The sequence below is a fragment of the Dermacentor andersoni genome, chromosome 11 (genome assembly GCF_023375885.2).
Source record: "Dermacentor andersoni chromosome 11, qqDerAnde1_hic_scaffold, whole genome shotgun sequence".
Lineage (NCBI taxonomy): Eukaryota > Metazoa > Arthropoda > Arachnida > Ixodida > Ixodidae > Dermacentor > Dermacentor andersoni.
Window position 1 is genome coordinate 48,707,519 of NC_092824.1, and position 72,089 is coordinate 48,779,607.

A 72,089-nucleotide genomic window follows, 5' to 3' on the forward strand; every position below is an offset into this window, starting at 1 on the left:
AAACGAAGCAGCGGGCATACTTCGCCGACTCTCTAGCACGGAAAATTTCAACAGATGAAAGAGGTAAGTCGCAGCGTAGGCCAACACATAGGCAGGCTGGTGAGCAAGCTGAGGGAAGTACCTTAAGAGAAGCTTTATTGGAATTCATTTTTTAGTTTAGAAGCAGATCATCGAAGGCAACATTGGGTGCGGTACATTTTTTCTTGACAATAATTTTTAACCTAGATTTATATTAGGTAGTTGTGTTTAACATGCTCAGAAGGCATCATCTTTGTCGCAAATAGGTAGAAACACTGTAATTGTTCATTTTCAAGAGAGATATGTTATAAATAGAAGTATTTACGAGACATACCACGCAACGACAAAAGTGTTGCATAAGTTCACTTACGTAATTACGTGAACAATGTCCAGATATGCTTGTATTTGATGCCAATGTTTATTGAACAATCTACATAGAAAGCTTTGGATATACTAAGCAGGGAAATAAAAGTCGTTCCGTTTTGCATTTGAAGCACATATTCATGTACGAAGGCCTCATGCTGTCACCTATGTCATCATGGACAGGTAGCAAAAACAAAATTAAAACCAGCATATGGCAATAGGAAGAAATTAATTACTCGACTTAGATCGCATCACGTAATGAGCACTGTGCGCTTTAAAGTGACGTTAGTGAATCGCGTATGTCGACAGCTATCTTTCTGAGAGACGGCTTGTGCTCTTGCGCTGCAATCAGTGTGCTGGCGAGACTTTTCACTTTTCCTTACGCAATAAAGACAGACTTAATTTACTTCATTAAATGAGCGTCGTCTGAGCCATTAGCGTGTTAAAGTCACCTGTTGTTGTTCACTATAACTTATTTTGAGCAGGCACCGCTACAGAAAATACAAAAAGCACAATGAAGCCTGCACTATGTAGAACAAGCTCAATAGCGATAGTCGTCTTAAATTTGTTCGATTTGTTATCATTATCCAGTCGTGTTGGCAGTGGCGGAAGCTTCTGTACTGCAACAATTTTCATGAAGCAGTGGAAGCACGAGTAAATGGAACCTGTCCCCCTTGTAATTCAAATGACGGCGAAGATACGGGCGTGAATCCACTCAAGGCGAGAGCACAGGGAAAACTGATTCGACTGCTGACTCGGGCTGTTTCTGCTCGCGGCCCCTTGGTTGTTTTGGCTCCATACTCGTAACTATTATAAAGGTGGCGGACTTCATTCTTTGTAATCCATTTTTAGTTAAAGTTTAAAAAATTAAATTATTGGGTTTTACGTGCCAAAACCACTTTCTGATTATGAGGCACGCCGTAGTGGAGGACTCCAGAAATTTTGACCACCTGGGGTTCTTTAACGTGCACCTAAATCTAAGCACACGGGTGTTTTCGCATTTCGCCCCCATCGAAATGCGGCCGCCGTGGCCGGGATTCAATCCCGCGACCTCGTGCTCAGCAGGCCAACACCATTGCCACTGAGCAACCCCGGCGGGTTTAGTTAAAGTTTGCGCAACACAAATGTGCGAGGGGCCGATTGGGGCAGCGACGTACTTTGTTTAGCGACTGCAGCGCTGGGTCGTGCTGGCGTGAAAAGCAATTGACGACTTTGGAGCAATCACACAAAACTGTGCCCAGTGTGCGGGGTATGGCTGAGCTATGGCTATGCACGACGCGTGAGCGTTCGTTATCGAAGAAACGCGGCAAGTGCGAAATAGTTGCAGTTCTGTATTGCTAGGGGTTGTCGAAGACAGCACTGCAATTTGTGGGTAACGGAACAAAGCTTTGCGCCACTCTAAGGGTGATGAGAACAACCTGCTTCATTTCAACTGAGCTAGAGTGTGCCACAGCAGTCTGAAGAATTGTAGCAGCTAGTAATCATACGCAAGCTAGGGCTAACTTAGTTTGTATACACGTCCTGCGCTTCCACGAGCGCTTACACGAGCAACAATTTCTTGCCAGCAAGATGGGCACTTCACTTTGAGAGGAGCATGAAAGAAGGGTAGCGATATCATCCGATAAATGTACATTTCTGTTTTTGTTGTTGTAAGTGAGGGTTAGTTTGGGTAGGACATTCCGCGGAAAGATAGCATGCAAGGTCTATCGGGGCGCCTCTGCTAGCGTTCAAGAATTTGCACAGTCGCGTCAAGCTAGTGGCAATTTCAAACGCCTCGTTTTTTCCAGCCGTGCGGTATCATTTTAATCGAAATCGCAAAGTGACAAAAGTTTTATTAGTTTCTGTTCTTTCTTGGCATTGAGTGCTCATGCGCGGTCATTCAACATTGCGCATCCGTGATTACACGCCAGTTCCACTCCATCGAAACATCAGGCATGGCTGATGAAAGAAGCTACGAATACACGCCTCCTGAGTTTATTATGGCGGACGAGGCAATTGCAAGTACAAGCTGTGGTGGTACCACGGGCGTTTCATCTACTTTGGGCGCCTACACAACGTGAGTTTTACAGCTTGTTAATTTTTTATTCAATACTGTTAGCCTTTGACACGACCCATAAAATAAGCATATATATCTGTTCATTTGTTCCCACCTAAAACGGGTGCATTTGACAGGAAACTTGAGCTTTTCAATCGGAGGTTTTCTTAGATCTAGACGCGTTAATGCGCGGGTGGTGTGAAAATATTGCCATGTTCAGCGCAAAGTCAACTGTTTAACGGTCAGGATAAGATTTCTCAGGACATTAGGCGAACGTGCTTAAAGAAGAAAAAATATTTTGTTTGTGTGTGAATATTACACTGCACACCCGCCACGGGATGCTATAGCTCTAAGTCCCGGATTCAATCTCAGGTGCGACTGCCGTATTTCAATGAAAGGACACTGAAAAAAGGTTGGCGTTTGCATTTATGTGATCGTCACAGAAGCAACGGTGGTGAAAATTTATGTTCAGTCCACTACTGTGGCATGCGTTTTATCAAGTCGTGGCTCTTGCACGAAAAACCCCGGAATTAGTTTGAACCGGAGTGAACACTTGCTGCGCCGCCACGTAAGTGTTTTCTAGACAACACAAGGTACAGGTCTAGTTACACAACAATACTGTGATTTGTCAATTAAAAAGAAACTGTGACCAAGATGGTACTGCTTGTTTCAAAGGTTTATTTTTTGGGAACATAAACCCTGTGAATGAAAAGCCACAAGTTGGCTTAACACGATTGCTCTTCAATTCCAATGTGCTGCTTAAGGGCAACAAATACGCATAAATTAGAAAACATACTTTTCCCGCTTGGAGTAGGTTGGGCGATGAAGGTATTCGCTGCTATTTTTAATGTTTTGACAAGTGAAGTTTAGATTACTGGTCTTTAAGTCGTTTTCTCTTTCAAAGAACTATATAACTTGGGCGAGATTGTGCCACACCAATAAAGAAGTGAAATATCATGGTATTCTAAGGTACTCTTTGCCATTTGTAAACAAATAAAGTAGCACGTAGCACTGCAACTGTTTTTTTGTTAAACTTTATCTTTCGCAGCATATTCATCATGCTGTTCTCACAATAAACCTTACCTTTGAAGGTATTCTGAGAAAGCTTCGGGCGAGTGACACAGACGTAAACTTTGCATAGCTTGAAAACAAATATTTTTGAACTCCATTGTAGTTCATCATTATTTCATTCGATCTAGTCGTTTTGTTCGTAAGTGTTCAAATTATTATTTGGCTAAGAGACAGAAATTTGTTCGTATTCTTCAGAGCAAGTCATCTGAGCCCAAATTTTTATATAATACCTAAACTATAACATATTAGTCACAGCTGCCGGATCGATGAGTCATGATCGTAATTGGCGTGAAAACGCCACATTCACCACGGCGATGCCGAATCACATCAGGAAGGTGCAAATACAAATTTTTCAAATATTAGGGCTGGCTTTCATCATAATTGCAGAAACCATCGGCGCAGCGTCATTCTTATAATTCAACCTGATTTATTGATGCAATAAATATGTCCCATGCATCAATATCATATTCCAAAATTATTGTTAGGAATCTCTCACTGCGGCAAGTTAAGCAATAATTCTATACAGCAAACTGCGTGGGACCCATTGTAAGTACTTTATGCGGTAAACTGACAGTGTCTGTGCAAGCGAAGGTGCCGTTTTGACTACAGTGGCTGAGTGCTCTGCTCCGTTTAATGCCCCGGGTGTTCCGTTCGTCCTGTGCCAGGCAGCATAGTCAGTCTTTGATGCGAACGAAAAATTGCAAGCAGCCCGTTTAGGAAACATGACTTTACTTTTTCAGGACTTTGTTTTAATAAAACATAAATTCAACCATTTTTGTCACAGCTACTAATTATCAGACCAATTATTTATTAAACGCAGCATTCCTGATGCCGCGTGGAAGTACCAGTGGAACACACAGCCGACGCCGATAACCGACGGGACTTACAAGGTCGAAGGTACGTAAGTGATGGCCATTTGCCACAGGTGGAACATGCGAAGATAGTTCACAACAAACGTAGCAGACATCCTCTAGGGTTACCGCGGGAGTGGTACATTTCTTGCGTACAAGGATGCACTTTTCCAGTGCCGTCAAGACGGTTTCTGCATGAGCCAGCTTATAACAGTCCTTCCTGAGAAATTTGTGCTTATTGAATATATGCAAATTTATACATTACCTATGCAGTAGAAGCTGCTGAATGAATGTGTTCTTGTATTGGTGATCTGGTAAAGGACACTCCAAAATATTGGTAGAAGCCGAGACTGTTCATTCCATGCAGTGACTAATTCACTCGTAAATGGAATCGTCCCTTGACCATTGGTCTACAAGTTTATTTGCCAAGCAGAATCTCAGTGGGTTTGTCCTGCTTACATCGTGATAATGTTTCCCTTAAACTGATCAAGTTAGATGGCAAATCAAGTGCTTTGATACGAATGGAGAGTAAGATGTGCAATTAGGGCGGCCTTTCAGATGTCTTCACTGGAGGGTCGTAACGGTACTGTCACATTTTCGGCACAGCGCGATAATCGCTCACACATAGCATGTTACGAGTAGCGGACATATCCCGCTGCGGCCCAATGCAGAAGTTACAGCATGCAATTTGGGGCAGCACAAAAGTTTATATTTAAGCTTTGGCTCTTTCATACCAGGCAAGCCAAGTCGCAGCCGCAGCATAAACAACCTTCACAATTTATTGAAATTCAACGCAAGGAGCCACAAAATTGTTACGTAGTTGTTCGCGCTTTTATGCCGTAAATCGTTACCAGGTAACCCAACTATAGGCTTCTGTAACATTATTTTTGTTGACAGAGCACCAATAACAGTACCCAACAATTTCCAATGCGTGTGCTAATACCAAGAAATTGTTATGATTTGTTAACAAGGAAATTTTCGCCATGCCGAGACAGCGGCATTCCAAAGTGAATGCTCTTTTTTGTAAGGTTAGTAGCTTTCCTTGGATACGTCAAGCATCATTTGTTGTGCCAGTATCTTGACATCATCTTTCGCCGCCTGACGAACGTTGCGACTTCAACGGCGCGACTGATGATATTCAGAATGCCAGACAACAAAGATGAGTTCCTTAATTTATGCCTACGCAATCACACTGCAGTTCATCCGTAGTCAAAGATGATGAAACTCAAATATTTAGTTTCGGTGGTTGGGAATCAGCGTTTATTCTTTTCTGTGACGTACGAAGGCACAGAGGATCCGGAATGTCAGTGTAACAATGTCATAAACATCCTTAGAAAATTCCCCCCTCGCTTTCCTATTCTAAATCAAGCTTTATTGAACAATGCGGCGTGTCCCTGCTGTTTTATTGCTAACTGCAGTAGTGTCGACGGTCATCTTGAGAAAGGCTTGGCCGCAAATTCTGCCTTTTAGGTCTCTCGCGTTTTCTTCTCAATTTCACGCAATTTCTGCGCAAGTATAAGGAAGATGTGCACCTATGTACAGTACTTGCAGCGCTATTCATACAGTCCGCACATTTAACGCTCTTTGGCACTTTCCGTTGCACAGTTCAGTGGCATTGCCCCGTGAATTACCACTTCCGCATTTCTGTGCCAAGCTAATCTGCTGTCTGCAATACGACTCTAACATATGCGCATTGAGCAATCTTTTTGAAAGTTGTACTATAGTCTACTGATGGCCTACACAGGAAGATTGGCGAGGACAGCCGTTTTAGCGTTCGTGATCAGCTGCAAAACACTCACTGCTTACAGCCGGTGCTTCGAAACTTCGGCTACCGGAGTCACCAAATGGGTTTCGGATAACCAGTTTCCGAAAGGCGAGTAGGTTGTTGGATGACGCACCTATCTGCCATAAATCAATAAATTAGGGGCGTACGTAAAACAAAAATTTAAAATCCCTCGGTAGAAATGCGATCTCTCAATTTTCTTTGTCGTCTATGGCTGCTGCTCGTAATAGATGAACAACAAGCAAGAACTTCGTGAGCCATCTATTGTGCTTATTACTGGATAACACAGCCAATATATTGGGTCAAGCTTTTCACGCACAAGAAACCGCCATGTCATTTTTCACTTCGAACACTGTGGTGTTCTGCTCGCGGTTTGAGGTAAAACGTGATAATCTTAAGAAATCAATACTGCACAATCTTGATCGCGCTTGTCTTCTTCATCGCGACGAAATTCTTGCATGCATTCAAGAAAGTTGCAGAAAGAAAAAAAGCACTGCGTACGGAGGCACAACAGTAAAGTTTCCCTCCCACTAAAAGCTTCTTGCCTGGCACAATGAGCATGAAATATCAAATTCCCATGAATTGCCCTTGCACTACGGCGAATGAACACTTTACTATACGTTTACGCCATACAGGCGTCCCTGACAATGGCATCACAAGTTACCAGCAACTGGGGTGCGTCAGCAGCATCAATAACGCAAGGCGCAGCAGAATCCGCGCTGGCATGGAGGCAGCATCAGGCAATTTTGAAGGCGGCGCCACGTAAGTTCATATTTAGAAAAGTTCCAATGCAAAACAACTCGAAGACGACTGGGATAGCTACCCGTGTAACAATAGTGCCTCTACTTTGTTATTTCTTCTTGGGAGGCCTAGCTCTGATGGCTGAAACAGTACTGCATTGGCAGTTTTGAGCGTTCGGCCGGAGCAGCCTGCCTTGACATACTTCATGGTTGCAGCAGTGCGACCGGACAAGCACAGAGTAAGGAGTGAACACCACATGGCACCGTGCACACCCCATGTTGCAACCACGAAACTACATATGCTCACCCGATCTTCGATCGTGTTAACACGCTTCAATGTGCGGTACACTTGCAGGTTTGTAACCTGCTTACTCACTACCCGCTATGGAATACATAAAGATTCTGAAGGAAAGATGCTGATCTAAGGCACATAAAATTAAACAGGCTTATGTCCAAGTTTACGGAGGCAATTCAGCATGGGTACGCCGGCAGTAAGCAGAGCGTTCGAAGTTAACTTGAAGTCGACCACTACGGCGTGCCTTATAATCAGACCATGATTTCGGTACGTAATAACTGAGTTTAGGTTTTTATAGTCACGTGTTTTCAAAGAGGACTGGCAACGTTTGATAAGGACCACTGGCACCTGAAAAACAGCGGCGGTTGGATCAGGCTATCGAGTTGGTGGTGTTAAAACACGCACGTCTTCATTCGTATCCTTCCCGTCTCTTCTTTTGCACTGTCCCCGCTACTGCAGGTGGCAGTATTTTAAATATTTTTTACCTCCATGAAAACGTTCCGAAGACCACAAGAAGAAAACTATTAGTTAGCACTGTATTAATCAATTGCCAAGCTTATGTATTTAGCCGGCCGTTGAGAAGCAGTTTGCACTTCGCACGATACGTAACTTTGACACGTGATACGTTAAGCGGAGTGCGCATGCGTATCTTACACCGATAAGGCGGCAAGTTGAAGTGCTTGTGCAACCAAGTGGCAGTATCCTGACCAGCCCAGACGACCCCACTTTGATCTCAGTTGGCGCTTTCTTTCTTTCTCTCCGGTGAGAGAGCAAGAAATAAATTGTGAAAGTCACGTCAATGTGCTTGGGACGATTTCGCCGGTGCAGGAGCAAGTTAAGCCTCTCAGTTCTAATCAGGACCCGCTGTCTTCGCTCTCGAAAATAGTCTACTGTTAGTACCGTCGTCTTCCCTAGGCCAGTCGACTAGGGAACCTTAAGACTGTCCAGCAGCAAATCACCATCGTCAACTCCATGGAGATACAATGCCCATGCTCACCATAAGCCGCAGCAACTCCGCCACCGATAAAACTGGCGTGGGATCTTTGGAAAGAAATCAACTGCTGTCACCTAGTTCGCTCGTCCTTGCCCCTCCCCCCCACCCCACTTTCTTCACTCTGGCTGCTAGGTGAAGGACGGGCTGAGGGCTTTTCGTGGAACTAGGCAAAAGCCGGTTTACACGCTGTCTTGACGGCTGGATAAGTGCCGAGGGAAGCGGGGTGATTTGACTCGTCTAATTACCTGCGCCTATCAATTCGTCGTTGTAGTTCCCTGCCTGTCTACCTTTGCTCAGGTTTCTGAATAATGGCGGGGGGAGCGCATTTAGTCGTTGTGCACGCCGCGTTGACGTCTGGATAGGAGGTTCACTAGTTTGACGCGGAGAAAACGTTCAATTAACATCATTGGTGGTGTTGAGACGTAACATTATTCATCTTTTTCCGGGGACTGCATTGCCCCGCTAACAACTCAATGTTGTCGCTCAGCGCAAGAAGGGCCGGATTTATTTGGAACTTATTGGAATGTTATCTTGGATTGCATCTGTTTAGTTTCGCAGCAACCTGTCTGTGTAATCGGATTGCATGCGTGTGGCGAATTGCGTAGTAATTTCTGGAAGAATAGCGGGCCTCAGCGATTACGCTGAAACCTTCGACAAGTCGTACAAGAGTGTCCCAGCTACTTTTACCCCGAGTTTAAAAACGTGCCGATGCACTCTAAGACGATGCGACCAAATGCAGTGCTGACTCTTCTATGTAGTAAGTCGCACTATTTTTGGTATTCTGCTTAATTGCATAATTAGTAAAGAATATTTACCGACATTGGAAGCACCTAAGTCAGGCAAAAAAATTCCAATAAGAAGGTGTAGAGCACGTTGCAAGACGTCCGATAAGACAGTTTCCAACTTTCTGTCTATTAAGATTTAGTGTCTTTCTGCTTACTACAGATGCCCGCGAAATAAAAAAAAAATACCACGTGACATGAACGCTTGCGCGACGTGATTGCAGCGCTCCCAAACGCTCCGCGTACAAAGGAAGATAGCATTTAGCCGGATGTGATGCCGCTACACCTGCTTATCGCCATCACCAACCGCCGCGAGGGAAGCACATCGGGGACATCAGTCACACAGCCAGAGCCTGCGTCACTGCCATGTCGCCATTTAAGCGTCAGCATGCTCAGGAAGATGCTATGTTCTTTGGAAAGCGAAAGCTTTAGGAGCTCTGCAATCACGATGGTATGCGGGCATATCATGTGGTATTTCTTTTTGTATTTCGCTAGCATATGCAGTAAACGGGAAAACACTCCTAATAGAAAGTTAGACTGTTTAATGGGGCATTTTGCAAAGTGTTCTGCAAGTTCCTAATTGAAATTTTTAGAATTTTTAATTTTAAATAATAATATTATTATAATTAATAAATTTTAATTGAATTTTGTCAAATAATCGTATAATTATGCAATCTATCTCCCTCACTTCATGCGTAGACAACCTGGTGGAACATGCGTTAGCACGCATCAACACTCACCTCGAAGACAACTCTATCTATCCCCCCACCATCATTAGATTTCACCCTTACCTTTCTACTCAAGACGCTACGTAGCAGCTCAAACATCATGTACTAAACGACCGTTCCCGTAACACGAAAGCCATTCTCGGGCTCGGCCTTACTGAAGCCTTTGACAGTATTTCCCGTGCAACTATCCTTGACCTGATCTCCCACCTCCACCTGGGAGAGCGAGCCTGCAATTACATCCGTGACTCACTCGGCAATCGCACGGCCCCCCTCTCGGCCGGGGATTTACGATCAGACCAGCTTCCCCTTGGCCGCAAAGGCACCCCGCAGGGTTCAGTTATCTCTCCCATACTGTTTACCTTGGTCATGATTGGCCTTGTCAAGCAACTACAACGAGTCGACAATATCAACCATACCATCTACGCTGACGACATTAGCATCTGGGCGTACCGAGGCAGTGATGGTCAAGTGGAGTCAGCCATCCAAATGGCGATTGCCACGGTTGAAGTATATCTTCAAGGAACCAGACTGCGCTGTTCAGCGCAGTCCATTCAGCGGTGTCGCTCTCCCAAACACCAATCTGATCACCGACACTGTGACGCCATCACCCTACGCCTTCAAGAGGGCAGTCCTATCTCACATGTCCCTAATATCCGGTTCCTCGGCCTCACCATCTCTACCAATGGCCCCAAACCGTTGGCTCTCAAGAAGATCTGTGTCCAATCTCAAGGCAACCTACGCCTTATTAAACGTATCTCCAACCAACGAGGGGGACTCTAGAAGAAAGCCTTCTCCACCAAGTGCACTCCTTTCTTATGTCACATTTCCTGCATTGCTGCGTTCCTCAACTGGTACCGGGCTGAGCAAAACAAGCTCGACACCCTCATTCGAGGGTTCTACAAGCAAGCACTTGGCATCCCGCATTACACCAGCACTGAACTGTTCAACCAACTTGGAGTGCACAACACCCTTGCCCAACTCTCAAGCCCAACAACACTCTCAGCTTGAACGGCTCACTCTTACTGAAACGGGACGTTTTATTCTATCCACACTTAGCTTCACTTATCATCAGCAACAGGGACCCAAACAATCCATGCCGACTGACATGCGTAGCTGGATCTACATTGACGCTATCCCTAGAAACATGCACGCTGCAGGCACGTACCCAAGGGGGGGCCCCGGGGGGGCCCGGGCCCCCCCCCCCGAAATCAAGTGGCATACCCCCCCCCTCCCCACCCACGCCACCACTCCTCACACATTCCTAAAGCGCCGCCAGATCAATGTTGAGACTTGGCAGCTGTTCATCGGTCAGCATTATGCTGCCTTTTTCACTCCTTTTAGATGGCGGTAGTTATTGGCATCTCTTGTAATGTGAAGGACAGTTTTCTCATAGATTCCGCACCCGCACGATTAACTTGAGATGCGCTTCAGTTGTCACCATCTATTCAACCGTCACGCGCATAGCTGTTGCTTTTGTTAGTTCAACCTTCTTTGTTTAGGCTGATCCTGGGACCAGGAGAGGGATGCGGGTTACTCAGCTGGTCTGTACTCTCATGGAATGAGTTGCGGCGGGAGAAAACGCCAATTGCATTTAACTTATCCCTTTGCTTTCTTATTTCCCTGGTTTACGGCTCGCCGTGACGCTGGCAGATGCCTGGAACCATATACACGTGATATGGGTTAGATAAGGTGGGAAATAAAATAATGTGAAAGAGCGTCCATCATGAAACCCTGCAATAACCCTTAAACCCATAAGCAAGACGACTGTCGCCCATTACCTCGTCTGTTTTTCCCTAATTGTATAGCACTTTTCGTGCGAAACTGGCAACTGGAAACAAAAATCGCAAGGAGTTGAGAAATTAAGCGATCTACTAAGGGAGAGAGCCAAGGCAACAACCAAACTGCAAGCAAAAGCCAATAATAAAAAAGTTAACCGTTGTTTATTACAATATTTAAGGATCAATATCTTTTTATTTAAAAAGGAAATAGAGAAAACGCCGCCGGAAGTGGAGAACAATGACTTGTTTTGAATGACGCTTCTACAGTTATCGGTCGAACCGCCTCACGTAGCCACTTCTCTGCTGTGCTTATGTGGGTGTTTTTCTAACCTTTCGCGGTGAGCGCAGTACGTCTAGAATCGCAGAGTCCTGCGCTCTACGCGGTTGTATGGGACTGGCGGCCGCACAGCGTTACGCAATTCCCGGAACTGTCAAAACTGATCAACAAGGCGAAAATAACTGATATTCGAAACTATAACATGAGAAAGACTGAAGAAGCCATAAAAAATGAACGCAGCCTGAAATCAGTAAAAAAGAAACCTGGCATAGGACAAACCATAATGTATGCACTAAAGGATAAGAAGGATAATATCATCAGCAATCTCGAAGATATAGTAAAAGCAGCGGAAAAATTATAAGCTGACCTGTATACAGTACCCAGAGGAGTCACGATACCTCACTTAGAAACAGTAATGAACAGGATACAGAAACTCTCCTATAACTAGCGATCAGGTCGGAAGGGCCCTGCAAGACATGAAACGATGAGGAGCAGGAGGAGAAGGTGGAATAACAGTCGATTTAATCAAAGATGGAGGAGACATAATGCTTGGAAAACTGGCGGCTCTTTATACGAATTGTCTATCGACTGCAAGGGTCCCAGAAAACTGGAAGAATGCAAACATTATACTAATCCACAAAAAAGGAGACGTTAAAGAATTGAAAAATTATGGGACCATTAGCTTACTCCCAGTATTATATAAAATATTTACCAAAATAATCTCCAAACGCTGGACTTTAGTCAACCAAGGGAACAGGCTGGCTTCAGGAAGGGATACTCTACAATGGATCACATCCATGTCATCAATCAGGTTATCGCGAAATCTGCAGAGTACAATAAGCCTCTCTATTTGGCTTATATAGATTACGAAAAGGCATTTGATTCAGTAGAGATACCAGCAATCGTAGAGGCACTACGTAATCAAGGAGTACAGAACGCTTACGTAAAATGCTTGGAAAATATTGCTACATGCGTGTGGTATTTGTTTGAACGAGGCGCGTAGGCGCCATCACTCCAGAAAAGAGGAGGAAGAACGAACTGGGCTCGCGCTGTGACTCTAACCGGTCAGCGCTGCAACCGTTGTTTTAAATATAATATGTAAATAGTTTCTCGTCTTACTGACTCGTCCTTCGCGTAATAATATCTACAGAGGTTCTACAGCTACCTTAATTCTACACAAGAAAAGCAGGGAGAGACCTATAGAGAAAGGGGTCAGACAGGGAGACACAATTTCTCCAAAGCTATTCACTGCGTGCTTAGAAGAATTCAAGCTATTAAACTGGGAAGGCTTAGGAGTAAAGATCGACGGCAAATATCTCAGCAACCTTCCGTTTGCCGATGACATTGTTCTATTCAAGAACAATGCAGACGAGTTACAATAAATGATTGGAGACCTTAACAGAGAGAGTGTAAGAGTGGGGATGAATATTAATATGTAGAAGATGAAGATAATGATAAATAGCCGGGCAGAGGAACAAGAGATCAGGATCGCCAGTCGGCCACTAGAGACTGTGAAGGAGTACGTTTACCTAGGTCAATTAATCACAGGGAACCCTGATCATGAGAAGGAAATTCACATAAGAATAAAAATAGGTTGGATCGCATACGGCAGACATTGCCAGCTCCTGACTGGAAGCTTCCCATTATTATTGAAAAGTAAGGTGTGCAGTCAGTGCATTTTGCCAGTGCTGACATATGGGGCAGAGACTTGAGAGCAAGTTAAGGACCGCGCAAAGAGCGATCGAATGAAGATTGCCAGGCATAACGTTAAGAGAGAAAGAGAGCGGCTTGGATCAGAGAGCGAACGGGTATAGACGATATTCTAATTGACATCAAGAGGAAAAAATGTAGCTGGGCAGGTCATGTAATGCGCCGGTTAGATAGCCGTTGGACCATTAGGGTTACCGAATGGGTACCAAGAGAAGGGAAACGCAATCCAGGACGACAAAACACTAGGTGGAGCGATGAAATTAGGAAATTCGCCGGCGCTAGCTGGAATCGGTTGGCGCAGGACAGGTGTAATTGGAGATCGCAGGGAGAGGCCTTCGTCCTGCAGTGGACATAAAACAGGCTGATGATGATGATGATGATGATGATGATGATGATGATGGAGGTGGTGGGCCCCCCCCGAAAAAAAATCCTGGGTACGTGCCTGGCACGCTGAATATAACAGGGCCTGGCGCCAAGCTTGGACCAGAGCTATCATAAAACCCCTTGCTCACGTACCTTGCATCACATTTGTTGATGCAGCCCAATATTCCCATGGCACACGATTTGTGGCCGTCGCCACACGCGATGGAGTCCTACACCACGACTCCAGCGTCACTACCCCCCTGCCGAGACGGCTGAAGAAGTGGCCATTGTCCTGGCCACTCTAGATCCCACCTGGCACACCATCGTGTGCGACTCTCGCTCAGCCGCCAATAACTTCAGCAAAGGCCGTATTTCTCCACAAGCTCAGTATCCTCTGCTAGGCACCACACTCTAAAGACAGCATGATTTCCCTGACATTGATCCCGGCCCATGCGGGCCCTGTCCAACCACACATTCCCAATCTCAACCAGGTCACCCACTCCATTGCGAGAGGCCTAGTCAACCACGCCGGAGTCACTGGAGACGAGTTGGACACCACTGACAATATGACCACTTATAACGGTCTCGTTAAGGCCTTTTACTTCAGTCGCCGAACCTTCCCCCACCTCACCCCAAGTTCAGTCCGGCGCAGCCTACTACCCTGCGTCTGCTACAAACAAACACGTAACCTTCACCCGTCGGCTTCCACCTTATATTCCCAGACGTTTACACTATCCCCAACTGCCGGTACTGTGGCACTCACCTGGCTGCGCTTTCGCATATGCTGTGGAAGTGCTCATCACAGTACACACACATTAACACCACGACCCCTCTCGTCGATGTTGCGTGAAGCTCTGCGGAACTCCGCTCTTGACGACCAAACCTGGGCGACCCAGCACGCCCGTGAGGCGGCGGCGAGGCAAACCCTTGACGTCCCCTCATGGAGGCTTAGGCCCTGGCATCATAATGTGCTGGTTTTATAATAAAGGTTTATGCTGCCCCCCCCCCCATGCAATTAGCAGAATAAAAATAGTGTGATTTACTCTATTCAACAGTCAGCAACATGCATTTGGTCGCGTCGCATTAGAGTGCAGTGGCATATTTTTAAGCGCTGGCTAAATTTAGCTGGGATCCCCTGCATAAAAGTCAATGCACTTGCCCCGCAGATCGAGTTCTCGACAATCGCCAACTTTGCTCACTGCTGACATTGTGCATGAGAGTTACATGTTTTGATGGGCGGAACTTCACCCAATAAAGAGTTATATTTGTAGCTCCCAGTTTTCATACTTTGTCGGTGTGCAGGGTCACTGCAAAGTGACAATAATTTAAAACGAAAATACAAACAGCGCAATGCTTACTTTCACCACTACCCCTTACCGCATCATGTACTCTCCTTTGTGCGGTGGCGGCATCAATTCCCTACGTTTTCTTCAAGTGGTGGACCTTTCGTAGCACGTCAAGGTTGGCGCCTGAGAAAAAAAAATAGGGTGCCGTAGAGCGGCAAAACAGGCCTTGACAACTCCGTCGGGACGCGTTGACAAATGACGCTACGCTGTTTCCCAAATGGGTGTGCATGTCTCCGCCATGAACAATCGCTAAATGGCCAGGGTCGCTGTTTTTTGCATGAGTTTGAGATGATACGTGGAACACGTTAAGAAGTGCCTCGACAGTTTCTGGCGAGAGATCAATGACGCAGGCGTTGAGCACTCCCCATACGTGGGACGATCCCGAAGACACTACAATACCGCACGACCACTGTTACATTCTGAAGAGCTTGCTGCATGCCAGCATGCCGCAAGTTGAAGCTCCAGCCAATATAAATAATAGTGTGCACCTTTGCGCACGCATCCACGGAATATGTCTATCTTTCAAAGCGCCTGCTTAGGCGAGTCGTCCCGTAATCGCAAGTTCTGTAAATCATCTATTTTTTTATTCTATTTATTTATTTATTTATTTGGGCAACATAAATACAAGGTTTGCCCGCAAGGTAAGGCAAAAGGAGGGCGTAATCCTCCTGACTAAGGCCTTTACCTCGCTGGAGCAGCAGAAGTAGCAGTCAACTGATAACAAAGTACAACTAATATGACACAAAACTTCAAAACTATTTACAGCAAAATTTTAAACAATGAAAAGTATAAACCGTTTGCCAAATAGCAAGTAACTGAATAAATACAGCACAGGAAAAATAAGAACATTCTGTTATTAACAAAATTATACATTCAGAATATAACATTAATAACATTACTATTGATAATAAACAAACTTTATTAACATTCGTTAAACACACAGTGATCAGAAAATATTATGTTTTGTATTGCATGTTTAAATTTGTGAATTGTTCTAGAATTTATAGCTTCGTCAACAATGTTAGGGTACATATTACATAAAGAAATGGTTTCATATTCGATCGTTTGCGTGCCATATTTTGTCCTTGGTTTCTTTAATACTATTGATGTGTGACGTAGGTTGTATCCCGTGTCTCTACTCAGGTAAAGAGTAGAAAATAGTTCCCTGTTGCTGGAGATCTGCTTAAATAGCCGTATACAGATCTTTGTTTTGTAAGAGTCTCTAATATTAGGAATGTTGTAGCGCATCATTAGTATAGAAGATCCTATGTATTGTTTTGAGACGTTCAGCAACCGGACAGCTCGCCGTTGCAAAACTGCCAATTTTTCTATATCTGTTTTATTACCGTTTCCCCATACCAAGAGGCAGTAGCTAAGATGCGAGTGCACAAACGAAAAGTACAATTGTATGAGAAGCCCGATAGGCACAATGCATCGGATCCGTTGTAGCAAGCCGACAGATCGTGCAACCTTAGTGCGTACCTTATTTATGTGTTCTGCCCAGCTTAGGTTTTTGTGAAATGTAACACCCAGAAACGAATGGCTTGAGACATGTTCAAGTTGCGATCCAGAATAAAAAAGCTTTACGTCGTGGTCCGTTTGCTTATTCTTGGAATAAAAAAACTGTGAATTTCGTTTTTTTTGCATTTAAGTCAAGTTTATTTAGATAGAGCCACTCGCTAAGTTCTTGCAACCAATGGGTTGCGGTAACTTCTAGTTCGTGAAGGTCTGCTCCGGAAAAAAAGACATTAGTGTCATCAGCATACAGTATGATTTCCTCTGTCAATGGAATGTTAGTTAGGTCATTTATGTAAATAATAAATAATAATGGCCCTAAAATGGAGCCTTGTGGTACCCCATATTTAATCATGCTCTTTTCAGAACTGTAACCTTTCAAGGAAGTGTACTGAAATCTAGATTCAAGGTAGCTATGCATAAGTTCTAATGCTATGCCTCTAATGCCATAATCTTGGAGTTTGTCTAGTAATATATTATGTTTAATGCTATCAAAAGCCTTGCGAAAGTCTAGGAATATACCAATGGTAAAGTTTCTTTCTTCGATGTTATTTATTATTGTATCTCGGACTTTTAATAATGCCATTTCGGTCGATTTATTCTTCTGAAAACCATACTACTTATCCGAGATAACGCCTTTATCCAGAAAAAAACTATTTAGACGCTTATATATAATACGTTCAGCCACTTTGGAAAATACCGGCAATACTGAAATTGGTCTATAATTATTCAAGTCATTGTGTTTTCCACCCTTAAAGATTACAGCGACACGAGCTATTTTCATTGTATTAGGAAAAATTCCACTTGATAATATACTGTTACAAATGTGTACCATGGGGCCACAGATTATGTGAGCAACTGCTTTATTAGGCTGGGCTTTAATGTCATCCTCGCCAGCAGCTGATTTGTTACTCAAGGAATTAAGAACAGAAAAAATCTCAGTTTCAGACGTAGGCATAAGAAATATGGTCTCTTTGACGCGATGTTTTATATAAGTTCGAACATTACGTTCAGTGCAAGAAGCAGACGTAGAAGCTGAAGCACCGGCATTAACAAAATGATTATTAAATAAATTAGCTGCATCGTTACCATAGTACGTGTCTCCATTTACAACAATTTCGTGTGGCACATTCGGTGAAGATGACCCTATTAGTTCGCGGTATATGTTCCACGTTTTATGACCATGACTCATAGAGGCTTCAAATCTATGCGCGTAATACTGCAATTTAGCTTTCTTGAGATCACTGCTCAGCTTGTTTCTAACTTGTTTAAACTCCTTAAGCATGTCAGGGTCGCGAGTCTTTAAGAAGTTATTGAATAATTTGTCTTTGTGTTGTATGCGCTTGTATAATTGTTGATTTACCCATTCCTTTCTAGCTTTTTTATGCTTGACGACAGGCACGGAGGGAAATGCTACATTGTATACTTGTTTCACTTTGGATACAAATGCATCATAAGATGCTGTAGGATTTTCTTCAGCATAAACATCAGACCAATTTACACTGGAAAGTAACGTTTGAAATATCCCTATAGTGCGATTATTTATGACCCGCTTGAAGTGATGTTTGTTATCTGTGCGCACACGAAATAGCAATGCGACAAAAAGCGGCAGATGATCACTTATGCCCGAACTGAGCACTCCAGAACATGTCTCATCTTTTGCGATAGAAGTAAAACATAAATCAATCAATGTTCTTGAGTTCAAAGTTATCCGCGTAGGAAGTTCAATAAGGTTTTCACAGCCATTTGCTAGCATAGTTTCAATAAGTTGGATCCTGTCATTACTTTTTGAAAATAAGTCAACGTTGAAGTCACCAACAATTACCGATTGTAATTTCTTCACGCTAGCAAGTTGAAGTACCGAATCCATATAGTGAAGCAGTTTCGTTAGAGCACCTTGAGGTGGGCGGTAGACAGCAACAATCATAATATTCCGAGAAACTACTGCAACACATTCAAAATCGTCAGTCACACATGTAAATTCAGCCAAGATTTCGCAGCAATGACATTCACGAATGTAAAGAGATACACCACCACCTCGTTTTCTTGAACGATAAATTGAAACGTGCCTGTAGCCCGGGAAATGTATGACGTCATACTCGCTCGCATACCAAGTTTCCGAAAAAGCTAAGAAATCAAAACAGCAGTTCAGCTGAGATAGGTATGTCTCAATATCAACCTGTTTGTTTCTTAAACTTTGTGCATTCATATGAAACAGTTTAAGCCCGTTTTCATGGAAGCAAGTATTTTTCGTTACTAAACTGTTGAAAGACGTAACACTGTGATATGGTTCCGTGTTTGTGGTCTTTGATCCTTATACGATTTTGCTTAGATCGCTTTCTATGGCGAGCCTTATCGCTCGAGCATTCGGCTGCTTGCGTACAAAGATAGTTCCTTGTGAACTCCAAACGAATTGATAGTTCAATTCTCTTGCCTTGTTTTTTGCAAGCCAAAGCAACCGCTTGTTTGTTGCAGTCAAGTTGTCAAAAAATTTAATGCCCTGCGTTTTGTTCCTGAGGATTTTTTTCTTTTCGAACCATGTAGTCTTCAGTGTTCTGCTAGCAAAACGAACGAGAACAACAGGGTCCCCGTTTTCTTTTGCACGTAGACGGTGCATTCCGTCAATATCTTTTTCAGATAATGGCGGGAGGTCAAGCTGTGTAGCAATCTTATTTATTTCAGTTAACAGATTCTCGCCTTCTTGTTGAGGCAAGCCATGAATTTCCATGTTCTGTTTTCGGCTGTATTGTTCTAGAGCATTTATTTCTTCCTTTAACTTTGAGAGCATTGTTGTGTCTTGCGACTGCTCAACGGTCTCCATTCGGTGGCGCAATTCACCGATACCTTGTTCCTGCCGCTTTAGAGCTTCTTTTAGGTTATCGTAAGTATCAGACAAATGTTGTACTGACCTTTCTATGCTCTGCACAGTGTCTTGTAAGCCTATCAACTTATCTAATTTTGCTTCTAGGGATTGCACGTGCGACAGTTTTTTGTTTATTTCAGCAAGATCGGCTTGAAGGCTCGTAGATTGGCCCGCTGTGTCGGTGTTCACTACAGCAAGTTTACATGTAGGGCATTTAAGTGACTTCTTCGTGGCGTCTTTCATCATCCTAAAGGACCTAACAGTGATGCCACTACATTTCCCGACGTGAAAGTGACCAGTGCAATCGACACATTGTATGACGACATCATCATGACTAAACACGGAGTGGCAGAACGAACATGCCTCTGCAGTCATTATTACTCGAGAGCAAAACTATACATGTGACAATAGTCAAAACAGCACTCAAAGCAGCAGCAGCAGCGGAAGAGGCAGAAAAAAAAATGAATACAATACAATATTTCAAACGAGTTCCACTAACCTGCAAAAATTTCAGTTGTGATTTTAGACGCGAATTCCGTCAACCACGCCAACCGCCACTGCTGCTGCCCAAAGAAGGAATGCGTTGGCCGAGCGTCGCTCCTTATGTAGTATCTGGCAGTGGCAAGGGTCAAGGGTCACGTGCCCCAGCGATCCGTAGTAAAGGCAGCTTGTTCTTCAGATGAACCTTATCGGACAGCGGCCAACTTGAAGGGATGATCACACTGCAAAAGTTTCAGTTGTGATTTTAGACGCGAATTCCGTCAACCACGCCAACCGCCACTGCTGCAGTAGGCGTTCATGAATGAGCGTTCTTTGTTGCGTGTAAATACACGAGTCATAGAGGTTCTCACTATATTAGAAGAAAACTGGCGCTGCGCTGTTTCGTTGGATGCATGAATATGCGGGATGTGGTGACTATGGATGAGCATTGTTCTCGCAGATCCAGGAGACCTCGAATGAGGGCCAGGCAAGCACCGTTTCGTCTTTAATAAGGGCTCATTTGTGTACGAAATTGGTAACTAAAGAGCAGTACAGTACGTATGGAGCCGTATCTTCTTAATTACACGAACAAAATGTTATTGAAGAAAGGTGACTTGTGCTGGGAGTTACAATTATATGAAACGCATTGTGGGCTAGCGGGCTGGTGAAGTTGGAGAACAGGCAAGATTTGCATTAGCATCGGAACGGTTTGTGAGCGCATGCTTATGTACTGTAGATGGGTAAAGTTTATTGAAAGACCAAATGGTGGTTAATGAAAACATTTTACAAATGTTTCATTTGAAGAAATCTTTATCTATGAAGCGATGGCCATGTTTCAGGCCATGCCAGGTTTGAGACGACGCCTCGGACACCCAGATCCCGGCATTTCAAAGGCGGCGCAACGCCCGTTAGCGAACTGGCATAGACGGTGGCGCCAGATGTTCCTCCAGGCATTATTGTCACAAACTTCACCACAGCAACTTTTGAGGCCTGCTCGCATCGTCGCCAACTCCACTCTGTCCTAATTCTCACGACACATGTGAGGCCCAGGCAGACTCTCGGAAGTCGCGTGAACTTCTGCATAAGGGAGTGGGGGGGTGGGGGGGTTGTAACCAAGAGACGGCAAGCAGAGGACTCCTTGGTACGAACTGGCTTCCCGATGACCAAGTATTGTAGGTGACCTGATCTGTTCTTTGGAAATCAACGGTAAAAGAAGCGGCATCAGGCAACCTTCGGTTTTGGACAAGCACCTGTAGTTTACTGGTTTTCCTTGTAAAGCCATTGTTGTGACTACAAGTATTCGTAGTCGCTAGGTTATTATGCGTGTCTTGGCGCACATGCCACAATAAGTGTTTGGTTAATGAGCGAATTCTTATTGGACATTACGCTGTCTATAATGCCACGAGCTCTACTTCGTTTAATCTATTACCTTGCTATACCTGTAGTAGCTTCGCCATTCGTCTTTGCAAAATACTTTTTCATTTCGATCTCGTAGCTTGCGGTACATTGCCTCATTAGAACATATCTGTTTACCAGATGTTTGAATGTCTACCTTGGCGTGTCTGCATATATCTCTGTACTTCATGAGTTGCGTGCCCTTGCCGAAACTTTGGCTTCAGCTACAATCTTTGTTCGACCCCGGTTACCTAATTGAGGCCTACAGTTCATCTGACTATCTGTCTTGTGTTCTAGAATTTCCGAGAGCACCATGGTTCACCAAGGGAACACGCAGTACCAACCGGCTGAAAGCACGTCCACCGTCTTCGGTAAGTCTGAGAAGGTTTTTTACCGGCTGTTATACCACGTCTCGCCTTGAAGGTGATTGATGAATGTAACGTCTGCTAGGGCACATGACCCATTTAAACATCATCACCGCTGGCTCGCAGCTACGTGGTTCTGCGCAATCTGAGCTGGAGATTTTGCATGGTTGCATAGCCACAATATTCTTCTAATCTTCTAATCATTAGGATGGTTCGTATATTATCTTTCAGCAATTCCCGATGCACATTTAACAGACGTATGAAAGCAATATGTGCATTTGTAAGATAGAGGTCTGCCAAAAAAAAGCTGAATGTAACATTCACCACAAGACACCTCCTGGCCATTTGAAATGTGTTCGTCCCAGCTGCGAAGCAGGTGCTCTTCGTTTACTGTACAAGATATCATGCCCTCGTCGTGGAAAGAGAAATCAGCGGTAAGGCTCTTAAAATCTTGGATTAGCAGCAGTGCTTCTTCTTGGGGCTGTTTGCTGAAGTGGGAAACTACATGATGAATCGAACTGGGCTGCGCGTCTAGTTACCATGGACTGCACGAAAATAGGTTCCTGCTGAATAATCGTAATCATTGGATGGAATGAAGAACAGCAGACGTGGATGAAAACAACGTAAGACAGAGTATGTACTAAGGACTTCGAATGAAACGCGAACAGCAGAGCGCATAACTGAAAGTAAAGTACGCTCTATGCAGTCATCACAATTTACAGGCACGAATATCTGGTTTGACCGCCCTGAGCGATGATGCTCCCCCTATACTGCGTTGCTTAGTTTTCTCTTCCGGTTATCTTTTATTTGGAGGAGAGAAAAGACGACGCCGCGGTAATGACGGCGCAAACTATTGCACACGAACCGTTGTTCGTGTTTCATCTGACGCCGATATTGGGCATACGGTAGAGCATACAGTATCGCCGCAGTGTGCGCTCATACGCGGTTTATACTTCAAAATTCTAGCTCTTGCTTTCTTTCTTTTTTTTTTCAATTTCTCGTTATCAGATATGAGAACCAGAACAAAAACGACAATATGTCACTATAGGGGGAGTGTCCTCCCACACTGCTATCAAACAGTATGTCTGCGACTTTCAATCGTGATTACTGAACTGCCACACTATGCCCATACCACACGCCCCGCCGTTCGGGTTTCATTTACCGCCGGCAGAACTTGTCATTCCAGGCAGGTTTATTGTGTTCGTCTGTTTGGCGCCGTTGTAATACTGAGTTGCGGATCTCCAACAAAAGCAAAGCTTCTCCATAAGTGTGATATTTAAATCAACGAATTATGGTAGGTAGGTACCTGTCTGGGGCTGTTTCAATAAACGACCGACTCGACTCGCACATCTTCCATCGAGCAAAAAGCCCGGTTCCCCAATTGTCCACGATGTAAAAGAAATTAGACCGTGATCGCAGGCGTGCTTCTATTGTTCTAGAGGCACTCAGATCTGTGAAACGTATAATGTGTGGTTCGTAAAACCTATGCGACTTTGTAGCGACTTCATGATCGGGCAAGGTTGAACAGATTCGAAAATAAAATTTTCTGATACAAGGGGTATCATCGCTCAACATTAGCGGTGTGATACATACATAAAAATGCACTTTATACCGTTGTATAAGGCTAATTCCTAACGCATATTACGACACCAAACCGGTCTCTCTCGGTGATACCTGTTCAGCACCTCTGCTGAATCAAATCATTGGCAGGTATAAATACGTGTCAGACGGCTGCGGCAGTCATGCCGCTGTCTTCATACGATCGTCTTCGACGTGGTAATCGCGCTGCCATCGTCACGCACTCAACTACCCGATTTACTCGTACACTCTGGCGCGTTTCGTAAGGCTTCGCGGAACCCACATAAATACTCCCTAGCCATAGAAAATGCTTCGCATCACGTTTATTCCCAAGGTGTATTGTAATTCCACGATGTTTTTTGTTTGTACAAAAAGAAACGTTTTACAAATCTGTACGCGACAGTGGTTCCATCCTTGACATGACCATAGGCATCCGAAAGTGAGCCAACAGCAGGAATGAACAAAGATAACCTTTCCGGGTTTTTTGGAGTGAGAGCTTTGCAGTAGATGAAACATTCTTTTTTTTTTTTCATCATGCCCGACAAGTACGAATTTTACGTGGCCAAGCGGCTGACAATTCTCTCGTTCATGAACGTTTCACCGCGTTTGGGGGTTAACTAATTCGTCTTAAGCTGGATTAGGCCCTAGCAATTTCGAAGGTAAAAATTGCAGTTTAATTCAGCAGTACCTTAGCCAGAGCAGATGATCTTCCCAAAAGCTTTTACATTTGTTGAGCAGAAATGTGAGAATGAGCAGCGAATACAAGCGCCAGACTAGCATCAAGGTTCTAAGAAAACTTGCTGCTTCTTATTCTACTTGCTTCTCAATCAGCAACTCTGCTTTCAGAGCATACAGACAAGACAGAAACCGGAAGCACTGGTCTCACACTTCCAGTCTACAGCAGCAGTGGCGGCGGCGAATACGCAGTGGCCAGTACGAGCCCGACTGGCACAGAGGAAGCTTCGCGAACTTCGGGAAACAACGCTAGGTGAGCGATTGTTGTAAAAATGTTTGTATTCCTCAATTCCTCCAAGAATTACGCTTGCACTGACGCACACGTGCGATGGATGGAAGTTCCGATGACCTAACTGCTAAATATGACCTGCTGTTCAGAAAATTTGGCGTCGGCGAAAACAAGCAGGATCTATTGCCTGAGTACGTTGAAAGGGAGGAATCAATGTGCTTGACAACACAATGTACGAGTATTGAAGCTTATGGCATTTAAAAAAAAAAAAGGTGATAGTATCATAACTCAAGGAATTACATTATCGATTTGTCATATACTTAAGAAAACATTGAGAAGTTCAAGAAACATTTCATCTTTTAACTCAGCAATGAAAATTACGCTACGATTCTATAGTGCGCTAAATAAAGCAGGTAAAATGCACCAAATTCAATATTACACAGCACTCTGAAATTTCCTATTTTATGAGTAGATCATCGCCAATGCCCGCGCACGTTGTTACGATTTCAAGCAAACTGCAAATTGATATAAAGTTATCCTCTTGGGATTCTACAAGAGAATCAGCTAATAGAACTGCGATATATTTTCAGTAGCTAGCTTTGCAGATGGTATGGTTCCACTGTTCTTAAAATTAGCGATTTCATAATTTTTCTCACTTGCATACCTAAACACAATTAGGATGAGTACATTTGCTGGAATTTAACTAGTTCAAGCCAACAAATTTGTTTGTTTGATAGTTCTGATTTCTTTATTAAATAATTCGGTCTCGATACCGGCCAAGGTGGAATGATTAGAAACGACGTACAAGGTAACACCACGACTCGAACCAAACCATAGCATTGCATGAGTCTCGTGAACAACCGCAACAATAACAAGTGTACAAGTAAATAGCACATTACCGCAACAATAGCAACCAATTTAAAAAGCGGAATAGGCAGGAGCGAAGACATATACAGTCGGCGCGCACATCTCGGCTCTTCAGCCCGTTTTTTTTTTCTTCCATAAACGGAAGAAAAGATGTATCAGCAATGCCTTAACTCAACGCTTGCAGCGTTCGCTAACTCATCGAGAAAAATGTTGTTGGCCTCGGAAACAATAGTGAGAGAAATACGTGGTATTTATATTGCATCCATGAAGATTGCAATGAAGGTTGTAATGCATATTTGCACAACGAGATGATAAGATGCAAAAAAGAGAAACTTCTTCGGCAGCATATTTATTCAATTCTCCATGAAAATACTGAAGTATTTGGCGTATTTCTGCTGGCTGCTATAGGGGGATATATTATGTGCGCGTCGGCAGTTCTATGCCTCCGGCATGACGGGTGTGCATTTAGCATTCGAGTCGAATTTTAAGACTTCGTACAAACACTGCAGGAAAATTTGAACGCGGAAGTTTTTCTTCGTATTCGATATGCAGGATTTCATTTAAGACGTATGATGTCCGGCAAAGAGTCAGTCCACCTGTACTTGTTAGAAATCATGCGAATAGTTCGCCTTTGTTCCATTACCACTTATTAATTCAGGCGAGAGCCTTAAGTGACTCGTTCCAATGGCTCATGCCCGCAAAGCGTGGCAGTGAGAGAGAACTTTATTGATAAGGATGGCGCAGTGGCCGATCCACGGGTGCAGTTCAATAGCAGGGATCGTGAAACAAAGAAATACAAAAAACTAAACAATAAGAAGGAAAAAACAACAAAACGCAAACAAAGAAAAAATATCACCAGGAATAGCTCATACCCGTGTAAGCAAGCAACGATGTAATCGCCGAATATGAACAAAGGAAAGAAAGAAACAAAGAAAGAACGAACGAACGAGTGAACGACGGAAAGAAAGAGAGCCAATGAAAACAAGAACGAAAGTACCTTCAGTTATTGCATTAGGTTCTCGCATGACTTTGAGAAGGTCGATCTATAGTGCAAAACGTTTACTTCATACTGCGGCTCATAATGTCTTGCAAAATGTCTGACCCGTCCGATCGTGCAACGTTACCCTACGTGCAACAGGCTTTTGTTTTCAAGTGTTAGAAGAGTGGAGCATGCTGCCGAACTTTTTTACTTTTCTTAGCAAACAAAGCGTCCTAAAACATTATCCGACGAATACGATAGCCCATAATGCACTATTAGAGCGCAGCTTTATACGTGTTCTTATTTGGATATATGCTGAGGGAAAGATTTTGCGAGACATAAATGACTGGTTGAATGATCCAGTGCAATCGCTGGTCCTGCTTGGCTTCCATAAACTACTACACAATTCACGTCACGCGCACAGTCAGATTGCAAAACAATCGGAAGCCAAGATAACCAAACAAAGCAAACCAAACAAGCGCGAGCGAGAGCAGACGCTAATTGACGATAGTACGAAACCAGCGTTCTGGCTGAGACCATATGATGAGACCATAGACCATATGGTCGCGCGGGTCCGCATGTAACCTGTTTCCCGCGCGTACGCCACTGACGGGGCATGCCTCGTTGGTATCCACCTCCCCGTCGTTCAAGGCTCGCCTCTTTCATCTTTCGCCGTTGTGCTCGTTGGCTCGGTTACGCCGTCGACACTCGGCGCAGGAGTGTGCCATTGAGAGCCACCCTGCAAAACGCAGAGGTATTTTAAAACACGCAAAAGTCTTTTTCAATGATGAATGTTTCACTTCCGAGGGCACGTTTCAGGACTTCTGCCTGAACACTCCTTGTAAGCGTGTTGAAGACGGAGATGTATTTTTAATACTTAGGATGGTTAGCTTTTTAACTAACCGTCACTGACAGTCATTTCTACTCGCCTACACCTGTTTCATGTAGGCTATACGTGATGTATTAAAGGAAGGCTTCTGTGTTGGTTGCACCACGAACGAAGATTGGTTCTAATTGTCAAGTTCAGGCATCCCAGACCACCAAAAGCACCAGTGTTCAATTTCTGTGAATGTAGAGTCCAAAATCGAGCGCAAAATATCAATGAAGGAACTTAGCGCTCGAATTGAGCGAGCCGCCTTACCATTATTACACGATTTAGTTTGTGAAGCTCTAAATTGGCAAAAGGCTCTTTTGTTGTCTCATAACATGAGACGGCCATTTTGAGCTGCTTTGTTCGTGTGCTTGCAGAAATGCTACTGCAACCGGAGGAACGGAACAGCAAGAGTCCCGCGGTGTCAGAGCATGTGATCAATCGTCAGTGAAGAAGTAAAACCACAAATATGAAACATGTGGCAAATTTATAGGCGAGGCTCATAATCTTCTTTGACATTAACGTACGCATACAGGCGAGAAACCATACAAATGTGAAATATGTGAGAAATCGATTGCGGACAAGTTGAATTTCCGTAGACATCAACGAATTCACACCGGCGTGAAACCCCATATCTGCCAAATATGTACTAAACCATTCAAAAATACAACGGAACTTAAGTCATCTCAAATCACACAGTAACGACAGGCCTTTCGTTTGCGACATATGTAGTCTCTCCTATATGCACATTGCACATCTCCCAAGACACCGCAAAGCAATTCACGAATGTAAAATGCCGTACGAGTGCAAGCAGTGTAGATTTTGGTTCGCAAGGAAAGAAAACCTAGACGCACATCTTTGCCAGAATAGTACGCGCGAATTCTGGGGAGATTCGTTTAGAAATGCATTTGAGCGTATTGCGCATCTCGTGATGCATACGGGTGGGCAGTAGTAACAGTGCGGCTAGTGCGCAATTGAAGTAAATCGCCCATGGATTTTGCATATGAACGTGACCATGAAGCCGTGCAGGAAAAAGTAACCGCTGCAATTCTCTCGCATGGTTGATAAACTAGCCAAACACATCGTGTGGAGAGACGGGCTTCTTTTGACGTTTAAAACTGCTGAGTGAAAATTTCACGCACAACGCGAATACATTTCTGCATTCTGGAAGGCACGCGAGCACTAACGATTCCGCAGGAATCTTCTACGAATCATGTGTCAATAGCCGGCGCTATTTAATCACAAATAATTTGTTCGACGATCGACTCATATGCCTGGCGCTATCTTACTGTCCGAATGTAACTTGTTTTGTGGGCAATAAATAGTATTTCATGACTCACGGCTCTCGCGCCTGCGTCGATCACCCTCGCTACAACATGACATGTCGTACAGGTGATTCGTGGTGACCGAGTAAACCCTACCAGCCATGAAAATAACGTGAACGTCGTCATGGATGGGAGAGCTCACCGCAGGCTACGACTACCATGTCACTCGCAGCGTCGTGTGCTTCAAAAGCCAAAGAACCCACCGATAATTAGCAGATCTGCGTTGGGATATCTGGAAAGCTGGCCGGAAACTTGCGGAAGAACCGCTATGCTTAACAATTGAATCTGGACAAGCTGCGGTTTCGCAGTTTCTCAGTGGATTTCTGCAAACATTCACGAGCGTCGTGCGCAAGGAATGGGCCGAAGTGTAATGAGAACACCGTGATCTTCAGGGCAGAAATTCATCCATGTCTACCCGCACATGTCCGAGAGGAAAGCGTTCTTGCTCATCTGCGGTTTGAAGCAAGTGGTTTTACTGGATTCATACGTAAACCAGCGCAGACCATTAAAATATTCCCGAGAGGAGCCAGGGGCATCGGAAAGGCGTTGGAAAAGCGCACTCAGCAGCATCATCGCCTGGTATTCTCGCCGAGGTGAAAAATAAAACATTATGGGCTCCTAACAAACGAACTCCTAAAAACCACAAGAGCTTCACTCGAAGAACTCTTCGACGCAGCCTCAAGAAGCCTTAATTGCTGGCGTCATCTGAGAGGAGAACCAGAAGCCATTCGCAGTGCCTCAACTTCCGCATCTGAAGCCTGGAATGATGGCCTACGTCACTATCTTCAACCGTCTGCGTCCTCCGCGCCTGCATCTGATGACTGCTAGCTCTGCTGCCACTGAGAAGCCGGACACGTCTATTGCTTATTCCCTTACCGTGAGATGATACGATGTTTTGTGATGAAATCTTTGCATTCACAGCAAGATAAACGTCCGCGTGAAATTGCTGACTGTTAGGCTGCAATTGTATGGAGACGGCCACGACTGTGCCGATCGCCGTCGCCATGGCACTGCATCTTAGCCCAACGCCCAGAGCACACTATGCCAATAGGTGACGGATATTTGGGTCTATATCTGGTAAACTAAACACAGCAACTTATGGAGGTTCGGTTGCTGTTCGTTGAAGTGCCGAAGGTCCTCGGCCGCCAACTCAAGATGAGTCTCCACTACAAAGGAACGACATGCTGCCATTTTGACGAAGCTCCGAAAAAAAAATGCTGCCTAAAGGATACCCGACGTCGCCACGTAAAAGTGGGACAGTGCGATGCAGCCATGATCCGACACTGCGAAAAAATAAAGTCCATGAACCACCAACATCGACTATGTCGCCGCGCAATCGCCGCATTAGTGGACACAGTACCCGACTTCTCCTTTATGAAGGAATCCTGAACTGCACCGTCATTGACAGATATGACTGCATGGCAAGGACCCCAAATCCGCGCAGCTGGAGGTCCCATCACACGAACTACTGGAATGAGCACGTACATCGAACGAACACAAGAAGTGTCAGGGCACCCTTCCGTCGCCGAATCAACCTTGTTTCGCAGGGTCACAACTCGCCCGCCTACGCATCAAGCACCAGCCAATGGTGGTCAGACAACGCTACAGTCTACAGACGACGCTTCGTCGAATACTAGGTCGGCGACCATGTTTGAGTTTGCACCCCTATAAGCCGACGTGTACTGAGTGAAAATCTACGTTATTTCGAAGTCTACACGAAAATTCAGCGACTGTGCACACGGTACTTCCACTCACTGCGACGCGGCACGCAGTAAGAGCGGCACCGCCAATGCCCGTAACCAGTCCACGTTGTGCACCTTAAGCCGTTTTACCATAGCTGACCAACAATGATTTCGTTGACTTGCTAAGGTTTTTTGTTACGTGTTCTTTTGGTTTTCGCTTTCGTTTGGTGCTCGTTGCCCTGGCACGATACTGCTTTAAGTTCGGTGCATTCACACATGTGCTTTTTACCTTCTTCTGGTTAACGTGTTTCACCGCCTTATCGCTCAGGACATCACGTGCTTGCACGTATCAGAAGCTTCTTCGTCATCTTCACTAATTTTATATTATGTCTATGTTGTAGTGGAACCCTGTGTAATCAGATTACATGCTTGAGCAGAATTCTGTGAGGCGCTTGAGCTCATGCTATCAGTCTGGAATATTCCACTAAACATTCCTAAATAACCGACTGGCTTGAGCAGCAGAAGAGTTTTCCGACGGTTGAGGCATGTGGTCGCTGCTATCATTCATCCTGAGTGTAACTTGTTCTTTAGGCGCAGTATCACACAATAAAGAGTTGGTTTCGTGACTCGCTGTTCTCGCTACTTGGTTTTTCAGTCACTGCAACGTGAAAATATCGATGATTAAACCGCGTTTTGTGTAACTTTCGTCGACAGTAAAAGGAAATTGTGCGTGGCTCTGCTATCGCGAACACCAGAGACCAGGTGAGGGAAGTTTAGGCTGCAGAAAAATTCATGCCGTCTTCCTCTGTGGGAGGTTTCGGTGGGGACCTCGGGCAATTGCAGTCGCCCACCGCAGCAAAGCGATTTGTTGAGACGCCATATGCGTGGGTGTCGTCTGCCAGACGCTGCGCCGACGCGACGCGACGCGACGGAAACCGTCGCACCTTCGCTCTCATGCAAGCGTAAATCCCGTCTTCGCAGAACTTCACTTCGATAATTAACCCATTAGGGACCGGTTTCTTTTTTTCTTGCTATCTTGAAATAAATGTCATATCTTAACTTACATTTATACTAATAATTAAAATGCGAGAAATTATTACTCTTGCCTTATTAGTTTTTGAAATATAGCCCGTGACCATATGGTCACACTGGGCCCTTACGCCACAGCAAAATACGCGAAGTTAGAAACATTTATTTCAAGCCATGAAACATCACAAAAAACATATATAGCGAATAGTCGAGCACTTATTTAGTGTGATAGGGTTTAAATAATGGAATACACATGCCGACATCATACTTTGTGCATTGTGTGTGCACCGCGCTGTTGCGATTATCTCATGCACACCTCCACCTCTTGTCATTAGCTATTGGTGCAACAAAGTGGGCCACTTGGTCATACCGTGTACCAGTCAGGACATCAGCAGTCTTTGGTACTCTGCGTTGACCAGGTCCTCTAGGCTTATTGTCCCATCGCATCGGGTAGCTTTGTGCAATTTGCCTGCGGAATTCCACCTGCGTGACATTGAACCCTGTGCTAGGACTTAGCGCCCAAGCGTTGCTGATAGATACATCACAAAGTGAAGTGAAAATCCGCCACCGCCACTTTTCGCCACGGATTGCAATCCTATAGGCGCCTGTATTTGCATCCATCTGGTCCGTACCTCCTATAAATCTTGTACTCAGCAACAGTGTTTGAATGGGCCACCTTGATTCGCTTCTTCTCAACATACGAGTACCTCCCCTATCGAGTACGGCGTTGTAAAAAAGATCGAACAACTCAACAGGTGAAAAGTCCCTGTAAGCAGCGAAGTTTGGGTCGGGAAATATGCCAAGGATTGTCTGGAGATCACCCTTCGTCCACTTAGAAGCAGTGGATAATTTTGCCGGAATGGCCGCATCAACTACAAAAGAAGAAACCTCTGATATTCTGTCACCTTGCTCGCCGGGGTCGTCATCGTCCGAGTCATATCCACCAATGCGGTGTCCGTCGGAGAAAACAGTTTCAGCGCCCGCTAATAGCTACCACCTGCTTAGAATGTCAATGAGCCCACCTGAAACTTCATCGGCCGAGTTTTCATCCGAATAGGTGCTAGCCTCTGGTGGCTCGACATAAATCACTGCCACGTCGTCATGTTCCTCTACGACTGCTTCGCTATTTCTTCCAACTTCAACCTATTCATACAATAAAATAAGAAATAACCACTGCGAGAACGTCCCAGCAGCCGTGCACGAGATGAGAATGCAGTTAAAAAAATAAAAAGTTAGGTAGCCTAAAAGCCCAGCGTGACCATATGGCAACGCGCAAGATAACGCGCTCGTTCATGGATAAGTCAAACATTAATCTTTCACAAATGGTCATCGAAGGTCACATATTCAAAGAGCAATACGGAGGTAAGGATATCAGACTATTGCTTAAACAAGTAGTAAAAAATCACACACTTTACACTTGGGGCGATGCATGGCAACGATACTCGCAGAGCAACACATATTTCTGCCTTTGCGAGGGGCTCCCACAATATGACTGACAGCTGCTGCCCCTTGGTATCTATAAAGGGAACACTAATCTGTCAAATGGCACGTCAAAGGCGATTTTGGTGCTGTTTTGTTAATCTTAATTAATTGAAATCCACTGTGCAGACTAACGTGACCATATGGTCACGCTGGTCTTTAATGGGTTAAAGAAAAACTGCTTATCCGAGTGGACGGTATCTGCATTCACTCGCATTACATTACTCGCAGATGTACTATCTGTGTTAAATGAAACACGAGAAGCGGACGCTGTGACCGAAGCATTACTGAAGGTAATGTGGGCTCCTTCAGCTAGTCATCACCATTGACAGGCTCGCGCATCCACTTTTACTGCACTATGCGATGATGCTAGCCCTATGATGCGATATTTTCACACGTTTTCTTTGATTGTTTGTTTCTCTCTAATTTCAAAGGAAGAAAAGAATACAGAAGATAAAATATCGCAGTACAGGGCGAGAATCATCGACCGTTGAGGTCAAACCAGAGTTGTCTGCCTCTCAATGCTGATGGATGGCAGAAGGAAAATCTCTTGGCTGTTCGCGTCTCATTTGGCGCCGGCAGCAGAATAATTTAGCGCATGGTTACAAGCGACAGTATGGGGAAGCAAGACAACACAGGCAACGAGGTGGTTGCGTACCTTTTATACAGTTTCTTACACCCCACACTGATATGTCGAAAGCATGTTTAATCTCGTAGTAAAGCAGGAATCTAGTTTTTGCTTGCGCTTGGGAAAGGTGATGTTGCTGTTTGGAGGCGTTGACACCAAGAAAATCATTTTTCTGGCTGCCATTCGAACGGTATTTCACGTTTAAAGGCGATTTGTCTGCGCAACGTGCGCTTCCCACGTCCGCAATATTTCGATGGCCGCCAATTGTAAAGCGAAGCGTTCTGTTGCTCAAATATACAACATCATTTCACTTCCCAGGAAGAACTCCATAGGTTGGAGACAGCAACACGGAAGTGCGTCTTTCTTGCTAATAAACGTACAAAAAATAAGAGAAAAATACCATTGCTTGTCGAGTGGACCTCAATGGTGTTGGATCTTGAGGACGATCCCACCGCTGTCCCCCAGATATTGGATCTTGACGTTGAGTGCGGGAGTTGGCCGACGTTGACGAGGACTTTCAGATGAAAACTGCAAGTTTATTTACATTATTTGCATTGATAATCCAAAGAAAATAACAGTACTAAAGTCATTGAGGGCCGGCACCAACTCGGACGTTGTGGCCCGTGGCAAGTAGCACGAAAGCGATGAATGAAGGAATGCTTGCCCGCTGCTCCCGGTCTCTGGCTTTAACCCCTTCAGTGTCTCGAGGTCACGACCTGTTCGGCCAATCGTCGAGCCCGCGCAGGTGTCGCCATTTTCGGCCAATGGTAGGCGCCCGTGCGAGTGCAGTCACATTCGGCTCAGGGGATGACTCCATGGGCTTCACTGTCCGAGGGATGACTTGCCCCCGGTATTGCCCTTCTGGTCTGCAACTGCCATCACAATAGGAAGATGGGAGGTTGCTCCCAGGGCTTCACGATGTATTACAGCCGTCGTTCCTTCCGCGTTTGCAAGCGCCGTCCCAGTAGGCGGATGGGAGTTCCGAGGGCTTTACGATGACTTACAGCCGTTATCGAGCGACCTTTCAGAGCCCCAAAGCAGCTTTGCTCAAGAACTCAAGTATTCAAGAACTACAAAAAGTCTTCAATTACATTAGCATGATGTTTAATGTACCTTCTGCTGTGTATAGGCGATGGTGTAGCTTCCGCACGGTTGCCTCCACAGGTGCTCATTGGTCGGCATGTGTTTCGTGTGCCGTGACCCCAATAACTCCAGCACATGGTCGGACCCTTCGTCTTCGCATCGGACGCGGCTTAGCCGTGTTCCAAGGGAAGACGATTCGGATGGTTGATCTCATGCTGAGTGCCAGGGCCTTTTCAGACCCCCACGGAGGTACCCCACACAATTACGGAGACACCCTACGTAATTGGCTTGGATTTTGCCTGTACCCCGAGTGACCCATCCGGAAAAATTTGGCGTCCGCATTATGCTCTCTCCTTCTACAAGTTTTTTTTTTCGGACGTCCTTCCTTTCTCTCGTAATACCTCCACTCTTCATATTTGTTTCTACGGCTCGCGTATCCATTCTTACATGTTAAGTCCTACAACGTCCCATCAGTTTGGCTCCGTGCTGGGTGGCTGTCATGGCAACATAAACAAAATATATGGTTATGAGGACTTTGTCTTCTCCTTCACTACCTCATCGTAACTCTCCGAATAAGTAGACTTCAATCGAACGAAAGACTTTCTGCTGTTTCAATGTAGCAAAGGGCGAAAAAAAAATGAAAACCAAGCGAGAATACTTTCTCGTTTTGTTGCAGGCAATTCTTTGACTTTGACACCAATTCTTTGACACCCTAGGCGTTGCCGATAATTTGATAAAAATTGTCAGTGGAGACCTCCTGCTCGAGGTTTGTTACAAATAGCAATACAAAAAGCCAACTAGTCTTATGAAATTGGGCGACATTCCAATTACCGGTCGTACTCCATTGATCCATGATTAACACAGCAGGAGCAATATCTGAGGCTGATCTTGTCGACAATTACCGGAACAGAACTCTTCGAGGACTGATAAGAACAGAAGGTGACTAATACGCAGAACATCAACATCAGGTGTTGAGGCACTGTGCTAAACAGAGAACATCACACATACGGTGTCATGCTCTGGTGCAAATAAAAATAAATGCCCACTGCGCTTCTCATACTGAGCTTTACATCCAGCGTTCTGCCACACATCATAGAAGCTAGATTTTCTTGGAGCAACTACTTGCGCACCGGTGCGCCACATGTTACTTGAGAGGGGAGAGGGCACCACTGCAACGCCACGTCACCGTCCCTCTCGGGTGCCTGTGTTCTCCGCGCGTTGCTCGTCCGAGTAAGCACTCACCTGCGACTTAACTACGCCTCAGTAATCACTATAAGTAAATTAATGTATAAAAAAGAAGATAAATGAAAGGAAAAACGTTCGAGGTAGTGGGTTTCGAACCTGTGAACCCATGCTCAGAAGCTGAAGGCCCTACAAACAGGGCTAAATCAGCGCCTCGTAGATTGCAGACCTGTGCAATGACCTTTCTGACATCCGGCTAAATGTACCGGAATTTCCATTGTCCAGCGCAGCGTGACGAAAGCAGAGACGTCCGAATCACCACAGCTTGCTCGGGAGCGCCTCCATTAGATTCTATGGTACTCAAAGAGAGTAACAAGACGTCGCAGACAGAAAAGCACCTGCATTGTGGTATTTCGCAAGCGTAGGAAAAACGTTTAAACGCACTTTCTTGCCCGACAGGAGTCCATGACTGGAAGAAACACTCAAAGCCGTTCAATTGGACATTATTGCTTTTGCATTAAGAACTCTCAATAAGTATTTAGGGGTCTCAGATTTTTAAGGCATCACCATACCTAACGGGATATCATATATGCGAGCTTAGTATAGACAACGCAGTTGCGTACTTAAGCGCTTTTATTATTGTTCCAGCAAGAACTTGCGGGACGCTTAAGCTTCGCCTCTAGGAGCGGAACGCCATAGCATTCAAACATCCCTAAATACTTTTAACACTTCCCGGTAACTGCAGAATATATAACTGTAATATTTACCCAGAAACTGGTGCCGACTACTATGAGCGAAGGATAGCGTTCTGGTAGAAGCGCGGCATTTTGACTGGGCCAATCTCGGAAATAGCGAACGCCCGCACCAAAAAAAAATGTTACGGCACTATCTGGTTTCGGCTGCGGTTTCTCACTTATATTCAACTGTAAGAAGGCGGTGCCGATCGGCACCGCCTTCTTAAAAATCGGCACCGCATGCCGAAAGGCATGCGGTGCCGATCTTGGGCTGTCATTCTCAAAATTCCGGGAAAATACTTTGCGAAGAATGTAAGAGAAGGTACGATCAACTTTTGTAATAGAATGTTGCTGCAAAAGAATCCGCATATAGACCATGCCAAAGAGTGAGGCGTGGTATATACATATACATTATTATCCGCGTGGGAAATTTTGCATGAAGGGACGCTGGCGCCGGACGCCGATACCGCATTTTCTGTGACAGGGGGACCTTAATGCTATCGCATTATAAACGTTCGTTCCACAAACGAATGGGAATACATGCAGAAAACGGGTGCCGTGGTGGAATGAGGATTGCAGAAGGACGCGAAAGAAACGAAACAAAGCACCGGGCATACTCCGCCGATGCCCTAGCAGGAAAAATTTCATCAGGTAAAACAGGCAAGTCACAGAGTAGCCGACACTACGACAGGCTGGTGCGCAAACTGAGGGAAGTATCCAAAGCGAAGGTTTACAGGAATTCAATTTTTTTTTCGTTCAGTCAAGCAGGTCATCGTAATGGAAACTTTGGGTGCGGTACATTTTTTCTTGACAATTATTTTTTCACATAGATTTCTATTAAGTACCTGTGTCTAACACGCTTAGCAGGCATCAACTTTGTCCCAAACAAGTAGAAACATTCTGATCATTCATTTTCAACTAAGATATGGTATAAATAGAAGTATTCACTAGACAGTATCACGCAACGGCGAAAGTGTCGTATCAGTACAGTTACGTAATTACGTGAAGAGCGTCCAGCTATGCTTGATTTTCATGTCAATGTTTATTGACAAATTTACTTACAAAGCTTTGGATATACTAACCATGCAAATAAATGTCGTTCCGTTTTGCATTTGGAGCATATATTCCTTTACGAAGGTCACATGCTGTCACGTATGTCATCACCGACAGGTAACAAAAACCAAGAATAAAACCAGCATATGCCAGTAGAAAGAAATGAATTACTGGACTGCGCTTGTATCATCTAATGAGCATCTGTGGACCTTCCATGTGACGTCATTGAATTGCGCATGTAGACTATCGTTCTGAGAGGCGCCTTGTGGTCTTGCGCTGCAAGCAGCGTGCTGGCGAGGCTTTCCACTCTTGCTTACGCAATAAAATGCACACATAATTTACTTCAATAAATTAACATTGTCTGAGCCATTAGCGTGTTAAACCGGTCTGGAGATGATCAGAATAATGTATTTTCAACTGGCACAGCTACAGCAAGTAGAAATAGCCCACTGAAGCCTGCACGATGTAGGACAACCTCGAAAACGATAGAGGTTTTAACTTTCCTCCATTCATTCTCATTATTCAGTTGTGTTTTCCGTGGCGGAAACTTTGTACCACAACCACCCTCATGAAGCAGGGAAAGCGCAAGTAAATGGCACCTGTCCCTCTTGTAATTAAAATGATGGCGGAGCATGGGCATGAATCCACTTACGGCGAGAGTACAGGTAAACTGACTCGACGGCTGACTCGGCTTGTATTGGCTCGCGGAACCGTATTTGTTGTGGCTCCATACTCGCCACTATTATAAATGTTGCGAGCTTGCTTGTCTGCAATCCATCTTTTGGTTAAAGATTGTGCAACAGAAATATGCGAGGGGCGGATTGGGCAGTAACGTATTTTGCTGAGCGATTGCACCGCTGGTCGTGCTGGACTTGAAATGCAATTTACAACTTTGGAGCAATCACACAAATCTGTCCCCAGTGTGCGGGGTATGACTGAGCTACGGCTATACACGACGCATGAGTGTTCGTTACCGAATAAGCGAGGAGAGTGCGAAGAAGTTGCAGTTCTGTATTGCTAGGGGTTGCCGAAGACAGCACTGCAATTTGAGGGTAACCGAACAAAGGGAGAACCACTCGTCAGGTGATAAGAACTACCTGTTTCATTTCAACTGAGCCAGAGAGTGCCACAGCAGTCACAAGAATTGTAGCATCTAGTAATCATACGGTAGTTCGGGAGAACTTAGCTTCTATACCTCCTACACTTCCACTGGTGCTGACACGAGGAACAATTTCTTCCCAGCAGGATGTGCACTTCACGTTGAGAGGAGCATAAAAAAGTAGTGACATCATCTGATAAATGAATTTTTTTCGTGGTAAATGAGGGTAAGTTTATTTAGATGATTCGGCGGACAGAGAGCACGCGTATTTGCCTCTGCTAGTGTTCGAAAATTCGCACAGTCGCGTCAAGCCAGTGGCGGACTCAAACGTCTCGTTTTTTTCAGATATGCGGTGTAAGTTTAACGGAAATACGGAATTGACAAAAGTTTTATTAGTTTCCGTTCTTTCTTGGCATTATGTGCACATGCGTAGTGATTTAACAACGCGCATTCGCGAATACACTCCAGTTTCTCGGCATCGAAACATCAGGCATGGTTGAAAAAAGAAACAACGAATACACGCTTCCTCACTTTAGCATGATGCACAAGCCAAGCCCAAGTACAAGCCGTCACGGTACCGAAGGTGCTTCATCTACTTTGGGCGCCTACACGTGAGCTTCACCGGGTGTCAATTTTTTATTGAATGCCGTTACCATTAGATACGAAGCATACAATAGGCTTTAGTATCTGTTCGTTTGTTCCCACTTAAAACGTTAAGAAAGTAAAACGTTTCGTTTTGACAGCAAACTTGAGCTTTGAAATCGGCAGCTTTCTTAGATCAACACGTGTCGATGCAAGGGCGGTGCGTAAATATTGCCATGTTCACCGCAAAAACAGCTGCTTAGAGCTCAGGATAAGATTTCTCAGGACGTAATGCGAACCTCCTTAAAGAAAATATTGTTTGTTTATGTATGATAATTTCGCTGCACCCCCACCACGGGATGCTATAGTTTGAAGGCCTGGGTTCAATCTCAGGTGCGACCACTGAATTTCGATGAATGCGCACTACAAGAAGGCCGGTATTTGCATTTATGTGATTGTTACCGAAGCTATCGTGGTGAAAATTTATGTTCAGACCTCTACTGTAGCATGCCTTTTATCAGGTCGTGGCTCTTGCACGAGAAACCTTGGAAATAGTTTTAACCACAGTGAACAACTGGCGTGCTGAACCGTGTTCGCTAGACAACTCGTCAAAGGGAACAATATATTTGTCATTTGCCAATTAAAAAAATATGTGACCAATTCAGTACCGCCCGCTCAAACATTTAATTTTTAGAAACATAAGCCCTGCGCATGAAAAGCAACAAGTTAGTTTAGGACGATTGCTTTTCTGTTTCCATGTGTTGCTTGAGAGGAAGCTTTAGCTCAGCGAGGGTGGCGATATGGCGTTTTTGGTCGATCATCATTGAAAGGTATATGTATAGTCAACAAAACAAACTAACCTTGTTCATCCATCGCACGCTCGAGAGCAGCACAATCACAATGCCAAGTACCCCGTTGCGCGTTTTTTCTTTATATTTCGCCGGGTTTCTTTGGAGCAAAGAAAAAACCAGCCAGTGAGATATATCGTGTTTTTCAAAGTGCTCTACAGCTTTGCGTATCACACTTAGGGTGTGCAGCCAATACTAGAAAGTTGAATAATAAACATAACTAAACCGTTGGTTAAGCAGCTTTAGCGCGGCTGCTCCTATCTAAATATGAGAAAGTATAATTCAATTTTCTCGGCAACCACTATACCAAATTTGACAAAGCTTGTTGCATCTAAAAGAAAAAATTTAAATGCCGTGAGTGTTAGTTCCGAATTTTTTATTTAGGTCGTCATTTTGTTTTAAAAAAATTGAAAAAATCGCAAATTTTAAGAAAGTGAAGCTATCAAGTTTACAACTCTAACTAAGCAATGACAAATGATATCAGAAGTATGTCAATGGCATATAAAAGTACATCTAAAGCGGAGAAAATTGATGTTACACATGAATCTCAACAAATGTATTTATATGTAAATACAGCTTTTGCTGAACGCTTGTACGCAATGTAACGAATTCACGTGAGATATAAATTGTCATATCGTATTTGTCTTTTTTGAATAATCTAATGGGTGCCGTTAACAGAACCGCGGTATTTGTGCTCGAGGCAGAGCTATTATTCCGTAAACTTCGTGTTCCTATTTTTTCGAACTTCCGAATTTTTGAAAATTCTTTTAACAAAATTGACGCTTTAAATAGAAATTCTGCTTCCAGCAGTCACTACAATTTACCTTTCGCTCTCGAATGGAACAAATTTCCTTAAAATCGGTCCAGGGTTTATCTCAGAAAAGTGTTTCTGCATTTTACATGTATTTGAATAGGCCGCGTCGGAGTTGAGCCCGAGCTAAAGCTTCTTCTTAAGGGCGACAAATTTTCATTAAAGAGAAAACAGACGTTTATGGCTTGGAGTTGTTTGACTGATGAAGGTATATTTTTCAGTTTTTATTATTTTTTTTTTGAGAGCTGGAATCTACATTACCGGCCTGTAAATTGTTTTTAAATGACCAAACTTGGGCGACTTTATGCGACAGCGATAATGAACTGGCAAGTCGTGGTATTCGACGGCTCACTTTACCATTTCTGAACAAATGCAGTGGCACATCGCATTTCAGCTACTTTCTTGCTGCGCATTGTATCTGTCTTATGGTATTTTTCATGCTGTTCTCACGATAAGCTTCATGAAATTCTTAGATAGGCTCCAGCGAGTGACATAGTGCAAACAAACTTAGCACCACCTGAACAGAAATATTTATGAACTCCATTCTAGCTCATTATTATTTCATTCAGACTCGTCATTTTGTACGTAAGTGTTCCAATTAAGACTTGGCTCAGAGACAAACATCTCTTTTGTATTCATGAGAGTAAGTCAACTGGGCCGATAATTTCAAATAATACCCAAAATACGATATATTCCTTATAGTTGCGCGATCCATGAGTCATGGTTGTTTATAGCGTGAAAACGCCACATTCGCCACGGCATTTGCCGTATCACGAAATGCGGGTAAAAATGCACAACTTCCTAATATCAGCGCAGGTTTACATCATAACTGCAGAAGCCATCTGCACATTGGCATCTTTTTGCTCCAACCTGTTTTATTGATGGAAAAAATGTGTTCCATGCGGCAAAAAATTCTATTCCGAAATTATTGTTTTGTATTCTGTCACTGTGGTAAGTGGAGCACATATTTTACATAGCAAACTGCATAGGACCCGTTGTACATGCTCCAAAAGTGAAGCTGGCAGTGTTCATGCAAGTGACGGTGCCGTTTAGTCCATGGTGCAGGAGTGCCCTGCACCGTACATTGCCCCGATTGTGCCATTCGGGCTATGCCAGCCAGCATAGTCAGTCTTTATTGAGAGCGAAACATCACAAACAGCGCGTTTACGAAACAGGGCTAATAAGACATAATTTCAACTTTTTTTGTCTCAGCTAGTAACTGTCTGACCAATACTTTATTAATTGCAGGATTTCTGACGACGCGTTGCGTTACCAAGGAAACACGCAGCACACGCCAATAACTGGCGAGACTTGCAACGTCGACGGTACGTAGGCGATGGCCATTTGCCACCGGTGCGTCTTGCGAAAACACTTCACAACAAACGTAGCAGATAGCCCCTACAGTTACCGTGGCAGCGGTGCACTTATTGCGTATAAGAATGTACTTTACTAGCATGCTTATTTGTGCTTATCTGAATGTACGCAAATTCAAACATAACCGATGCCGTAGACGCTTTTGAATGAATTTGTTCTCATATCGGCGAACTGCGAATGCACGCTCCTAGGGAGTAGCGTCAGAAACCGAGAGTGTACATTCCAATGCAGTGATTAATTCACTCGTAATTGGGATCATCGCTTGACCATTGGTCTACAATTTTGTTTGCCAAGCAGATTCTGAGTGCGTTCATCGTGCTAACATCGTTATGTTTCCGTTAAACCGATCAATGAAAGAAAGAGAAAAGCAGAAGGCAGGAAGGTTAACCAGAATAGCGTCCGGTTGGCTACCCTATACCGGGGGAATCGGAAAGCAGAAACAACGAGGACACGGAGAGAGAGGAGGGAAGGAAAAAATGAATTAGCTGCGAGTTCGCTGACGCGAGTGGTCTAGTAGAAATTGCGTTGTTACTAGCAGACGTTCACACAAGCCAGTTAAACCAATCAAGCTGGTTGACAAAGCAAGTGCTTCGGTGCGAATGCAGAGTAAGATGTGCCATTAGGGCGCCGTTTCAGATGTCTTTACGGGAGGGTCGTAGCGGTACTGCCACGTTTTAGGCAGAGTGTAAGAATTGCTCACCAATAGCATGTTACGAGGAGCCGACATGTGCCGCTGCGGCCGAATGCAGAAGTAACACTAAACAACTTAAAGCAACCTAAAACAGTTTATATTGAACCTTCATTTTTCCTGCCAAGCAAACCATGCTACAGCCGCAGCATAAGCAACCTTAAAAAAATAATGAACATGTCATGCAAGGAAACACAAAATTGGTGGCTAGTTGTTCGCGCTCTGTTGCCAGACATTTCTACCAAATATCCGAAATATGCGCTTCTGAAACGTAAATATTATTCGTATTGAATGATTAACAATCACAGTACCCAACAATTTCCAATGAGTGTGCCACTACTTCAAAATTGCAACGCTTTGTTAACGCAACGTTAATTGCAACGCTTTGCTGACACACCATCCTTCCAAACTGAATGTTCATTTTTGTAAGGTGATTAGCATTTGGATACATAAAGCATTTTTCGCTCGGCCAGTATCTGCGCAACCTCTTTCGCAGGCCTGACGAATGTTGCGACTTTGACGGCGCTTCTAATAAAGTTGAGAATAGCAGACAATGAGATATAACGGTTGCCAGCAAGTACGGACGCGAGCACCAGAAGTAGAAACGGACAGGACAACGTTGGACTTACAAATGAAGTTTATCGTGAATACATTCCGAAAATATCCGCCACACGCATGCATATACACCCATGAACAATAACAAGGTTTGTAGTCAAAAGATATACACGTACACAAAAGCCTTTCGACTACAAACCTTGTTATTGTTCATGGGTGTATACGCATGCGTGGCGGATATTTGTGGAATGTATTCACAATAAACTCCAGATTTAACTACCGCGTTGTCCTGTCCGTTTCTACTTCTTGTGCTCGCGTCCGTACTTGCTGGAAACCGTTATATGTTCACCACGCACCAACTGGCCCAGCAAACTACTCTACTAAAGCAAACAATAAAAATGAGGACCTTAAATTATGCCCGTGTAATCGTGCTGTAGTTCAATCGAAGTCAAAGATAATGAAACTTAAATCATCAGTTCTTGTGCTTGGGAATTCGCGTTTGCTTTCTGTGACGTACGAAGGCGGAGACAGAAAGACATTTGGGTGTAATAATCCCCCGCAGGGGCGTCTGCGTCAGCAGGCGTTTGGTGTGTTGCGACACCACGTACCCGAGCACACGAGGGTTGGACCCTCCCGCGTGTAGCCGTGCGCGGCTTTGCCGTGTCCGGGGAAAGGGGGATCCTGGGGGTTGAGCCGATGCCGGGTGTATGGACCTTTAAGGCCCCCCGGTGGAGGCAACACACCTCTTTGGCCTCTGCTTCACGTAGACGGCACCCCCGGACTGACCCACCCGGGGGAAATCGGCAGTCGCCTTTTCCTGTCTCTCTCTCTCTGTCCTCAAACCTTCGTCTTTATCTCTCACTTTTTGATCTTTCCTGTCTTCTTCTCTCTTCCAGTTACTTCCTTTCTTCACGGCGGCAAGGGTTAACCTTGTGTGAATAGCCAACCTAGGTTATTTCATATTTGGTTATAGTGGTAATGTACAGCTGGCGTTTGCAGGCCGTGTTTCACAGGCCCTGCAGCGTCCCCTTGTAGGACTCCACGGTGGGTGGCTGGCGTTACTGCCGAAATTACAATCTCTTATGGCTTCTCCTTTCCCCCCACTACCTGATCGCTCCCTGAAGAGGGGGCGCACCGATGATGTCTTAGAATTTTTTGCCCATCAAAAAGAAACTTTTCCTCGATTCCATGTAGTCCACTCCGAAACACCAAACAAAGCCGTTCGAACAATCTCACCATTCCTCGTGTCCAAGACTCTGACCCAAGTTTTTGGTACAGGGTACAAAGCATCCAGAATGGCAAGCGGTGATCTCCTCTTGGAGCTCCGCAACCTGAAGCAGTATGAAAAGCTACCCAATCTAGTATCTTTTGGCGACGCCAAAGTAACAGTAACATCGCATCGTACTATGAATACCAGCCATGGTGTAGTCTCCGATGATGATCTCTTGGAGCTGACTGAGGCTGAGCTCTTGGAGGGCTTCAGCGAGCAGAACGTCATCAACGTTAGGCGAATTAAGATGAGGCGTGATAATAAGGAAATTCAGACCAAACACCTGATTCTCACTTTTGGCACAAGTGTTTTGCCCGAGTCCATCGAGGCCGGCTATATCAAGCTCCGTGTTCGCCCATATGTTCCAAATCCCCTGCGTTGCTTCAAATGCCAGCGTTTCGGTCACAGTTCACAGAGCTGTCGAGGCCGCCAAACCTGCGCGAAATGCAGTGCTCATGAGCACACCTCTGAAACGTGTGAAAACTCTCTCCATTGTGTAAACTGTGAAGGGGAGCACGCTGCATACTCGCGGTCGTGCCCATCGTGGAAGAAAGAAAAGGAAATAGTTACAATTAAAGTAAAAGAAAACATAAGTTTCAAAGAGGCACGCAGGCGGGTATCCTTCCTGCCAAAGCACACCTTTGCCGATGTGGCGCGTCAGGGGGCAGCGCCACAACGGTCTCCGGCGGCTGTCCGACCCACACCCAGTGAGGCGGCAGTGACGCCATCCGCCCCCTCGGCGGCTGCAGCTAACGCTGCTACGCCACCACAGCAGACGGGGCCATCGACCCCGAAGGTGGGCACAGCCGAGGCTGCCCCAACCTCCCCGGCCCCTTCCAGCGCTGGCAACAGCCGGCGCAGCCAGATCCCTCAGGGAGCCCCATCGACCTCCGGGCTGGTGGGCGCAGAGGTCTTGCCCTCCAAGGCGGGACTCTCTCGGGAAACATCTCGCTCGCAAGAGCACGTGTCCGGCGCCTCACAAGAGGCAATGGACACTACACCTATCCTCAAGGCGCACCAAGCGCCTAAGGAGCGGCGAGGCTCCCTCGAACGCTCCAGAAAGAACAAAACCCCTATTACAGGGCCCCGAAAGGGCTCTGTAATCTAAGGCATCCCTTCCGTTTCCGTAAACACAGCACTTATTTACTTCCAATATGGACACACAAATAATCCAATGGAACGTCAGAGGTCTTCTTAGGAATCTCGATGATCTACAAGAACTCATCTACCAACACAATCCAAAAGTGCTGTGTTTACAGGAAACACACTTAAAACCAAAACACACAAACTTTCTCCGACCGTATGTCACGTTTCGCAAAGATCGCGATGATGCTGTCGTATCATCAGGCGGTGTTGCCATTTTGGTTCATAAAAATATTTCCTGTCAGCGTTTACAGCTACAAACGCCCCTTGAAGCAGTGGCGGTTCGAGCTGTTCTTCTAAGTAAACTCGTCACCATTTGCTCGCTCTATGTACCCCCACACTTCAAATTAAACAAACATGAATTTCAGTCATTTATAGACGAATTGCCAGAACCTTATCTTGTCCTCGGCGATTTCAATGCGCACAGCTCCCTGTGGGGCGACTCTCGTATAGATGCGCGAGGTCGTCTTGTTGAACAGTTCCTTTTTTCTTGTGGTGCGTGCCTTCTGAATAAGAAGGATCCCACATATTACTCTCTAGCAAACAGAACCTTTTCTTCAATCGATCTCAGCATAGTCTCTCCTTCTATTCTGCCCGAACTCGAATGGGAAGTTACAAAGAACCCTTACGGAAGCGATCACTTCCCCATACTAATACTAACACCTCAAGAAAACGAATATCCACCACAGGCACCTCGGTGGAAGATTGAGACAGCTGATTGGGACAAATTTCGAACTCTTACTGGTATCTCATGGCATGACATCTCCTCCTTAGAAATTGATGCAGCTGTGGAGTATTTTACAGCCTTTATAATAGATGCCGCATCTAAATGAATATCACAAGTAAATGGCCTCTCGTGCAAACGGCGCGTCCCGTGGTGGACCGACGATTGTAGGATCGCACGTAAAAAACAGAACAAAGCGTGGTGTTTGCTACGCGCTTCTCCCACTGCAGAAAATCTTATCCACTTTAAAAAAGTAAAATCCGAAGGCAGGCGAACCCGCCGACAGGCCAGAAGAGAAAGCTGGCAGAAGTTTTTATCGGGCATCAACTCGTACACAGATGAGGCCAAAGTCTGGAGCAGGGTTATTAGGATAATAGGGCGACAAGCACAATCACTCCCTCTGGTAAACACACGAGGCGATACCCTGCAAGCTCAGGCAGACTCACTTGGGGAGCACTTTGAGGGCGTCTCGAACTCAACCCATTATTCTCAGTCCTTTCTCAAATATAAACAGATAGAAGAATGTAAGCCAATAATTAGAAACTCCAGGCAGAATGAACCCTATAACCGGCCTTTCAGTATTGCCGAGTTGAGAGCTGCGTTGAACACATGCAAAAGCACTGCACCGGGACCTGACAGAGTCATGTATGATATGATCAGAAACTTGCATACTGACACACAAGTTACACTACTCACACTTTACAACACTATTTGGGCTGCGGGATACCTCCCATCTACATGGAAAGAGGCGATTGTCGTTCCTGTCCTGAAGCAAGGAAAAGACCCCTCCTTGACAGCAAGTTATCGTCCAATAGCTCTTACGAATTGTTTGTGTAAGCTCTTCGAAAAAATGATAAATCACAGACTCATACACTTCCTTGAATTCAACAATATACTCGATCCCTATCAGTGTGGCTTCAGACAAGGGCGGTCAACAACAGATCATCTTGTGCGCATTGAAGGATATATTCGCGATACCTTTGTACACAAACAGTATTTCCTCTCCATATTCCTCGATATGGAGAAGGCATATGATACAACATGGCGCTACGGGATCTTGCGAGATTTGTCGGGAATGGGCATCTGTGGAAATATGTTGAAAGTAATTGAAAGCTATTTGTCCAATCGTACCTTCCGTGTAAAATTCGGCAATGCACTGTCACGTCCCTTTACCCAGGAAACTGGTGTACCCCAGGGAGGCGTGCTCAGCTGCACTCTCTTTATTGTTAAGATGAACAAACTACGTGCTTCACTACCACCTGCCATTTTTTATTCCGTATACGTAGACGATATACAAATAGGCTTCAAATCCTGCAACCTCACAGTATGCGAAAGACAGGTACAGCAGGGATTAAACAAAGTGTCCAAATGGGCAGACCAAAACGGATTTAAGGTCAACCCCCACAAAAGTTCTTGTGTTCTCTTCACAAGAAAGAGAGGCCTGGTCCCCGATCCTTGTGTAGAACTGGGCGGACAACAAATTCCTGTCAACAAAGAACACAAATTCCTAGGTATTATTCTTGACTCCAGGCTCACTTTCATTCCTCACTTAAAACATCTTAAAGAAAAATGTCTTAGAACAATGAACTTACTTAAAATACTCTCCCACACAACGTGGGGTAGCGACAGACAGTGTTTATTGAATATTTACAGGAGCCTAGTTCGATCACGGTTACATTATGGTGCCGTAGTATACCACTCTGCTGCACCGAGCGCGCTTAAGATGTTAGATCCCGTACACCATCTGGGTATCCGTCTGGCCACTGGCGCATTTAGGACAAGCCCTGTTGAAAGTTTATATGTAGAGTCGGATGAGTGGCCACTCCATCTTCAGCGAACCAACATCAGCTTAACGTATTTTCTCAAGGTTCGCTCTAATAAGGAACATCCGTGTTTCACAACCATTAACGACTTCACGTGTGAAACACTTTTTAATAACAGACCCTCTATGAGACTTCCTTTCTCACTGCGTGCAAGAGAACTTAGCAAGGAAATGGATGTCCCAATTCTCGAACAACGCCTAATGCCTTCAGCTAAGCTAGTACCGCCCTGGGAGTGGCAGCTGATAGAGTGTGACACATCGTTTGTAGAGGTCACTAAACATGCGCCAGAGACACATATCAAAATGCATTTCTTGGAGCTCCAGTACAAGTACTCGTGCACAGAGTTTTACACAGACGCTTCTAAGTCGCATGCCGGGGTGTCCTACGCTGCCATTGGTCCATCCTTCTCGGAATGCGGTGTACTGCACCCTGAAACAAGTATATTTACGGCTGAGGCCCATGCACTATGGTCGACTGTGAAACATATCAGAAAATCAAATATTCAAAAAACAATTTTATTTACAGACTCCCTAAGCGTAGTGAAAGCCTTGAAGTCACACTGTAAACACAGAAACCCCGTAATTACTGAGCTCTATTCCATTCTCTGTAGAGCGTATATGTCTAACCAGCATGTCATTGTATGCTGGGTGCCTGGACATAGGGGCATCGAGGGGAACGTTCTAGCAGACCAGATGGCCACATCAATTTCATTGCATACAGTTAACCCTACCGCTTCGGTCCCTGTCACAGACGTGAAGCCTTTTTTAAGAAGGAAACTGCGAAACCACTGGCAACGTAAGTGGGACGCAGAAGTAAACAACAAACTACACGTGATAAAGCCACAATTAGGTTCTTGGCCCTCCGTAACAAAAGCACGGCGAACAGATGTCCTATTCTGTCGCCTCAGAATAGGACACACATTTGGCACACATAACTTTTTACTCACTGAAAATGATCCTCCAACCTGTGGTAGATGCGGGGAGAGGCTGACCGTCCTCCACGTCCTCCTGGAGTGCCGGCTAGCCGAATCTGAGAGAAAGAAACATTTTCCCCTAGCATACCAGCAGCAGATCCCCCTTCATCCAGTAATGTTACTCGGCCCAGAACCGCTATTTGACACCAACGCAGTCCTAAGTTATCTGAAAGATGTTGTGTTACATGTAATTAGCCCCATACGTTCATAGCGTCTCCTCTCTTCGGAGGCTGGCGCTGTGATAGTTCTTTTGTATAGCACGTGCCTCTAGGCCCTTGTGTTTCAAGGGCTCCGGTGAGGCAACAGTGCTCCAGGTATTTTTATTATCTCATATATTTTCTATTCTGTGTCACTCTTTTACGATGGATTTTATGGTTCATAGTATACGTCATTAGTCATCGCCATAATTTTATAGTAAGTAGATTTTACGCACTTTAAAGCGACTATTTTAGGCCACTTTACAGCCAAGTCACATCTTCCATAATACATCAACATCAACACTTGTCATGGCGCTCTTTGGCCAAACCTGGCCCTTGCGCCACTAAACACAACACATCATCATCATTGGGTGTAATAATGCCACAAACTTTCTTAGCTGGCTCCCCCCCCCCTTAATATTGTAAATAAAGGTGTATTCAAAGATGCGCCGTGTCCCTGCAGTTTTAACGCTAATTTCAATAGCGTCGGCGGTCATCATGAGGAGGGCTCTCCCGTATTTTTGCCGTTTATTCTATCGCGTTTTCCTTTTTTCGATTGCACGCAATTTCTGCCCAGCTATAACGAAGGTGTTCCCCTACCCAGAATACTTGCAGCGCTAGCTATATAGTTCACGCTTTGAACGTACTTTGAGTTGCATAGTTCAGTGGCGTTGTCCGATGAATCATCACTTCTGCATTACCTTAGAAGGAGATCTGCTCTCTGCAACATGAGTCTTACATATGTGCATTGAGCAATCTTTTTTAAAGTTGTCCTATAGTCTATTGATGGCCTACACAGGAACATTGGCGAGGAAAGCCGTTTTAGTGCTCGCAATGAGCTGGTAAACCTGGTGTGCTTATGGCCGGTGCTTATGAACTTCAGCTACACGAGCCACGAAAGGGGGTTCGGATAAGCACTTTCTCAAAGGCGAGTGCGTTGTTGGCCGACGCACCTATCTTTCATAGAAGGTGAATAAATTAAGGGCAGACGTCAAACAGAAATTTAAAATCCCTCCGTAGAAAAGCATCCTCTCACTTTTTCTTTGTCGTCATCTGCGTCGGCCTATGTGTGCAGCTCATAATAGAGGAACAATAAGCAAGAACTTCGTGAGGCAGCTAATGTGCTCATTACTAGGTAATGCAGCAAATATATTGGGTCAAGGGTTCCACGCACAAGAAACCGACGTGATGTCATGTGACGACTGCACAACATTGATCGCGCTCGGCTTCCCCATGGCCAAGAAGTTCTTGCATGCTTTCAAGACATAGTTGCAGAAAGAAAAAGCACCCCTTACGGAAGTACAAGAGTAACGTTTCCCTACAACAAAAACTTCTTGCGTTGCACAATGAGCATGAAATATCAATTTCCTATGAATTGCCCTTGCACTACAGCGAATAAACACCTTTACTATACTTTTACGCCGTACAGGTGTCCCTCACAGTGGCATCACAAGTTACCAGTGCCTGGGGTCCGTCGGCAGCCTCTATCACGCAAGGCCCAGCACAAGCCACGCTGGCATGGAGAAAGCTTCAGCCACTTTCGAAGACGGTGTCACGTAAGTTCCCATTTAGAAAAGTTAAATTAATAGGCAACTCGGAGACGGCAGGGATTGTTAGCCGGTATAACAATGATGCGTCTACTGGGTAATTGTTCCTTGAGAAGCCTAGCTCCGATGGCTGAAACAGGTACTGCATCAGCAGTTTTGAGCGTTCGGCCGGCGAAGCCTGCCTTGACATATTTCATGGCTGCGAAAGCCTGACCGGACACGGACAGAGTAAGAACAATGCTCGATGCCTTCGGAAGGAACGCTTTATTGTTCGAATGCGTGCCAAATGTTAAACGGCTTGATACAAAGACTGAGTGAAATTTGAACCTGGTAGTTTTTCTTCGTACACTATATATAGGCATTGAGTTATGACATATGATGTCCGCCGGAGAGTCAGTCCCCTGTAGCTGTCAGAGGTAGAGTGAATAGTATTGACTGCCTTTGAAGCGTTAAGATTACGTTACGGTTCATAACGCAGAAGGTGCCCTAAAAACCGCAGAATTGTTTTAGCTCAGGAGAAACACTCTTTTTCAAAGCCGAACGTCTCACTCGTGAGGACACATTTCAGGACTTTTGCCTGAATACTCCTTGTGAGCGTGTCGAAATTGCACAATATTTGGTGTACAGACCATGTAAGTTTCATAACTCACCATCACTTCCAGGTAGTTTACTCGCTTACACTGGTTATATATAGGATATACATGGTGTATGAAAAAATAACACTTCTGTAATACTTGCCACTAGAACGAAGATTGTTCTTGCTTTGAAGCTTATCGTGACAAACCACTAAAAGCACTAGTGTCCAATATTTGTCATTTCAGAGCCCAAATTCAGCGCTAAACATAAAAGCCGCAGGTTAGCGCTCAAACTGACCAAATCGCCTTACCATAAACGCGCGATTTAGTTTGTCAAGCTGGCAATTGGCCAAAATATGTTTTTGGCGTCCTGCTACAACACTCACCTATATTGAGCTCCTTTGCCCGTCTACTTGCAGGAATGCTGATGGAACCGGAGGAAGGGAACAGCGAGTGTCGTGCGGTGTCTGTGGCAATGTTTTCAGCAGTCGGGATGCGTTACACAAGCACGCCAATGGACACACGGGCGACACAACCTACATTTGCAGAGAGTGTGATCAATCGTCTGCGATTCAGTCGAAGTTTGCACGACCTTGCCGCAAGCGTTCTGGCGTAAACCATAAATGCGAAACATGTGGTAAATTGTTAGGCCGGGCTGATAATCTAGCTGATCATTACCGCACGCATACAGACGAGAGACCCTACAAATGCCCTATATGTGCTAAATCGTTCCGGCGTTCTCATCACCTAGATGTCCATAAGCGCACGCATACAGGTCAGAGACCCTATAGTTGCAAAACATGCGGCAAATCATTCGCGAAGATGTGGAGTCTCAGTGCACACCAGTACACTCACACAGACGAGAAACCCCACGTCTGTTATACATGTACTAAAGCATTCAAAACCAAAATAGGACTTAAGAGTCATCTCAGCTCGCATACCAACGACAGGCCTTTCGTTTGCAAAATATGCAATCTATCTTTTAAGCACCACCCCAGTCTCGCTCGTCATTGCCAAAGCGTGCACCTGATTTGAATGCGGTATCACTGCAGGAAGCGTGGATTTCGTATCGCAGAGAAACAAACCCTCGACGGACATATGTGCCAGCATAATACGTGTCAATTATGTGGAGATTCATTTAGAGATGCATTTCAACTCACGGCACATCTCGTGAAGCATAGTTATGGGCAGCCGTAACAGTGTAAATCGCCCGCGGCTTTTGCGTACTGCAGCGTGAGAGTGAAGCCATGCAGGAAAACAATGCTGACATTCTTCGATAAGAGTGAGAAACCAACTAAACGCATCGTGTGCAGAGACCGGCTTCTTTTGAAATTTAAAACGCCTTAGCGAAATACACTATGTAAATGATGCCATCTCGTTTCTAGAAATTACGAGGCAAGTGTTCGTTGCGATAAATATTTTTTGTCGTTCAATGTCGAGGTGCAGTGCAGGTTCTCGTCAGCACTCGCTGTGTGAAGAACAATGTGTTCGCCAACGTAGCTTTAGCAAGCTCATTTCGGGATAAATTCCGATGGGCGGCAAGCATGCGTTTCTTAAACTAGAAGGTTGAAATACCGGCACAAAATCTTTGACTAGTTGTTTAGTTAGGGAAACGATGTGTGCAAACGTTTTCACAATGTACTAGCAAACAACTTTTATTGAGCCATTACAATAGTCATTTTCGATTGTGAAGGGAAGGCATCATAACTCATTAGGAAGCCGCTAAAAAGATTCTGTCTGAGGAAACTATTTGAAAGAATTGTGAACTCTAGATTACAAAACTACTTAGAGGACAGTGAAATCACTCCAAACACTACGTTTGGATTCAGACTCAAGCTCTCAACTCAAGACATCCTCCTACAGTTGAAGGAAGAAGTCCTAACAAATATACCAAGATCGAGCGAACACGTTGTCATGGCCATCGACATAAAGGGCGCTTTTGATAACGTAAGCCACCAAGGAATACTCGATGGCCTGGCTGAAACAAACTGCGGAGAGCGGATATGCAACTATGTTTGCAGCTTTTTAAACCAACGAACCGCTGAGATTAAATTTGGCGCAGTAGAAATCAAGACCTTCAAGGCACCTAACAAGGGCACTCCCCAGGGCGCAGTGATCTCGCCAACGCTATTTAACGTGGTGATGATAGGCCTTGCAAGGAAACTACAAGAAATCCCGGGTATCCAGCACGCCCTATATGCGGATGATATTACAGTCTGGTGTGTCACCGGGTCGCTACGTGAAAAAGAAGAACGATTACAAGCAGCTGCTTGTGAAAACGAGCATACGTGCGAGCCAGAGGGCTGCAATGCGCGTCAGAGAAATCTGAGATTACACGAGCATGGAGAGGGAAAGGGAATCGTAACGTCCCGACGGACCCTGCCCTTAAACTGGAAATCAGACTTGGCAATGATGCAATACTTGAGAAGACCACAATCCGGGTACTGGGCATGTGGCTACAATCAAATCAACACTGCCAACACGGGCTTAACCTCATCAAGACGGCAACAAAATAAGTCTCAAGAATGATAAAGCCGGTAACCACTAAAAGGACGGGGATGAAGGAATCAGACACCCTTCACCTAATCAGAAGTCTGGTGGTTAGCCGCTTCACTTACAGCTTGCTGTATTACGAGCTAACGAAAGCAGAGAGGGATGCGATCAATTCGTGCTTACGGAAAGCATACAAGATCGCCCTACAAGTTCCGCATTGCGCCTCAACCGAAAAACTCATGTCTCTCGGAATTCATAATACATTCGAAGAACTGGCAGAAGCTCAACTGATAACTCAAAGAAACAGACTTGCACAAACGACCACGGGTAGGAAACTCCTTGGCAGACTCGGGTATCACGAGTTCCTAGAAAAACACAACCAAGCTAAACCCATCCCCACAATAATCAGAAACAGCATCAAAGTGGCGCCAATACCCAGAAATATGGACCCAACTCTACATGCAGGCAGAAGAGAAGCCAGAGCTGCATACATTAAGAAAACGCACGGCGACAAACCAAACTCCCGCTTCGTGGACGCGGCAAGATACCCATGCAGGCAGAAAAGAACGGTAGCTGCTGTCACTGACTATTTGGGCAGAGAAATCATTAACGCCTCCACTCGCAACACCACTATCGTGGAAGCAGAAGAAATCGCAATAGCCCTTGCTATCAAAGCGACGGAACCAAACCAACAACAAATAACCATCCTATCAGACTCTCAAGCGGCATGCAGAAGCTACCTCAGGGGACGAGTATGCACCGCAGCCTATAGGATTATACGAGATATAAAACCCCGAGCCAGATTTCACCTTATATGGGTATCCAGTCATGAGGGAATCAAGGGAAACGAAGAGGCTGACAGAGTAGCTCGTGCGCATGCTACACACCACGGGTGCTCACAGGATGCCTCTGAAGACCTGATTCCGATTGACCAGAACTACTCTGCAATTTTAAACTACCACAGAGGAAATAGAATGAAACTACCACCCCCAGATAAGAACCTCAGTAAGGAAGAACAGGTTATATGGAGAAAGCTGCAAACGTATACATATAACAACCTGCACATTCTCCATAAAATTCACCCTGAAAGATATGCGGACACATGCCCATGGTGCGGAGACACGCCAACCTTAAACCACATCTCATGGGCATGCACGGCATATACACAAAATACAAACACAGAAATTACGGATCATACACAATGGGAGGCGGCGCTGTCCAGCTCACAGGAAGAGGTACAAAGGGCCATCATCCGACAAGCAAGACGGCGCGCGGAAGCCAGTGGGGCCCTTGTCTAGGGGCTCCAACCATTGAGCGTTTTATTCTTCAATAAAGTTGTTCTATCTATCTGTTAACTAAAAAGTAATTTCTCCCTTTAATCGAGGTCAGAAGTCCCTGTTGCCTTCGAGATACAGGACTTGTAGATGCTTTTACAGTATATCACCATGTTTTACGCATAGGAAAATCCTTTCCATGCATTGAAATTTTGTTCAATGCATTGACTGTTTTTTTCTTTGCCTCTGGTATCCAAACCGAAGATATCCGTTCCGTGCGATAACCTACGCCGATGACAGTAATGTGACTGCATTAGCTTCAAACAGTTTGGAGTTTCACTATATGATCTGAAATCCCACCACGAAAATGTTTAGCGATTCTTGTTTTATTGTTGTGGAACATCTGTCCACTTAAAACCCAGTTTTTTAGCCATACGAAAGTCGTCCGTTTTTACGCGCACTGCTCTCTCGTTTCTGCTGCAGAATCTTTTCAGCCTTATGTGACAACGGTATCGGTGCGATCAATGACTTGAAAATTAAGGTTTGAGATGACATGTAAGATTTTTGGTATGTTGACGCGCGTACTTGTACATTCTCTTCTTGTGAACGCGTTTCACCGGATAACAAATGTTAAGTTATCGCTCAGCGCATGACGCGCCCGCATTTATCAGGACATTATCGATCATTCTAGTCGATTCCACATTTTGACTATGTCGTAGCCAAACCATTTGTATCCATATATCACGCATGACGCGAAGAAAGTTGTGCATTCGGAAAAAGGAGAGCGCCAGCAATTACGTCGGAATGTTCAACAATATAGGACGTCCGTTAGCCGCAAATCACTTGTTGGACGATCGACGCATTTTCCGGATCGATCTTTCTGCCCTAGTGTAAGTTGCACTGTGGGTTAACGTTCACCCGATAAAAAGCTTGCTGACTCATAGTTCTTGCTACGGTGTTTTTCATCGTCACCACAGCGTCACATCTCCTAAAGGTGCTTCGTTTTGACCGGATACACCCTGCAAGCCGAGAACTGCTGAACGACGATTACTACATGCAAGAATATCGGATTGAAAGGCCAAGATCTGAATGCTGTAAAATGAGACCTTTGCCTGTCGCCGACTAGAGTTACTGTGCCCTTCTTACCTTGCTTCAATACAGCTACAAGCCAACTAGCAAGCAAGCGCGAGAACACGGTACATCGACGTCCGGCACCATGCCAAAATAGAAAGGCTCCGACATATAAGCCTGACAAAGCGGAACTCTCGGTCCTCAGCCTCGGCCTAAACGTTAGCAAAGGGTCCACACGAGATAAAAAAATATTGATTCGTGCTCTTCCAGAGGCTGTACGCCAAGTCGACGCTACTGAGTTGAGTTGAGTTGAGTTGAGTTGTTGTAGGCTACTGGTGGGATTAGCCTTGCAGTTGGTGCCGGCAATTGCTCCACCGTAGCGACACTTAAAATAAGTAAATCAGATAATTAAACACAGACCACACAAAATACAAATGGTCACTCCTCAGTTCACCATGTGGAGGCCAAATCTGTGTCCTGTAGGTAATTTAAAAGAAGGCGAGAGACCTCCTTTCTACACAACCGGTTCCCGCGCGGGAAAACAATGTCTTGAAAAGAGCTGTGAGGAACTCCTGTCTTCTTGAGGGACCCGAATAACACCCTCCTTTCCGCGTTATACACAGTACAGCACAGTACGCTACTAGTCTTCATGAAGCTCGCACGCGTGTTATAAATATGCTTTCTATGCTTCAAAACTCTTCTTCAAGCACCGCCCTGTAGCTAGAGGAACATCAAGCTATCGACCGGCTTCGATGAAATCTGGACATCGTCAATCTGCCGGCTGATAAAGGAAACGCAACTGCTTTGCTTGATAGTGGTGACTGCACCAGGAAGATGCTGACACTGGTTAGTGACGCCAGCACTTCGCTTGGCGCGTCATGCCACCAGACAACTGCAAAGGGACTGCCAAAATATTCGAGCTGACGTCTTCCGTTTGGTCCCACCCCAGCACAAACATTTTATTACTGGCTACTTTGTCACAATGCGTCAGCTCCTGTACTTTGTGGCCTACCTAATATACACAAGCCAGTTGTTCCTGTGCGGCCCATTGTATACTACACTCGCTGACATCTGAACAAGCTTTCCGGTTTTCGTACAACAGATTATTTCGCCAGTCATTCGAAAAAGCAGCATCAACGTGCGCAACTCTGGCGCCTTTATTGAAAATGTAGGACACGTTGTTCCTTTCATGATGACGTCATAGTCTCATTTATATTAAGCCACTATTCACAATCTTTCCGGTAGGACTGGCTGTAAAGGTTCGCACCACTGCCCCCGAATCTGGCCGTTCGCTGTCCGACAGGTATCGCGCTTCTTCGGGAAAATGCTGGCTTCAAGCTCCGTTATTGACTCCCACTCGTTGCGCACGGGTCAAAAATTTGGCTGAGATGTTCACAATGGCGTATGCTATTCGCGGGATGTGTGTTTTTACCAATTGCGGAATCTGGTTCACATCTCCTGTAAATTTTGCAAGCGTGAGCAAGCCTTAGTTTTTTTTTAGGGACACTTGCTTACATAGTGTTTAACAGTACCAAGCTTTCTTCTTTGCTTGTTACCACAGGAAGCAATCTTATTCAACATATTTGAATGTTCGATGGGCCGTCTTATTCGCTCTGCTACTCGATGCGCTGTGGTATGATGTGCAGAGATGTAGAACTCGGGCAATTATGTTTAATAAAGCACTAAAAATGAAAAGTATAATTATTGTTGGACATGCAATAAAGGCGCAGCGCAAGACAACGCTCTTCGCCCTGTTGTCACCTCAGCTCTGTAATTTTTGCATAGGTTTTGCTATCCATTAAGTTATCTATATCCTTGGAAGACGGCCGCAGCTTTAAGACGGTACTGTCCCAATGGGAAAGCTACAGCTGCACCGGCGCCGGCATTTTTAAAGGGATAGCGCCATCTGAAGGAAGCCAGCGTGGCGGAGGCGGCCACGGCCTCGCAAAGCATGGAGCTGCCAGTCATCAGGCACGATTAGCAGTCCAGTGCGTCATTATCGCTCAGTGGGGACGAATCAACTATCGTCGACCCTGACGAGGAAGTGGCTGATTTGGCGGAAGCGGACAGCGACGGCTTCAAGGTGGTGAGTCATCGGCAGTAAATAACGGTCGGAATCGCAGTGGTAGTTTTGCCAACTTGAGAGGTGTTGATTTGAGAAAGCGGAACCCTATCACGCTCTTCGAAGAAATTAAACTTCTGCTGGGATCTGCTCCGATTCGCAGTCGCTTCACAACGCAAGGGGATCTTCACCTAGATATTGCCACGGAAGAGCAAGTTGACATTGTTCTCCGGTGCTCTCAGATTGGTGACATTAGAGTTAAAGCCCGGTTGCCCCACTCCTACATGACTAACACATGTGTTATTAGGGGAGTACCAGTCTGGTATTCGGAAAGCGACCTTCTTGACTACTTGAAACCGCAAGGTGTTCTGCACGTGAAACGTGTGATGCGCCGGTTGGAGACTGAAGAAAAAGAATGGGCAGCGAAACCTATTAACTGTGTTGTGCTAACGTTTGCTCCCAACCCCGAGCGTCCACAAAAAATTGACCTCGGTTTTACCAAGCACGCAGTCAAAGAATTCGTTGAAACTTCTCCCCGATGCTTTAAGTGCCAACGCTTTAGGCATGTAGCCAAAGTTTGCACCTACGATCAATGTTGCAAACGATGTGGTGGTGCACACGATTACAAAGCCTGCAATGCAGATTTCGCTTGCGCTATTTGTGGGGGTGACCATCCAGCGAGTTTCGGTGGCTGCCGCTTCCGCGTAAGCTCCTTACACAGTCGAGTGTCCTTCATTAGTGGTCCCAAACCAGGACCTACTGAGAAGCCGATACCTGGAAGTGGCGAGTTCCCTGCGTTAGAGTCGGAAGTTCGTGGCGTGGTAACAAGCAACGTCAGTGAGTGACCTGAGTCTAGCAAGACGGCAAAGTCATCTGTGTGTGAGTCGGTTCGATCTGCTGCAGCCAAAAGTGTCCAAGTTCCTCAGCGACCAGATCAAAGCAAGACTCGAAAACAAGGAGGACATTACCTTCGCTCAAAGGAGATGAAGAAACCAGCTGCAGGGGCCAAGAGTGCGTCCTAGTCCGCATCTTTTGTTGAAGTCGTGAGACAGTGCGTCCAGCAAAATAAGGAGCTCAAAAATCGGGATTTGTCCGACCTTCTGCGAGTTTTGTTTGAAGTCCTCCATTCATATGTTCATGCGATGCAGGCTGGCACCCTGAAGAACTTTCTACAGCCCGTTCTGTCCTTTGAGTCCATAATTACCGCCTTCGCAGCAAAGTTTACCTTATAATATGGCTAGTTTTCTTCAACCTCGTGCAACTAAAAATCACCGAAATGTGCCGTTTATTATGCAATGGAACTGCGCTGGGATTATAAGTCGATTAGCAGAATTGAAATTATTTTTGAAAGAAACTTGTGTTCCAGTATTGGCCCCCTCCGAGGCTGGCCTACCGAGCAGGAGATGTTTGACTGGATATGTCGCACACAAGAATTACAGCATAAAGTTATTTCCCGCAGGAAGTGCCGCCCTTTACATACGAAGAGAGATTCCTAATGTGGATTTGAACGTCACTGATCTTTGCACCGATAGTATTAAGGTAGTGGCTGTGAGGATACGGCTCGGCTTCCGCACTCTTTCTATTGCATCCGTATATGTCTCTGCGGAAGAAGGTAGCAATGGATTTGTTTCTCCAACAGCCTTGTGACCGTTGCCCAGCGCCCCGAATTTTCACTTCAACGCCCATCACTCTGTCTGCTACCATGGCGGTGGTAGCAGCCATGCAATTATTTTTTATTTTATTCGAATCGGTGACTACCGTTGTTTTCCTATTATAGAGGGGAGTAATACTGCATTGTTCGTAGAAGGCGCCTGCAATGATGCGGAACGCTTGCAGAGGTAAGGCATTGCAAACGCTCTAATTACCTCAAACACTTTGAAACATCCCACGCACATTACCAATGAGATCGCTACCACTTGCACGAAATGTAATCAACCTGACTTCTTCTCGAAGTAAAGCATGGGTGCCGCGCATAAGCCATGAAAATAGGCAGAAAGCAAAAGTTCGGTAACCATTTGTAAGGCTCACAATTATTTCCGAAGCGTTAGAATTCTCGTGCACGTTACACATATGTCCTCAATTTTCATCATATACCGTAGAATCTCAGTAAGACGAAATCGCTAAACAAAAAATAGCAGTTCAAATATAACAGCCATATGCTTGGTTGATATTCCATTAGGGGACTGACAAGAGAAGTTCGTTACACGGGACCACACTATTTTATTCACCTTCAGGCAAGCGGAACCCCATATGGTACCAAAAAGCAAAGATTAGCAGTGGATGCCAGCGACATCGCACGACGCATCACTGTTACTAGCTTTCCGGCCTTCTTTTTTGGGTTTTCCCGATAATTCTCCAGGTTCTCTACCAAAGTGTCAAAGCTATATTTTCTGTCATTTTCGTCGTGCGTTGTTTATATTGTGGCTTTGCAGTGTTCGAAGTTGGCACTGTGGTTTCTTTTGGCTGACAATGTAAATGAGCTTCGAGTTTGCTTAGCGAGTCCCATAGCGGCGACGAAACGCCCGCACAATGCACTTGAACCACTGCTGCAGTTATAGATGATTTCTAAAGTGGTTGTTTTAAGAAAACGGCTAATTCTTGTTTAAAAAAGTTGCTATATTTATTTCCTGTCGCCAAAAGATTTTGTGCTAACTGTTCTAGTCACCGGCTTCGTACACGTAGAAACGGCTCTGTGTGACTGAGGGCATGCGCGGGCAGTGTCGTGTCTTGGAAGGAATCTGCGGCGGTGGCATAGTTTCTGGGCGAGCCGAGATGGCGGGTCACTTTACGTGCGCCGTCGTCTTGTGTTCTAGTTAGGGAGTGTTCTAGTTATCACGTAGTATCATTGGTCGCAAAGGCCAAGCATCCAGCTTTTGATATGGAAGTTCTACATCCTTTTCTTTCATTTTATTACCTTAAACACCCCCTTGCGGTTATTTCATAAGGAGTGGTCAACATGTACATACAAGAAAAGGCAGGTGAAACGGTGAAATACACCTTTGAACAGTTTCCAGAAATTCCTAATGACCTCTGATGGCAGCGACATTGAAGGGTAGGTCGTTCCAGTGTTTGGCAGCCCGAGCAAGAAAATAATGTGGCTTGAAAAATGACAGTTCGTATTCGAGGACGTGAAACTTGCAGTTGATGGCTGGTGCACTGTGACACGCGTGAAGATGATGGCATTATGAAACGTGGGTGGCTGAGCGAGCTGTAAACAAATGTGATAAAGATAGAGCGTGGCGAATGACAGCGAAAAGCAAGAGATGTCAAGCTATAATCTGCCTTTAGGAGTGAAATGCTAATGTGATATGAAAACGAAGAGTGGACGAATCTTGTAGCCCGATTCTGCATTGATTCGAATTCATTAATTATATATGTGCGGTGAGGGTTCCAAATGGCACCGGCATATTCCAGTTGTGGTCCGAAAATTATTTGTATGCGAGTGGTTTGATGTGCTGTGGAGCATGACGAAGGTGACGTTTCATGAATCCATAGGTCTTGTTCTTTGACGAAATTACGCTTCTTGCATGCGCATTCGAGCTTAAAAAATTGGACAGAGTTATGCCCATAGAGTATCTTACAATATACTAGAGGGAATTCTGGCGCTGCAGACATTAACCCACAATGGGAATGATGGGAAGTAAATAGATTTGAAAGGTCGTGGGACAGGTTTATGCCCATAGAGTTTCCTACAGTATACTAGAGGGAACTCTGGTGGTGCAGTTATTAACCCACCTTGGGAATGATGGGAAAGAAATAGATTTGTAAGGTCGTGAGACAGGGTTATGTCCATAGAGTTTCCTACAGTATGCTAGAGAGAACTCAGGTGCTGCAGTTATTAACCCAGTTATTAACCCACCTATGCTGCTACATCCTTCCTCATCAATGATCATTTCTCTCAACATTTCTCTGAATGATCAACCTCCATCATCAGAGACTAATCGATGGCGAATTGCCTAAATCCGCCTTCTCATGTGATCTCGCCATCACATTTTGGCCATGTATTCATGATAACGAGGTTGCGTTGGTCACATAAACCTAGCATAATATTCCGCTTATTTCGATATACCCGTCTAGGTCATGCATGTGAGCATTAACGTCAACCAACAGGATAACTCTAGTATCAATCCCGTAACACTTAATATCACCGCTTAGGCATTGCACTAACTGCTGATTCTGTTCTTGGCAATTTTTACGCGACCATAAATACATCGCGGCTAGACAAGTTCTTTCGGCTGACTGCGCCTGATAACCAAATATGATCTTGATACTTTGAGTCTAGTCTTTTCCATATGGCTCCAGCATGTATGAACATTTGGGCTCCCTCTCCTATACTTTCCCAATTTGTACTTTTACAACGTGCCCAAACACGATTATCAATCATCTAATGCTCTTGCAGGTCGTCTCTAACGTGCGCTTCGGTAATCACATACACACCTATTTAGTTACTATTTGACTGCTCCTCGATCCCTAACCACTTTTGTTCAGCCGCCTTACAAGGCTTAGTAACCTGTTGCAAGTGGAGCTCTTCTCTTTCTTTTTTTCTCTTTTTCTGTTGTTGCCGGTGATGCGAGCATGAACTGCCCTTAGGGCACATTCTTTATTACTACTTACACTGGCGTCCTAGGCGCCCGTGTGCCCCCCCCCCCCCCCCCCACCCCACCCAAAAATAAAGGGAGAAAGAAAAATGCACGACCAGCAAGTCGCCTGCCCACTTATCGTCAAAGCCAGTGAGTGAAGTGCATTCCGTCTCTTTGAAAGCCGTCATACCATTTCACTTCCCTGTTGACTTCTACAACCTAGAAACCTTTCACCTACCCCACTTTCCACATCTTCTGATTAGTGGCCCAACTGCTCTTTGTACGTTAGTGTCAAGTACACGGAATTGCGGCACTTTGCCCACCACAATCTGCGGTAGAAGGTACATCGCGCTCAGGTCGCCTACACCTTTCGCCAAACGCTGTTCTAGCCCGGCAGCTTTCCTGTTTCGCACGTCATTCAGGCAGCCCGCTACTACTAGAAGGTTTTGTCCCTGAGCATTCCCACAACATTTTCCTCTAGCTAGCTCTCTCACATAACCCAATGTACGCCCTAGAAAGGTCCCTACTGCCAGTCCTTTCTCGCCTTTGACGCACTCCACAACTACCTCTGTCCACGTAGACAGAATTCAGCCACCGGCGAATAATTACCTTTTCAATCCTTCCTATTGACGAGGCCTCTTCTTGTTTCCCTTTGTCAACCGCTCCCGCGTGATCTGAATTTGACATCGGACATTGACTCTTGCGTTCCCGCTTTCCCTTTGTGGTACCTTCAAAATAGGTAACCCTCCTTCTAGCTACCCACAGCACATGTTTTTCGTTTTCCACGCACTTATTCGCCACAACCGGTGTACCATAATCACTTCCATTTTCGTTCGTGATGGCGGCCCTGTTCACTTTTTCGTCGGCTGCTTGGAATCTTTATTCTACCGTCTTCCGTGCATCACACCACGTATTGAGCTAATTTTTCAGCGCTTCGATCCGCTTCACAAGCTCATCCTGGACATCCTCCATTTTCTTTAGCCTAGCATGGAGATCACAGTGTCTGTCTATTGACTCAATTTGCTCGCCATTCTCATCGTTCCCCTCGTCCCACCTTGAGAGGCTCCCCGCAATCTTCACGCATGACCGCCATGATTGTTACACATTGAATATAGCTTTTTCTGGTGCAAACACCAAAATGTTCAAACCACCTACCTACAAACCAAGGCCGATGACTTTTCTAAAACGTTTTTTTTTTTCAACTTGCACGCGTGTTAGTAATGTACTTTCTAGGCTTCGAAATGCTTTTTCAAACTCCACGCAGTCGCTAGAGGAACCTGAGGCTATCGACCAGCTTCGAAGCAATCCAGACATGGTCATTATTCCGGCTAATAAAGGAAGCGCGACTGTTCTTGCAACATCGCAACCGGAAGCGCTTGTCTGTGGTATTTGTTTACCTGTGTCCTTGTTTTATTTGTGGTGTTTCATCTCAGTTTTTTACATGAACCGACTATCCTTCATCAAGATCTTACTGTTTTGCTTGGTTACGGCAACTGCACCAAGACGATGCGAAAACTGGTTAGTGACACCACAACCTATACTGGCCTGACGCTTTAAACCACAGGAAAACGACAACTTTGAGCTGACGCCTTCCGTTAGGTCCCGCCCCAGCCCAAACACTTTCTTACTGACGGCTTTGTCACAACGAATCAGTTCCTGCACTTTATGGCCTACCAAAAATACACAAGCCAGGTGTTACTATGTCACCTACTGTCGACTCCGCTTGCTCACTTCTGTAAATGATTTCCGGTTACGTACAGCAGATTATTTCAGCAGTCATTAAAAAAAGCGGCATCCACGGGCGCAACTCTCGTGACATTATTGAAAATGTACGACGCGTTGTTCTTATTCATGATGATGTCATGGTCTGATTTCATGTTAACTCGCAATTCACAATTTTTTCCGGTAGAACTGGCTGTGAAGGTTTCCACCACTGACCCCAAATGTGACCGTTCCCTGCCCCACAGGTCACATGCTTCTTCGAGAAAAGGGTGACTTAACGCTCCGTTAGGGGCCCGCACGCGTTGCGCACGGGTACAAAATCCGGCTAAGATGTTCACCATAGCCTATGCCATCCCCGGCGTGGTTCTTTTTACCAATGCCGGCGGCTGGTTCAGGTATCCTGTAAGTCCTGCAAGCATGAGCAAGGCTTAGTAGTTTTTACTATATATCTATCTATACAGCCCTATAGAGTACCATGATTTGTTCTTTCCTATTTACCACAGCAAACGAACTTATTCAACATATTTGAATGTTCGAAGGGTTGTCTCACTCTGCTGCTAGATGCGCTGTGCTGTGATGTGCAGCGATGTAAAAATCGGGGAAGTATGTTTAAATGATGCATCAAAAACGAAAATTATTGTTAGGCTCGGTATTAAGGCGCAGCTGCCGCCGCCTAGTAGGAACATCCCCCCTACCTGATTATACTGAAACTTCATTGCTTCGAGCGTCTTTTAAGGCTATAAATACGGGTGCGCAAGCTTTGCTGGCATTTGGAAACCCCACCTGCCTTCTCAAAGTGCCACGGAACCCTCCCCTTGGCTTCGGTATAGGCACCTTCTCCGATCGTACCTGCTCGTGCAAATGCTAGCTCTCGCGTAACATTTTCGCAAAATTTGAGCATCCCAAATATTGATGGTAGAAACTTGAAGGCCCCTTTGCAGTTCACGGTTTTTTATTGGCCCAGGATTATTATAATAGGTTTAGCGATTATATCATGATGATGTCGCCCCTTTATGCGCGACCAAGCTACGTAGTGCATACCGAAGAATATTTTCCGAATAAAAAGGAGGACACTATCATTTTTCAATGGCAAAAGAAACTGTCCATATAAACACTTACGCTGCGGATACTTTACGTAAATACTATTTGATGAACGCTTGTACATGTACAGCACTTTCTGAGAAATAAAGATAAAGTTCGTAAAGGTCCCAGGCCATAAATGGAGTTTGTGTAACGTAGCACGAGTGCGAATATCATAAGTAGCTGGCTCCATTGACAGTGGAGTCTCTTTATGGCATGGTATTACGTAGTATATAACAGATTAATGCAAATTGCGATGCAAACGCACCCCGCCAGCAGAGCTCAACGCGGCAAGCTCAGACATGGAGCACCAGCATTTATATTGGACGTGGTATTTTGCTGTGCACGGTTACATTGTCACTCGTCTAATCACGTAAATAGGAACAGAGCACAAAAAAATTCACCTCGACGTATCAAAAACGCACAACATACATTTCACTGGTTATGTAGCCATGAGGCAAATGAGCATGTGCCCCAGGGAAAACGAACATCTGCCACTTTTCAGTTAGCCTTTTTTTGTTGTAAACTTGGGTCACTGCGAGCATCACATCGCAGCTACACGGTGACATTCACGTAAAGCGATTTTTCTCGCAAATGAATGTCGGCGTCTAGGGTGATTCTTTTTCGCCTCTGAGAAAGCGCGTTTTCGCTAAATATGACTTTGAACATCGCACTTGTGCTCTTTACAGCCTTTGCGTAGGAGATATAAAGAAGCTTTCGCTGTTACCGAAGCTGTTCAAAAGACTGTTCCGATTTTCTCGATAATCACACCATAACAAAGTATTTGTCAGAAGACTACTAAGGTTACCAGAGTGGATGCATGGGTATGAGCTATAACACGTAGCATTATGCGTCTATCATTTGGCTCCAATATCAGCAGAATTCATATCCCGTACCATCGCACAGATGGTTGGTTCGAATCGCTCATGCCGCAGGCATAATAACGCAATGGTCAAACCATACGCATGCATTACTCATGCTTACGCCAACTACAGTCTAGCACATCTATAACGAACGTCTCTAGAGTAGGATGACTTATGAAACGAAGGAATATATCCTGTCCCTGTTCTTGTGTGAATTGTGCGCTGTGTGCCCTTTACAATGAAGTGAGCGGCATAACGAAGGATTTCGGAGGCCCTAAGCACTCCGTTGTAAATGCGTTCAACTGCATTACACTTCTGCCGCGACGGGCACGTATACGTGACGTCCCACATAGCACGAGCTGGTGCAGTTATGTGCGCTGTAGATTCCGTTCGGCCACTGGAATTAATTATTTTCTTCCTTGCGCGACGAGTGGGAGCTATGAGTTTACCCTATCCTCACCTTGTAGCAGCTAACGCTTTGGGACGCTGTGTTAAACTTTAACACCGCCTTCGGTGTTAGGGATGCAGCCAGCGCTTATTGCGCAGTCATTTATTTCCTCGTAGCAGAATGCGACGAAGCCGCTGCGAGTCATTGAACTGCCTTCTGGTTCGGTCCTGGTTGTACCGCTCTTCTGGGGCAAAAGATTCACCGACGATTACGGTACTCCCTAATGCAAAGTACATGCGTGTTTTCATTTCGCAGTATATTAGCTGGCGCCGACAATCTGTCTCTCGCGGGAAATTACAAACGGAGCAAAGCCTAGGAAGACTACTCGCTAATCGGGAGATTGCGAGAGAGAATGCGTGGGTGACTCTTAGGCGCCATTCACAGCAGCCGCCGCATACGGACCTCCGCTCAAGCAGCGCTTTGTTCTCATGTATGGTACCGGTGGACGCGCTCTCCGCATGTCATCGGTAAACAGACGATGGCGCGCTATTTTAGAGCCATCTCGTAGCAGTCGTCGCAAGCCCAGCCCGTCTTCCGCGGCGCTACGCTTTTTTTTTCTCACGCTTTCGCCTTACAATCCTTCTCCGCCTTCTGCTTCATGGTCCCGTTGCACTCTCCTCCTCGCGCACTCTCCACAATCACCGTCTTTCACACCCTGCTGTGCTTCGCGTTCGCTCTTGTATCCTTCCCTGTGCTCGTTTGCTCGGTAACGCCGACGATCAACGCAGGAACGGGCGCCGAAGAGCTCTGCACTAAAATTGTGGACAACGAAGCGAGAAGTACGTCTCCCTCTTTTCTTTCTTGAGCTCCTTCGCCGATCGCACGTGAGTTGGTAAGTTCTCTTTCGCTGCTGGTTGTAATTTTTCTAATCTTTGTTTCGTAATTCGTAATGTCTTCGAAACTAGCCTAGTCTTCTGTCATGAGTCATTTCCCACACCTTAGAGTGACGACAGCGGTGGCTGGCGCGATGTGGGAACACGCCACTGCGTTTGCATTCACCATCGATGCACAGCAAGGAATCATGTGCCGGACGCAACTAGAGCTCGCAAGAATGGTGAAAGAGAATATACCTTAAAAGGAAGACTGATGCACTGATAAGACGGCAAAACTGCGACTACAAATTGGAGTGGTCGGCTTCGTAGCCTAAGCTTCAGAGCCTTTACAAAGGCGAAGGCGAAGGCAGCCAATTCTGACGAGCCACGAAGCTCTTCCACATGAACGGCTCTGTTATTAATGTTAGAACTACAAGATTATAGCAAACCAGCGTCACAACTATTGAGACGAAAGCTCGGAGCGCACAGATTCCACAGTATTTTTTTTTCTGTCTTTCTTTGCGCCACAGGTGAGCTCTGTGTGATCTGCGTGGAAACAAATTACGTCACAATGCGTCACAAAGGTACTCGCTTTCATTGTATACCACGATGGATCAGCTCGGTGTCCCCAGGAGTTACAGTCAGTGCAAAAAGCGCCGGCGAAGATGCCCTGCGAGCATCGCGTTTACATTTCTAGTCACTGTGCGCACTGTTACCTACAGAAGGCGCGTATCCCGTCTTTCCTCCTATCTGGTGAGGCCGCGATGAAAAACGACGATTGAAGTAAAAGGCCTAAGCTGCTGCAGGCGTGTTTCACATCTGTTCGTGCGCCCAAAACTCAACATGCTTGATCGGATATGTTTTCACGTGGTACTTAGGCAACGCAAAACAGAAAGAAAACTACGGAAGAAATTAAATCAACATAGGTGGCGGCAACGCCTGCTGAGCCCAGCCTGGACGTCACAATGGCATTACACTCACGGCAGCGCCTCATAAAGGCGCCACCGGTCCAAACTAAACGGGCGCCCAGTGCCTATGGGATACCAGAGCGCTGCGTCACTCGAAGGTTATAATCTCGTCGAAAGTTTGGTTGGTTGAATACTTTGGGTTTAATGGCGAAAATGCAACTAAGGCCACGCTGCGCCAGTCACAAGACAAAAGGAAACGCAACGTTAAAGCAGGTAGACCTGCATTACATAATAGTTGGTGTAAATAACCAGATTTCTCTAAAAAGTCGAACAGGTAATTAAATGGCACTAGGGGGTCATCTGCTACTAAGTGGGCAGGGGGTAATGGAGTACGTAAATTATACATGCTGTGTAACAACCTCGGTGTCTGTGTGTCGATGTGTGTACATGTTAGTAGGATGTATATGGCTGTAAAATGTTCATGGCATTTTTAGCAACTTGGCGGGTTTTCTTTTCGGAGGAAGAAATTGTGCGTCAGCATATATCGCCGAAAGTGATGGTCCGAGAATACGTCCATACTACCGGAATGCCAGATGTTCCTGGTCATGCTATATGACTTGCACTAATTTCAAAAGCAAATCATTTAGTTACGGAGTTGGTGCCGAGAATCTAACCAAATATGAACAGGACGTGATCTATCAATGCCATAGTCCTTAGCCAGTGCCCAACGCGGCCTCATTTGTGCTTTTTGACTATAGAAAGAAATCCTATTAGGACACATAGCGAATTATTCATGCGAAAGCAATATACGCCTATTAACGCCAAATTCTGTCGTAGTCCGCGGCGTGACCCAACAAGCAGTGAAACACACCCAAAATCTTCGCATTGAGGTCGTTTCTCAGGGAGGTTGCTGTACACAATTAAATGAATGCCTTTGAAAAGGAAATTCAGTAAGTGTTGGTTTTGGTGATAATGAAAACCGTGCCTACGTGATGGGAGATGACCATGCTTTCCCGGCTCCATGACGGCACCACGGTTCACGGAAACTAAAGGTGTACCTAGTGCGTGTGTCATTGCAGTCGTCACGTCGCAGTCATCTGGCCGCCTAAACGTGACACTTAGTAGGTTCGTCGTTAAGCACGTGATGTCGCAGCCAATGGGCAGGAGTTGGCGCCATGCGATAAGTGTGTAAATTACAAAGCATTATCTCAGACTGAACACCGCTGAGCGGTCCTTCGAGTGATGAAGTGTTCCCACCTCGTGCGCAAACGAGCGCGTTGAGACCCTGGGCGTAATTGGTTTTGCCTCAGCGAGACGCATTGAGAACGCCGGCGAAAGCTTGCGCGGGCAAGAAACACCCGGACAAAGAAATCTGGCCAAAGGGACTATAGCTATTTTGCATTCCCACCCGTAAGCCGTGTTTAGTGTGTCTGCCAACTTTTTTTCGCGCAAGCGTAGATGCCCCATATGTCAAATCTGCTAAATAATGTTTCTCGTTGCGAGGAAAGCAAGAGGCGGAGGGGAAAGGCGCCTGGAGGTGGACAATAGAATCGCCGCGTTCGTGCCGTTTTCGTTTCTGCTTCGACGTCGCGGTGCTAGCTGTACATGTTCGCGCCGTCCTTACGCTTGCGCGTCACCCTCGTTCTGAAATTGAAACATCATTGTAACTTTTTGTATTCTGCGAAAGGCCACCCAAGAAATCTAGTCTTGTGTTGCTGTATATCCACTGTAGGCCCGCTCTCTAAAGTGGTAAGGAAATGTTCTCTCATTCTTTGCTCGTTAGAGCTGAAGATTTGAGACGCTGTCGATGAGACGCTACGCCTCTGTTCGGCGCCTTTGCGGCAGCATAAATGATGAATCCGACTTTCTTCATCATGAATATGCCGTTTCCTGCCTTCTCCTGGCGGTGTTTCTCGACACCCTCTAGACAATGGGCACTCCCTGGGCTCTGTTCGAGTTTTCTTGGAACGCCACCGACTTGCACCTACTTTCTACAGTGCCGCCAATGCCTCTGTCTCCTCAGCGCGCTCGACCTGCTGGACAGGTGACACAGATTCGGAAGTGCGGTCGACAACGTCACTCAGCAAGCTACAGCGATGAGCACAGTTAGGGTGAACACGCGAGCGCGTGGCCGACGGCACTGTTAGCGCCGCGTCACGGCAATCGCTGGAAGCATTGCACATGCGCAGTATGCGCTCTGCGAAAGAATATTTCCACCGCGCGCACCACGTCACTAGAGACGCTCGTTCGTCGTCTGCTAGCCGCATTTTTGTCTGCTGAGCTGACACTTTCAGTACTTGCCAGCCCATCTGGTAGAAAATGTGGCGCGTGAATGAATAAATCAGCATAAGACACTTTGTGTTTCAACTGTTTATTGAACTAAACTGCAAGCTCGCAGTGTAAGTGGAACAGACGTACTACAGGGAAATAAAATATTAGAATTTCTAGTACCGAGTCATGTCACCACTGACAGCAACGACTGCCGCTGTCCTGGACGGTAGTGACTCATAAAGTGCCTGCACATATTCGTGATTGGCCTTTAGGCTTTCCCATTCGTGGCTGACTGCGGCCCACAACTGGTCGGAAGTCGCGGAATAAAGGGGCTTTCTTGCCAAGGCAGCTTTCAGGCGGCCCCACACGTTTTCAATAATATTAAGGTCCGCTCCTTTCGATGGCCATTCGAGTATGGGTATGTGCTGCTCTGCCTGGAAGTCCTTCCCGACCCTGGCCGTGTGGATCGGCGACCGGTCTTGCTGGAAAAGATAGTTGCCGTCGGGGAATAGACTGCTCGCACATGGCAACAGCACATCGTTCAAAATACTGCGGTAATGCTGAGACGATAAGTGCCCACGTATGCGGTGTAATGGTCCTAAACCATATTGCGAAACCGCACCCCACACGCTCACACTTGCTCTCCCGCTGCCAGAGACACGTTGCACGTTGTCTGGATCGTTCCTGCATGGCGTTGTTAAATAAAGTAAGAAACCCACTCTTCAACGAAAAAGTTTACGTTACCGTGTTCCTGGCTGTCTCCACACAAGCACTCTTTGGTCTTGTCGCGTCGAAAACGCGGACTCATCCGAAAAGATGACACGCCCCCAGTCGTCGGTTGTCCACGACACGTGGTGCTCAGCGAACCGCCGTCGTGCTTCCCTGTTGGCAGTCGTAAGCAGCGCCTTCTGTGCTGCGACGTAACTGCGAAGGCCTGAACTGCGCAGGCGACGTCGAACAGTAGTGTCCGAAACGTCTAAATCCAACTCCTCGCGAACTGCTGCGGCAGGCAAAAAAGGGTTCTCGACAACAGCTGCAATTATGCATGCATCTTCGTCATCTGTGGTAGCCCTAGGACGAGGTGCGCGTG

General features: G+C 45.4%; 1 protein-coding gene across 2 annotated transcripts; it reads left to right on the plus strand.

Moving 5' to 3' along the window:
- The first annotated feature begins 2,187 nt into the window (after positions 1 to 2,187).
- LOC129381371 (uncharacterized) lies at positions 2,188 to 53,398 on the plus strand. 2 transcript variants are annotated; one of them, XM_055064158.2, is made up of 8 exons: positions 2,188 to 2,437; positions 4,308 to 4,384; positions 6,757 to 6,883; positions 21,685 to 21,758; positions 24,177 to 24,318; positions 41,795 to 41,871; positions 50,723 to 50,849; positions 51,835 to 53,398. In XM_055064158.2, the coding sequence occupies exons 1-8, from the start codon at positions 2,316 to 2,318 to the stop codon at positions 52,448 to 52,450; spliced, it is 1,362 nt and encodes a 453-aa protein (XP_054920133.1). In that variant the 5' UTR covers positions 2,188 to 2,315; the 3' UTR covers positions 52,451 to 53,398. The 2 variants fall into 2 exon arrangements, with proteins under 2 accessions (XP_054920133.1, XP_054920134.1); XM_055064159.2 differs by lacking the exons at positions 41,795 to 41,871; positions 50,723 to 50,849; positions 51,835 to 53,398 and adding an exon at positions 27,389 to 27,809.
- The last annotated feature ends 18,691 nt before the right edge of the window (positions 53,399 to 72,089 follow it).

Bases quoted from the DNA above. Each gene is read 5' to 3' on its own strand.
- LOC129381371 (XM_055064158.2), top strand. From the start codon at position 2,316: ATGGCTGATGAAAGAAGCTACGAATACACGCCTCCTGAGTTTATTATG. The intron at 6,884-21,684 runs GTAAGTTCATAT...CTTGTGTTCTAG, and splicing joins AATTTTGAAGGCGGCGCCAC to AATTTCCGAGAGCACCATGG. The intron at 41,872-50,722 runs GTACGTAGGCGA...TACGCCGTACAG, and splicing joins CGAGACTTGCAACGTCGACG to GTGTCCCTCACAGTGGCATC.